The sequence below is a fragment of the Syzygium oleosum genome, unplaced genomic scaffold (genome assembly GCF_021117445.2).
Source record: "Syzygium oleosum isolate NSW1041296 unplaced genomic scaffold, Sole_v2.1 Sole_v2.18, whole genome shotgun sequence".
NCBI lineage: Eukaryota > Viridiplantae > Streptophyta > Magnoliopsida > Myrtales > Myrtaceae > Syzygium > Syzygium oleosum.
Window position 1 is genome coordinate 1,340,148 of NW_026607502.1, and position 68,095 is coordinate 1,408,242.

The 68,095-nt window shown below is 40.7% G+C and overlaps 9 protein-coding genes and 2 non-coding genes across 20 annotated transcripts in view; 6 read left to right on the forward strand and 5 right to left on the reverse strand.

Annotated features, from left to right (window-relative positions):
• LOC115686628 (E3 ubiquitin-protein ligase AIRP2-like) overlaps nucleotides 1-3,855 on the forward strand; it is a 5,986-nt gene extending 2,131 nt beyond the window's left edge. For 2 of the 6 annotated variants that reach the window (XM_056319497.1, XM_056319498.1), the window contains 4 exons: nucleotides 664-814; nucleotides 919-985; nucleotides 1,086-1,320; nucleotides 3,394-3,855. In XM_056319497.1, coding sequence (XP_056175472.1) covers nucleotides 664-814; nucleotides 919-985; nucleotides 1,086-1,320; nucleotides 3,394-3,604 — 664 coding nt within the window. In that variant the 3' untranslated portion in view covers nucleotides 3,605-3,855. Of the gene's footprint in view, nucleotides 56-200; nucleotides 440-663; nucleotides 815-918; nucleotides 986-1,085; nucleotides 1,344-3,393 lie in introns of those variants that run through there. The other 4 variants (XM_030611985.2, XM_056319499.1, XM_056319501.1 and 1 more) reach the window with 4 other exon arrangements.
• Nucleotides 3,856-4,529: 674 nt separating this feature from the next.
• Nucleotides 4,530-6,724, reverse strand: LOC115686629 (tetraspanin-19-like). Its single transcript, XM_030611986.2, has 5 exons — nucleotides 6,307-6,724; nucleotides 5,870-5,969; nucleotides 5,473-5,553; nucleotides 5,240-5,344; nucleotides 4,530-4,894 (listed from the first exon to the last, which is right to left on the reverse strand). The coding sequence occupies exons 1-5, from the start codon at nucleotides 6,465-6,467 to the stop codon at nucleotides 4,727-4,729; spliced, it is 615 nt and encodes a 204-aa protein (XP_030467846.1). The 5' UTR covers nucleotides 6,468-6,724; the 3' UTR covers nucleotides 4,530-4,726.
• Nucleotides 6,725-7,002: 278 nt separating this feature from the next.
• TRNAV-UAC (transfer RNA valine (anticodon UAC)) lies at nucleotides 7,003-7,075 on the forward strand. The gene has a single exon. It is a non-coding gene; the product is annotated as a tRNA-Val (tRNA).
• A 299-nt stretch (nucleotides 7,076-7,374) lies between these two features.
• On the reverse strand, nucleotides 7,375-13,021 carry LOC115686655 (uncharacterized). Its single transcript, XM_030612021.2, has 5 exons — nucleotides 12,784-13,021; nucleotides 11,348-11,401; nucleotides 10,501-10,604; nucleotides 8,630-8,668; nucleotides 7,375-7,832 (listed from the first exon to the last, which is right to left on the reverse strand). The coding sequence occupies exons 1-5, from the start codon at nucleotides 12,857-12,859 to the stop codon at nucleotides 7,683-7,685; spliced, it is 423 nt and encodes a 140-aa protein (XP_030467881.1). The 5' UTR covers nucleotides 12,860-13,021; the 3' UTR covers nucleotides 7,375-7,682.
• A 2,130-nt stretch (nucleotides 13,022-15,151) lies between these two features.
• Nucleotides 15,152-22,139, forward strand: LOC115686638 (uncharacterized). Its single transcript, XM_030612001.2, has 5 exons — nucleotides 15,152-15,672; nucleotides 17,809-18,769; nucleotides 18,859-19,383; nucleotides 20,306-20,767; nucleotides 21,577-22,139. Exons 1-5 carry the CDS (start codon nucleotides 15,152-15,154, stop codon nucleotides 21,883-21,885), a joined length of 2,778 nt encoding a protein of 925 aa, XP_030467861.2. The 3' UTR covers nucleotides 21,886-22,139.
• Nucleotides 22,140-25,372: 3,233 nt separating this feature from the next.
• On the forward strand, nucleotides 25,373-37,665 carry LOC115686639 (putative nuclear RNA export factor SDE5). 5 transcript variants are annotated; one of them, XM_030612002.2, is made up of 12 exons: nucleotides 25,373-25,548; nucleotides 27,727-27,979; nucleotides 31,766-31,791; nucleotides 32,908-32,985; nucleotides 34,167-34,240; nucleotides 34,446-34,714; nucleotides 35,539-35,621; nucleotides 35,729-35,785; nucleotides 36,641-36,708; nucleotides 36,886-36,998; nucleotides 37,085-37,149; nucleotides 37,266-37,665. In XM_030612002.2, exons 1-12 carry the CDS (start codon nucleotides 25,516-25,518, stop codon nucleotides 37,404-37,406), a joined length of 1,260 nt encoding a protein of 419 aa, XP_030467862.2. In that variant the 5' UTR covers nucleotides 25,373-25,515; the 3' UTR covers nucleotides 37,407-37,665. The 5 variants fall into 5 exon arrangements, with proteins under 5 accessions (XP_030467862.2, XP_056175717.1, XP_056175718.1 ...); XM_056319742.1 differs by having other exon boundaries at nucleotides 25,376-25,548; nucleotides 27,717-27,979; XM_056319743.1 differs by having other exon boundaries at nucleotides 25,376-25,548; nucleotides 27,756-27,979.
• Nucleotides 37,666-38,400: 735 nt separating this feature from the next.
• Nucleotides 38,401-43,584, forward strand: LOC115686640 (monothiol glutaredoxin-S17). The gene is made up of 3 exons (XM_030612004.2): nucleotides 38,401-38,732; nucleotides 39,392-39,466; nucleotides 42,112-43,584. The coding sequence occupies exons 1-3, from the start codon at nucleotides 38,562-38,564 to the stop codon at nucleotides 43,342-43,344; spliced, it is 1,479 nt and encodes a 492-aa protein (XP_030467864.2). The 5' UTR covers nucleotides 38,401-38,561; the 3' UTR covers nucleotides 43,345-43,584.
• Nucleotides 43,585-44,156: 572 nt separating this feature from the next.
• LOC115686657 (pentatricopeptide repeat-containing protein At4g21705, mitochondrial) lies at nucleotides 44,157-46,998 on the reverse strand. The gene is made up of 2 exons (XM_030612025.2): nucleotides 46,732-46,998; nucleotides 44,157-45,815 (listed from the first exon to the last, which is right to left on the reverse strand). The coding sequence occupies exons 1-2, from the start codon at nucleotides 46,996-46,998 to the stop codon at nucleotides 44,634-44,636; spliced, it is 1,449 nt and encodes a 482-aa protein (XP_030467885.2). The 3' UTR covers nucleotides 44,157-44,633.
• Nucleotides 46,999-50,593: 3,595 nt separating this feature from the next.
• LOC115686614 (heat stress transcription factor B-2a-like) lies at nucleotides 50,594-52,913 on the reverse strand. The gene is made up of 2 exons (XM_056319510.1): nucleotides 52,426-52,913; nucleotides 50,594-51,234 (listed from the first exon to the last, which is right to left on the reverse strand). The coding sequence occupies exons 1-2, from the start codon at nucleotides 52,771-52,773 to the stop codon at nucleotides 50,824-50,826; spliced, it is 759 nt and encodes a 252-aa protein (XP_056175485.1). The 5' UTR covers nucleotides 52,774-52,913; the 3' UTR covers nucleotides 50,594-50,823.
• A 3,449-nt stretch (nucleotides 52,914-56,362) lies between these two features.
• Nucleotides 56,363-56,435, forward strand: TRNAV-UAC (transfer RNA valine (anticodon UAC)). Its single transcript has one exon. It is a non-coding gene; the product is annotated as a tRNA-Val (tRNA).
• Nucleotides 56,436-65,741: 9,306 nt separating this feature from the next.
• Nucleotides 65,742-68,095, reverse strand: part of LOC115686626 (E3 ubiquitin-protein ligase RMA1H1-like) — a 2,765-nt gene continuing 411 nt past the window's right edge. The window contains exon 1 of the mRNA XM_056319600.1: nucleotides 65,742-68,095. This exon is cut by the window's right edge and continues 411 nt beyond it. Within this exon, the coding sequence (XP_056175575.1) occupies nucleotides 65,844-66,746 (903 nt within the window). The 5' untranslated portion in view covers nucleotides 66,747-68,095 and the 3' untranslated portion in view covers nucleotides 65,742-65,843.

A 68,095-nucleotide genomic window follows, 5' to 3' on the forward strand; every position in this document is an offset into this window, starting at 1 on the left:
CCTTCAAGGACTCTCTCAAGGTGCTGGAAGCCGACATCCAGCACGCCAACACGCTGTGAGCTTCGCATTTTTGGGCTTTCGATCGTCCGCTGCTGCTTCTTCCTCTTCTTAAATCTTGAATCTTTTCCGGTTTCGATCGCAGTTTGTTTGTTGAGTTAGCAACTGGGTAGGTGAGTTCAGCTCGCTGTTGCGCCTGGGCTGTGATTCGTTTGCTGCTGATTTGCCCGGTCCTGTTTGAATTTCGGTTCTTGCCCCTTTTGCTGTTGGAGTTTGTCGTGCCTCGTTTTCATTTTCTGGAGGAAGTTAGCATTAGTTTTCGATTATTGGACAGTGCACTTGGGTTTTGCTAATGTTACGGTGCCTGTCTTTGCAATGCGAAGTTAAGGGTTTTCGCTTACCTGGTCTTACCGAACTGTTGATCCGCAGTGGTTGGGGAAAGGTAAAGCTGGTTGGAAAGTGGAAATGAGCTTCCTTCGGTTCATGTTTATCTTTTCTTATGGCTTTCAGATTTGTGATCGATTCCCATTTTTTAGTTCTCTATGGAATTCTTACTCGATTGCCCGCTTGAGCTGTTAACTTCACCAGTTCGGAGTGTGTGCCGACTCTGCGTGCATGTCTGGAATCTCTTCTTGGGGAGATCTTAACTATGCAAATGTTGTGCAGGGCTTCAGATTTTCCGAGGGAGTATGATGGTGCCTGTCTCCAAATGAGATTGTCGTATAGTTCAGCTGCACACCTCTTTCTCTTTCTTGTGCAATGGACAGATTGCCACCTTGCTGGTGCCCTTGGGTTCTTGAGGATTCTTATTTACAAGGCATGAAAAGATTTTTTTCTTTTCTTTTTGATTCATTGGCAGCATGTCAGATTAAAAGTTTCAGGAACATGAATATCTGACCCAAATATTTTGCTCTCTGGTAGGTTCATGTCGATGGCACGACAACAATGTCTATTCACGAGAGAAAAGCAAGTGTCAGAGAGTTCTATGGTGAAATTTAGCGTTTCCAAGCGATTGATCTAGCTTTATGGTTGTGTGGTTACTCCATAGTGCATCTGTCCCCTGATTCAACGTTGCCATTGTTTACCAGCTGTAATTTATCCCTCTTTGGTACAACTTCAGAGAGGCATTACAGATGCTGAAGAGAAAATGCAGAGGGCAGTTTGCCTGGAGAGATACCGCAAGAGAGAGGAAAAGGAACATATACGGCGCTCAGATGTAGATGCTGAAAGGGAAGACGAATGTGGAATATGCATGGAGCTGAATAGAAAAATAGTACTGCCTAACTGCAACCATGCTATGTGCTTGAAATGCTACCATGATTGGTAATCCTTTTGGACCTGCAATTGTAGGACACATGGCTTTTTTCGTTACTCTTTTTTAACTAAGGCAAATATCAGTTGGGCTGTTGGTCTTGAGCTGTCCTTCCCTCCCCCTGCCCCCCTCCCTCTTCTCTTTCCATTTCTCTACCCTCTCTCTTCAATTTTCGATGATTTATCAGCAAATTCCACAATGTTTAATTAGTTAAATGCCAATGTCTTTTTGCTTATTTGGGTGGTGGGTTGTGGGGGAGGGGTTTGGAGAAGTGAATTTGCACTTCTAAGCATCTTGCCTCCTCTCTTGAAACAATAAAATAATTGAAATGGTAGCTCTTTCTTTTCTCTTTTTCTTTTGATATGGGGGGATAAAATCCTGAAAGAGAGTTCACAATTCACATCTGCTGTCAGGATGGCATTTTGAATTGTTGAAATTGTTCTGTGGGTTACCATCTCATGAATTTCTTGATGAGGAAAAGTAGTCTGACAGATATGCTATGTTTCATTACTAGCAATTTTTTTAGGAATGACTCTCATAGTAGATTTTAGAAGCGACCGTGGCTATGACTTCTGATAGAAGAGCGGCATTCCCTGATGAATAATTAAGAATAGGAAAAAAACAAAGATTCACCAGTTTTCATAATAGACGCTCTTTAGGTGGGTGTCTTGGGGGAGTTGGAGAGAGGGAAAAGGAGAGGAGGAGGTGGGAGGGGGATGGATGATGTTGTATATATAACAAACACTTTTTTAAACCCTAAACCGCTCTGTTGGGATGGGTTAAAACAATGGGAGTGGTCTTTGTCTAAAGTTTCTGTTGCTTGGACTGAAAAAAGCAGCTCTTGAAGAAGGATTTCAAGATTGAAATTGTGGAATGATGCTTCGACAATACCCTTGTCTGCTCTGAAAACTCCAATGGTTATACTTGTGTGCTCTTTTTTTTTTATAATCTTCTTAAGATATTGTACTCTTGCTTTGAGAGTGTCTTTTAAACCCTATGATTCTTCTGGAGATAATATGACATAAGTATTTTCCTTTTGCCAAACCCAGAAGAAAAGGTGCTTTCATAAGTATTATTGCTGCTTTAAGGAATTTTAATCTATCGCTATTGCCTCAATAGTCACAAGGATGCCTCTTTTCCATTATGGTGAAATGTATGGGAGCAATTTGCAATTGCTAAGAGGCAGACCAAGTGTACAAATCCAACTAGGTATGAATATTAATGAAACCTAGTAGGCAGTCCCAACAGTCAAGTATTTTCCTACTCCACGGAAAGCAATTCTTGTAATATGAGTCTTTTGGTTTACTGCAAACGGCATATCTGTCCTATTATAAAACAGTTTGTGCTCTGATATAATAGAAGGTTTTGTCTATAAGGTTTGTCTAACATGGTACTGGAATTTGTCCCCATAATTATTGGAGGTTTGGTCTCCCATAATCAGCTGTTCTAGTAATCTTTGTGTTGGAGGTTTTTCACATGGTATCGTAACATATTTTTCTTTATATCAGTATTACTTATGCTGGTTATGACTAATGAGTATCAGATTTCAGTTTCTTTTAATATAGGATAGTATGTGTTGCCATTCTTGCAGACTTACCTGTCTTGACCATTCTATTTCTAGCTTGATATTGGTTTCTTTTGGGAGGACAGTGATATTTTGATCAAATAGTTCTTGACCTAGGTTTGGGTGCAATTTAGTTGCACATTCTATTCTTGGGTTTTGATCAGTCAGACTGGCTGGTGTATGTTCTGTTCTCTGTTCTCTGAAGAACGCTTTGGCAAGCTGCTGTATAGATACTGACTTGGGATATGCTTTCTGTCATATGAAATTCAAAATACGGAGAATTGCTATTGCATGCTTTTCTAGCAATTTTTCTTATGCAAACCGATCCAATTAGAGGTTATTGCTTGATGCTTAAGTCTTTCTACTCAAGCTCTCACCTGATTAAGTGAATGGGCTATGCTTCTTTGAAGCAACAACTTGTCAGAAAGAAATAATTAGTCGCATCTATATATTATGAGCTACTTGCTCTCCATGCAGGAGCAAGAGTTTTCCATCCTTAAAACGTTTATGCATTTTGCAGGAGAATGAGATCACAATCATGCCCTTTCTGTCGCGACAGTTTGAAGAGAGTGGACTCTGGTGACCTCTGGGTACTTACTGACACCAGGGACATAGTAGACATGCAGACAGTAACCCGGGAGAATCTTAGGAGGCTCTTCATATACATAGATAAGTTGTCGCTGATAATTCCCGATACCCTTTTTGACACCTATGATTCTCACCTCAGGTGAATGGCACAACTCGAGCTACTTCTTTGCACAGTTTTCTTTTAATTTCTCCCCTTAATAACCAATTCGGGGTTAGTTTTCTTTTTTCTTTCTAATGAGGCCAGCCTAAGCCAGCCTAAGTTATTGTGGGCTGGATGGCCTTAAGTTCATTGCAATTCTATGTATAAACTCCTTGCAAGATGAACTTAACACTTGTGTATATATGTTTGTATATATTGAAGTTCCTCGAAAGGTACATGCCTTTCCATTTTAAAGCTGTGCTATTCTGTGCTCTCATAATGATTTTTGAGCAGGATGATGTGTACGCTATAACACAGTGCACTAACACACCGGATGAGGAGGTTTGAAATTTGGGGTCTTTCGGCCTCTCTGCAGCTCTTACCTTTTGAATTTTATGCAGGATTGTTGCCGGTGATCCTGAACTCGAATCAAGTGGTAATTTTATACTCTTTACAGATAAGCTTGCGATAATGCGTTCCCAACTTGCTTCTGCTGATTGCCTGATTTTCGATCGTACGTTTGAGCTTCGACAGTGGCGGGCGATGTAGTTGCATTCCTTGTGCAAAAATGGAGATGCCTTGCGACGTGCGGGGCTCGTCATTAATCACTTGCACAGAATATCTATTATGGTCCTATTCACATTCATCATGAGAATATAATGGAATTAAATGACCCGACATATAGTCTCATCTTCCCTGATTCTGTGGCAGAAGGTATCGTTCTTTGGATTACTCAAATAAGGCTATATAGATGGCGGAGAATTCGCGAAAATCTCAAGTTCAGTCCACAAGCTCTTAGGCATTCTCTTCATCTGTTGGGGGCTCGTGCTATTATTAGCGATCATGGCAACTTCAATGGTAGTAGCCCGGCAGGAAACTACTTGTCAAGCTCCATCTATCACTTTAAAGTTATGTGGGGGTGATCAACAGTAGTGAATAGAAGGATTGTATTCTGCAATATTTTACAAAACATCAAACATACGTGACACGACACAGCATACATTTAACCCACAAAAATGTCTCATGCTTCTAGCAGAAAGGACAGCACACACAGCACATATTGCATATGAATAAAGAGAGGGAGCTTGAAATGTGTCCATCATTCATCTGTTCAAAGCTTTTAGAGCTATTTAACGGGGGCAAATGTCGGCGGCACAACAGCGTACGGAGGCAGCGGAGGTAGATGACCCAGAAGTGGAAGCTTCGTTGGAGGGTACTCGTCGTCATCGTCGTAGTCAGGTCCCTGGCGTGACCTGGCTGTTCTAAGCACCACGGTCAACAGGATCGACAATCCCTGAAGAGTCGCAAGAAGCAATAAATAAACGTTGAGAGCTTACAGAAAGATTGATTCACGTTGGAGAAAGAAAAAAGATTGACATCACTCCATTTTATTAGCACAATTAGTGGGTGTCGTTGCAAATTCTCATAATCATATATTTATAACTAAGGTATGATTTATATCTAAGTATGCACTAAAATGTAATAACCCGAGTAATCTAGCCAATCAAATCAAAATGTGTTCTTCTCATTGACGATCGACATATATTTCTTGGACAAATGTTCGAAATCGGCCAGAATTTCAACACATCTCTTCGAAATAAATCGAGAAACGGATACAAATTGATGGAGCATGAAATACCTGTGCTAGGATTATTAGCAATCCTATCCACTTGAAGACATCGAAGTTTGACTTCACAAAATCCTCAAAGTCGGAAAATCTTCCGGTTGGATCTTCAGGTAAGTCCTTTTAGAGCATCAACCACGGTGTAAAATAAGCAAACATTTCATGGATTATGCACCGAAAGTGATAATAAGTCAAAGACAACTTCATGTAATGCTGATTTCTGGAATTGCCCTAACCATGAACATTACCTTTTCCCAGTCAGAATTCAGGAGTACATCTGCAGTCACCATGATTTCAATCAGGATGAGCAAACACATGATGAACATGTACTTGATTCTGATTAAGGGTCATCAATTGATACAATAGAATTTAATCAAGCACAAAATGAGCATAACTATTCATAATTGACTGAAAATTGTTGCTGAATTTGCATCTTCCAGGCACATTTCTACATCTAAAACAACCAAGAAGCTTATCAAAACTCTTTCTCTAATCCATTCTCATAAGCAGTTCTTCAGGAATACTTCCATAGTGGATTAACTTCATCTACACTCTGCAGTAGGAGCTTGTTAATAGGGAAGCTTTTTATCCTTGCATAGTGTCTAAGCCAATTGAGAAAGAGAGAAGTAGAAAGAAAAAGGATACACAAGAAAGGCAACAGCCATTTGCACTGTCAGCTGCAGCACGTCCAATCCATGTGATAAGGCACAAGATCACTCCCATCCCCAGAAAAGCATAAATGAACCTGCATTTGAGTCCCAACTTTGCTGAGAAATTGTAGGATCTCCCTTTGAAAAATTAGCACTGAGAATAACTATAGGTTGGAGCAAGGAAAAACTGTTAATATGCACCCGGTTTCATGCACCGAGTGTATGCACTGTACTATATTCGATTTAGCTCAACTCCACTTGAAACCCATATGATCAGCAAGTTGATATTTGCCGAATGCACATGCATTTTATGAATTCGATGATATTGATTTTCACTTCATGCCTTCAACTTAGTCCATAAAGTTCCGATTTTTTTTTGGGGAAAAGAGTCGTAAGTGTACGTAACATTAGTTTGGAGAAGAGCAAGCTTACCAAGGAGCAGTAGAGTAAAAGGAAGAGCCTTCATCCATGTCTCTCTGCCAAACTCTGACCATCCAAAAGCCATATAAGATCATGGCCACCCCAACCATCCCCACCACATAGTTCACCCATTTCATCAGTGATTGCAGGCAACTCCTCATTATTCTTGCCATCTCAATGCCCTTGATTGCCTCTCTCTATTTTCTCTTCAAAAGATAATAAAAAAAGAATTCTTGATAATACTTGGTAAAATATGGGCCGATTGGTATAAATCCTACAGAGCCTCACGCTTCTAGATATATGTTTCAAGATCTTGGACTAAAATTTGTGGGAGAAACCAAGTGAGTACTAATTCTCTCAAGCCCTTAACGTGGAAGACAAGCTCGATCCGACACATGGGAATGGGGAAGCAAATGAACTTGCTTTGTGTGTGGGTGTCCAAATCATAGTTCAGTTTGGAACATGACAAATGAGGAAACTTCATAGGCTCAGACAATGAGTTCTCTCTTCTACGCTGTCATCCGTCCTTGTTGCTTCTCAGTTTATGGCCAACCGAAATTATGATTTTTTCACTAGCAAATGAGCAAACATGTCAGTGAGAAACTTCCAAGACATTACCCATTTTGTTGGACTGTTGTGCTCATAGTGAAGTGTCGGATCTTCCATAATAGGTTGTAATGCTAATCCAGGTGTTGTGGTTGGAACCGAGTTGCTGTGGTGTAGTGGTTATCACGTTAGTCTTACACACTAAAGGTCCCCAGTTCGATCCTGGGCAGCAACATTTTCTTCTTTTCAATACAATTTATGACTATCATCACTATAAGTTTGTTCCATTCCATTCCGGTATCGGCGGGCAATCTCCTTTTCCGGTCGTATTGGTGAACTTGAGAATGTCGAGTTCAGATTAAGGACATTTTTCTCAACAATACGCAATCATAATCCAATGAAACATGAGTCTCGATGCTCCAATTGCGGAACGTTCTTCTTTGCAATGCTTCATGGTGATTATTCATCTGATGAGATTGTGAAGTATGTGGTTAACACTTTGCTACAAAAGTAAAAAATCTCCAGCACATTCCGTTTGATGAATAACATGTCACGATCAACAATGCCGAACTGGATTGCCAATTTGGATCCAAGTTACATATTGCATCTAACTCAGAAAAGTTCTATAAATTTCTCCCTAAGGTCAGAAGAAAGAAGTGCAAAAAAGGCCTAAAACTGGTACGGCGGATGAGCGACCCGATATATTGGGTTCAGTCAGCCAAAATTGGTCGTTGGAGTTAGCTGATCAGGAAAGCAGCATACGATGTGAGTTCCACTGTAACCTCCTGTGGATATCTGTTGTTACTAAAATCAAAAAGTTCAGCTCTTAGATGCTATGCCTCTCAGGCGGAGGTGCAAGGAACGTCTTCGGAGGGCACACTAGGTTTTGGAGATGGTTCAGTTGCCTTGTGAACAGCAGGAGGAGAAGGAGGAGGAGGCTTCGGTGGTCTGTTTGGATGAACTTGCTCGACTTTCTCCGGAGGAATTTCAAACTGCAATAAGTATTTGAATATTGTTGTGTCAAACAAAAAAAAATGCAGAGCAGTAACAGGAAGTTATGAACACCAAATAGGGAAAAGCTTCATCAGCTTGTGCATTATGTTTAATTCGCCGTACTGACCCCAGATCAAGAGGGGCATAAAAAGGCAAAGAAATACAGAGGATAAGTCATCTCTAAGACAACAGTCGCAACACTCTGTTTTCAAGCTTATGCCAGACATACAGCACTATCTCTATATCTAAAACAAAATGCCAATCATGTGAAAAGGGTCATTGAAATTTCAATAAATCCATATCTTCTTAAGTATATATATGGAGAAAGAACAATGAGTAAATGATCGATGTGGAGCTAAGGAGATAATTTCATTAAATATGTAGCTTTTCTCTGAAAACACCTATGTGAACTCGACAAAAAGATTGACATAATAGCTACCCAGAGCAGAGCTGCAGTAGAGGAGATAAAACTTAAAGGAGCCATGTTGACCAGTACTTCTAAATCTGCAACCATACAAGAATGCTGGAAGATAACTTCCACACTTGAATTAAATTATATGTAGGTACTTTTAAAATAGTCCATTGTTGTATAAGCCTTAGCATGTGCGTGTATGCCACGCAGTAATTGATGCAGCTCAATAGCCAACAAAATGCAAGCTTGAAAAGGCAACAAATGGCTTCTGTATAAGTGCATCCATAATATCCATTAACACAATATTATCATGATGGTTCAGCTTTATAAATTACCCTAGATGCAATGAAATGAAGAACTTGTTTAATGCACACATTAACTGACCTTGTAGCCGCAGCCAGATACACAAGCATGGAAACATTCCTGTAGAAGAAAAGGAAGTAGAGGGAGGTCACGTAAAATATTACTTTGTACACATATATCAACCCTATCTACAAGCCCTATTCATGATGACTACCAAGCACTGCCAATTCTGGGAAGATAATCTCCTGCCATGTCACTCCACAAACAGCCCATATAATTAGTAGCGCTTAAGTCAAATTCAAGAGGCAGTTTCTTTCAGTAAATTTAGAGTTTTCATTTATTCTTCAATCAACTATTGTCAGACTTCAATTTCTCCAGAAGGACTAAAATAAGTACTTCATAGTTCCTAACGTGCCTTGCTTCAATCACTTAAAGATGCAAATACCAAATTGGAACCAATGTATAAGGACATGCGCATGACCAGATTCTACAAGCATTAAGAACCTGCACAACCCATCAACAGTTTTTATGAGCAATCCTGCATGCCCAGAGATGTGGACACTGGGGTCGTGGGTAGCGACTGCACCCCAAAGTGCCTCCCTAGTCAGAAAATGGCCATGAATGCCAGTTATACTTTGTCTCCTTTAATGGCCACTCTAAGTCTTATATAAAGGAAGTACTATTGTGCTTTTGTTCCCCTTTTGGTTTGGTAAGATATCAAAGTCACTACTGAAATTCTTTTAGTAATTGATAGGTTAAAGGGCCACTAATTGATGTGTCAAAACCACGAAGAGACCAACCGATACGATTAAACTACTAATGAGACATCTTTCGGCCAAAAAAAAACTACTAATGAGATACTTGATTTACACTAATAAAAATTACCTAAATTAAAGTCCATATATTACTTAGGTGCATAACCTTTTGACACCAATTTGACAATATATGAGTCACAATCAAAGAATGGCCAGCATCAGTAACGTATCAAACCTTGCAAGTAAGGATATTTAACATTGAGATTCAATTATTGTTGTTTTAATTTTCGTTTATTATTCTCTCTCTTTTTAGTCTTGTAGATTTCTGATTTAATATAATTCTCTTCTTAACAAAATCCTTCATTATTTAACAAGACCTTGAAAAGTAGACAAAAGTTCTTGGGAATTCACATTGGTATCAATTTTCTATAAGAGCAGTTTATTATGTTGGAATTCGTTATATATGAATAGGTAGTTTGATGAGCATTCTAATTCATCTTGTGTTTCAGATCAATACGATACTAATTTTCATACAAATTTATAAAAAATTTCTACGCAATCGCCATTAGGTAGGTAAGATATGTGCTTGAGATTTAGTTACGTAACCACATTTTCACACAAGTCACCCATCTAACAATAATACCTTAATTTGTTTGTAATTGACAAGGACCACCAAAAGACACGATATGTAAACCTTTCAGGTGAATATGAATCAAGTATCTTTCCCAAATTGGGGTCATGGTTGCCCATACCCATATACATAGAGTTTTATCATTGTGCAAACTTATTCAGTACTCCCCAGTAAACTTTTAGTGTGATGTAGGAACTTATGGTGCAATACAGAACGATCTTTTGGTAGAATTCACAACAATAATATGGAAAGCTGAATGTCGGTTACAATGCTACAGGATAACACTGTAGCTTAAATGTTGCAACTAATCACCATTTTTATGGTGAGATATAATTCGTTTATCTCCAGATAGGAATGCATACGCCACAAACCACCAGGTTTAGCTTTAACATGGTTTAATAACAGAAGGCTGATTCAAAAAACAGAACATTTGGCACGAACCACTGCCAACTAGGTAACACAGCCCATACAACAAAAAGAGGGGAGGAGAGAGAGAGATAAAAAAATAAGGACCAGACAAAAGTAAAGTTTACAATTTTCATGGAAAGTTACAAGGAGATTAAAACCTCTGAGTAAGTTGCAGCACCAGGAGAGCGATCAATGTAAGCACTCCACTGGCGGTCCTTCAGCACAGGGTCCTTGTAACACATCTCATTGCACTCTTCCAGACCTAAAAATCCAATGACCCAGTCAATGAAAGTAGGAAATCAACAAAGGATGAATTTGCTTGGTGCACATCTAGGCAGGTGACCTGTCCCAAGGCTTCAGCTAAAGTTATGTGTAAGATAGAGAGAGCAGTAGGAACGAAGACTCAAAGCTAGGTTTCAACCAGGCAAGGAATCTGTACATCGATAACCCTAGATTTAGGTCAGATATTTTCGAGACTTAAGCTTTCAAAGACAAGAGGAGCGTTAGACAATAGCATCTTCTCCAGCCCTCAAGCTTCATGATCTTAAGGCAGTCATTGAGAATTTTACAAAGCCAGGATGAGGAAAGATGTCTTCACCTCAATGAAATCATTCCACTACTAGTTCTTTTGTTGTCAAATCAGCAAAAACATATGTGTTAAGTGTATCGTGGCAGGGTCCAAGCAAAATTAAAGCCAAGCATCAGTTCTTGATTAAACTCCATCCCCTCCCCCAACCACACCTCCATAAATAAAATAAAATAAAATAAAATAAAAAAGATAGGCTGCTTCGTGACAAGAGATGCTCCATTTGATTAGCACTTCCCCAAATTCATTGCTTAATCTCTTCCTCCTGGTGCACACTGAGGCAAAGGAGAGCCTGAAGCTAAGTAAGGCATAGTTCTCAACTCTTGACTACTCTAGTAAGCCACTCATGTTCTGTAATAGTATGAAGGTAATGTCCAGAAATAAAGGTAAAAGATAGTCAAACATAAAAGGGAACTCACATTCTTCCCATGTCTCTCCGTCAGCATCACAAGCCTTCTTGCAAAAAACTCTCCCTGCATAATCCTTTTGTTGTCATCAACATAATCCACTTAGTAGGACAGAGCAGAGATGACGTTTAACATGTAAAAGTCAATCACTAGAAAAGGAGGGGAAAAAAAGCGACAACCAATTCAAGCAAATGTTTTTGCATTTCACACACGCACTCAATTGAAACCAACCAGTAAAATCTGACAGGTAAGATCTAAAAAGTTCCTGCATATTAAGAATCTGTAGATTTCCATCCAAGAAGTTTCCATTAAGTAACCATGAAGCAAAACGCAGTGGAAAAGAACCAACAAAAAAACTCACAGGGCACCGTGTACTCCAGAAATCTAATAACAACGGGATAGTATTCTGCTCATTGCTGAAAGAGAAAACCCCACACTACAAGGCAAATGCAGCACATAATCTAACAGGTATCTCGATTGTCAATCTAAAATATGAACTCAACCATTATCTCCAACATAAATTTCTATAAAAACAGGGCAACATCTCATGTGGAGCAATAGCATAACAATTACATATATAACACAATATTGAATATCATCACCTAGACATAGTAAGTAATCAACAGTCGAGAAGCGTCTATAAACAAAGACAACTATTGAGAGCAGACAGAAATAGAGAGAGACACGCGGATGGACACTTCTGATTAGGTGAGGACGGAGTAGGGTATGTTGTGGTGGGCAATGACACAACAATATACAAAACCACCAGTATATAAATAACCAAATTAACATTCGTTGCGATCCCCATCCTCACTACATGGCGAGGAACGCTAACCAAAAAGGTGGGAAGTCCGGTTTGGTAAAATTAACCATAACCGGCGAAGTACGTCCGTGAGCAATGCAACAGCAAATACATTTCCTTTTACACAACACCATCAAATTCTGCCCATTGGGTACCATCAAACAAGAAGTCCCTACAGAGAAAATCACAGACCAACTCAGGACAGAACAAAGGGGCCTTCAAACTCCATCCAGCCATGATCGACCCAAGCACCACACTTCTTCTTCTTCACAATCTCTTCCAATTTCGTCTCCTGCTTCTTATTTCCCAATGCAATTTACAATCCCAGATCAATAAGCTGTCTATAAACACAGAACTGAAAATGTGATCTCGCTACTCAACCAAACGCCTGCATTTCTTATCCTCTATCGAGAGCGACGGCACTAATTCTCCTCCATTTCACGCAAACAGAAAAACCCAAGTAGCCCCACGCAAAGAGCTCCTGAAACAACGCTGTTTTTAAGCTTAAAACGTGCACCATCGAGCTATGACATCCCGTCAAAAACACGAAACCCGCCATGCGACTAACGAAGAGGAAGCTCGATAGATAGACGAGGATCAAAAGGCCAGAGAGAGATCGAGAGAGGAACGAAGAGTCGGAAGATACATGGAATCTGAGTGAGGGCCGAGTACTTGCTCGTGCATTGGCTCCCGCACGGAGACGCCCATTGCTGTGGTATCATCTCTCTCTCTCTCTCTCTCTCTCTATAGAAGAATCCCCTCGCCGAATAGCTCTTCAAGCTTCGAAAGACGGGAAGAAAACCAGGTCCGCCGTCGTTGCCGTCATGGCCACACACCCACGAGCACTTGCAGAACAGCCGAAGGGTAGAGAGAGAGACAGAGACAGAGAGTGGCTTGTTGAAGAAGACGACGGTGTTAAACGAACCAAGAACCAGACCCGTTCCTTCCCGGACCGGCCTTGAACCGGGCCTGATCTGGACCGCCCGGCCCAAAAAACCCCCAACGTATGGTTTGGTTCGGACTAGGGGTGAGCATAGTCTGGGTGGGCGTTCCCACTCCGGAACCGTGGACCACCCGCTAAGGACCGGTTCCAAAAAATTGAAATCGAGAATCGCCCGTCGGTTCCATGGACCCACCCGAGAACCGGACCGCCGGTCCGGTCCGGTTCCGGGTGGGTCCATGGAACTAGTCTCACTAAGTTTTCCTAGACAAATCAAAAAATGGTCCGGGTTGGCGGTTCCACATCGAGAACCGGGAATCGGACAGGTACCCACCGGTTCCAAAAAATTGGAATCGGGAACCGGACCGGTTTCCTTGGGAATCACCGGTTCCGGGCGGTCCTGGGCTGTCAGGGCGGGTCCCGGTTCTTTTGCACACCTCTAGTTCCGACGGAACTAAAAGTGTTATCTTGTTTTCTAATCTTCCAATTACGTTTCTGGTTTTGAAACTTCAATTAAAGTGTGATTAGCCTAATGCAATTTTCTAATCTCCAAATAAATGAATTTCGTGTGCATCAATTTCAAAACGGCGTGAGCTGTGAATCGGGGGGAAAGAAAGTTATGGGAAGAATAACACAAATGATCCTTAAAATTTAGTTCGATGTGTAAAGTCACCCTCGAAATATTAATTTGTGCAGTGCAATACACAAATTATTGATAAATGTTCAATTATCATATTGAACAAATTAAAAGTTTGGGGATAACATTGTATATCCGGCCAAAGTTTAGGGATCATATTGCAAAAATTAAAAGTCCTGAAATGATATTGTAAATTGTGTCAAAGTTTAGGGATTATTGTGTTATTATCCAATGTTATGGGGCTCACAAGTAGAATATGAAAAAGCTCATTCAGATCTTAATGCCACGAACATTTTATGCCATTCTCAGCCTCCAAAAGGCACGTTTCGACATGTTTCGATAATACTTAGCTTTTCTCGCTCATTTGTTGTTCAATCGTGTGTCTTTAACTTGCTCATGGCTTTTCTCGGAGTGTCTAAAAAGTAAAATTTTGCTTATATTTTCAAATTGTTAAACAATTTTTTGTAATTTTTCTAAAAATTTTATGAGCCCGAAATTATATCTCGTTACATCCTCCAACTGCTTCTAAGTTCCACTAGCCACTGTCCAAGCCCAAGCCGTTGTTGTCAATCCTCGTTATGCTTGTGTGATTGATGAAGACTCGGGCCGCTTCTGAGAAAGAAGAACGAAGAATGAAGAAGATGGAAAGAGAAAAAAGAAAGAAAAGAAAGAAAAAAGCCCTCGACCATGGCATGTGAGATGCACATGCCTTATTTGAGATAAAATTGGCTACTTTAAATCATTATTTGAAACAAGATTCATTTTTTATCATCTTTTGAAAAAATGGCTTATTTCGAATGCCTTTATTCGAGATTTTCCCCAATAAATTTTAAATTAAGTAAATTATAAAGAAACCATGTGTTTTGTTCGCTGGGCGAGCGATAATGATCACACTTTATATCCACGTCATGTATGGTTAGCACTCCTACCATTTCTTTTTTATGGGATAGTTTTTAAAAATCTTAAACCTATTATACGGTATCCAATTTAGTTTTAAACCTTTTAATTCTGCCAATCTTTTGACGATTTGCTAATTTAGTGCTAAGCCTTCTTTGTGTCAATTTAGTCCTGAACGTTTTAAAGAATTGTCAAATTAGTCATAAACCTATTATTTGAATATTTGGTCGGAAGAATTACATTGTCAAATCGTAAAAGAGTTCAGGACTACATCGACAAATCATCAAAAAGTTTATGGCTAAATTGACAAATCGTCAAAAGGTTGAGGACTAAATTGGCACAATCGAAAGGTTTAAAATTGAATTGGCTGTCATACAATAGGTCATCTCTTTTATTACTGAAATTGGAGCTAAACCGGGCTGACCTCAGTCCGGTCCAGGTAATCCACACGGGCCGGTCCGGTTTACAAACGCCACGTGGCGAACCGCGCCTCGTCCCAACGGATAAACGTGCACACGACGACTCCGCTCGACCCCTTCAATGGAACTCACCACCGCCTGCTTCCTCTGCTCCGTCAGAAGGCCGCCGAACCTCCTCTTCCCGCCGTGCTCCTCCCCGAGGCGACCCGCCGCTCCTCTCGGCGCCGCCGCCGCTTCCTCCTCCGCTCCGCACCCTCACCGCCACCCTCTCGCTCAGGCCCTCCAATCCGAGGCGCTGAAGACCCTGGAATGGAGCGCCGTCTGCAGGCAGCTCGCCTCCTTCGTCTCGACCCCCATGGGGCTCGGCGCCTCGCGGGACGCCGACGTCCCGATCGGAAGGACCCCGGCGGAGAGCCGGAAGCTCCTGGACCAGACAGCGGCGGCGGCCCTGGCGGCGGAGTCTCGCCGGTGGGACTTGTCCGGGATTGAGGACGTGTCGGCGGTCGTGGAGTCGGCGGGAAAGGGGGAGTTGCTCACGATCCGGGAGATGTGCGCGGTGCGGAGGATGCTGAGCGCCGCGAGGAAGGTGGTGGAGGAGCTTGAGGCCACGGCGGCTGCTGGCGGCCGAGATTCTTTTGGGAGGTGATTAGCTTCTTATAGATTGCATAGCTGTTCCGGCAATACAAAGATAACAATATAATTAGAATAGTATTGTTATAGTCTTAGTGTACTTTGGGAACACAATCTCGAGCCTAACTTATGCTTAATTGTGAATAAATCTGAGTCTGGTTGAGCTCGAGCTTGTTGAGCACTTTACTTGGTCAATATCGAGCTTGGAAAATTGGGCTATAGATAAATATCAAGCTGCGGCCTTGAGCTTTCGAGTCTAGTTGAGTTCAGGTGTTATGCTATGTTGACTGGACTTGGCTTGATTGCGGCCTAGAATTCATAGATAATTACACTCCTTTTCAGTGAGATTATGCATTTGTGATGTGGTTTTATATGTATGAGGGAGCATAGAGTTTGATGATGCTTTAATTGTGGATAAAAGGATTTGATTGCAAAAAGGTATTTCTTGTGCTGTGTGGATTTGGGAATGATTAGTCGGGCAACGTGAGGAGTTTGATACATTCAACGATAATCGGTTCCCATTGATGCTTAAGAAATGCTATTAAGGAAAATGCCAATTGCGAGTAGACTCTGAAATTGCATTGTGACTGCAAGAACAGCTACTGTGGATAACACAAATTTGTCCATAATGAAAATAACATGAATATATAGTGCCCATAGCGCACTTATCAATGCTGATTATGCTTTGGAAGTGTAAATGGTTCTGCTTGAATTAAGTAGCTTTCTCGAAATGTAAATGTACAATATGACTGCGAGAACAACTACTAAGGATAATGCAAATTTGACTATAATGAAAACAACGTGAATAGCCCTTAGCACACTTATTAATGCCACTTAATATGGTTCTATTTGAATTAAGTAGCTTTCTCAGAATCTTTTCATTTTGAATTTTCAGAAGGGGTTCCATATGCATTCTTACCATTAGTGCACTTAGCCGACTAATTAACAAGACACTTTTTATAAGGGAAGTAGCACACTGGGTTGGACATAATTTGATTCTCGTTGGCAAGTTGGCCTTTAAAGAAATTAGTGATTACATTTGTTAAAACTAGAATTATCTCTAATGATGCCACAAACTAACAAGGACAATAACCAGATGATATGATATGCCACACATGGGTGTTTCGGGAACTGGGGGTTTTTGTTGAGATTTGTCGTTGTGTGTGTGGTGGGGGTGGGGGTGGGGGTAGAGCATGTGTCCCTTTTGTCCTCCTTCCCTCTGTCACTGCTATTCTCGTCATGATCTGTTAGAAGGTACATAAAATATGTTTGGAACTTTTGTCCTCAGCAAATTTTTCTTGATTTCTTTTGCTTCTAAATGCTGTAGACTGTAGATAGCAAGCATTTCACACATCGGAAGCTATGGGCAAAATCACAGTGTCATTTGCTCATTGCCTTCTTTTTTGGATGTACTGTTCCCTAACCTGATATATAGAGCAGTTGGATCAATTGATGATTTCTTTTTTCAAGGTTTCATATATAATTTTTTTGGTTTGAATTGATTGATGGAATGTTTAAATGGATATGGGAGTTATAGGTGTTAAGCATTGCTAAAACAAATTGTAGCAGAATCGTGGCCCCATTATTTCATTTGGAAGACAGAAACAGAAAATGAACGTAGTTTTCTTATGATTAACTAGTGATTATGTGTGCTGCATGTAAAACACCAAGATCTACTATTCCTTGCGTTGTTATGAGATTTTGATGGTGTCAGTCATTCACTTGTACCTCTTTTCAATGATTTAAAGTAATAAGTCGTACATAATAGTAGACTAAGTACTTCATCATTTGGTGGGTGGTTCTTATTGTGACTTGTATAAAAAACTTTTGTTTGGTACTGGCGAAGAGGTCTTGATGTTTTGCTTGAACATGGGGAGAAGCATAAGACATATCATGATCTTCTTTTCTCATATTGCTATGGTTGCTGGAAGCTTGATGGTCTCTTGAATGTATTGACAATTGAGGTAGTTAATTGATTTGCATATTTCTAAAATGAAATTAACGTCGAAATTATTACATTGGAGTTGTTGTGGTGAAAGGAGAACTGCATCTCCCTTATTCATTTAGAAAAGAGGGAGAATCTCTTGACTTTATCTTTCTCGTGAGATTCGAATGGCTTGACTCTATCTTTGTCGTGGGATTCAACAGGTACTCTCCGCTTCTTGAAATTCTTTATGACTGCGATTTCTGCATGGACCTAGAACGAAAGATAGAATATTGTATAGATTGCAATCTCTCAATAATCCTTGATAGAGCTAGTGAAGATCTAGAGATCATCAGATCTGAAAGAAAGAGCAACAAGGAAGAATTGGATTCATTGTTGAAAGAAGTGTCAGCTCGTGTTTTTCGTGCTGGGGGCATTGACAAGCCTCTAATTACCAAACGCCGTTCCAGGATGTGTGTTGGTATTAGGGCCTCACATAGATATTTACTTTCAGAAGGAGTCGTTCTTAGTGTTAGCAGTTCTGGTGCCACATACTTTATGGAACCTAAAGAGGCAGTTGAGTTGAACAACATGGAAGTGAGGCTGTCAAATGCTGAAAGGGATGAAGAGATAGCAATTTTAAGCCTGCTTACTTCTGAAATAGCAGATGCAGGGATACAGATAAAGCACATATTGGACAGGGTTCTTGAAATAGATCTTGCATTTGCTAGAGCTTCTTACGCCCGGTGGATGAATGGAGTCTGTCCAACTTTAAGTTCAGATCATTCTGATGGCTCATGTGATGCTGAATCTGATCACAGTCGACTAGTTGATATTGAAAGCATTCGACATCCCTTGCTTCTTGAGTCATCACTTGGGCATCCCGGTGATGTTGCTGCAGCCAATTCCATGCACTTTGCTAATCTAAATAACATTACGGGGGGGCTAACCTCTAGGTATCACTCAGGAGTCAGTTCTGATTTTCCTGTGCCTGTAGACATCAAAATCGAGCGTGGAACCAAAGTAGTTGTGATTTCTGGGCCTAATACTGGAGGAAAAACTGCTTCCATGAAAACTTTGGGCCTAGCATCTCTGATGTCTAAGGCTGGCATGTATTTGCCTGCTAAGGATTCTCCAAGAATTCCATGGTTCGATCTTATCCTTGCAGATATTGGAGACCATCAGGTAGTCTTTCTGTTGTTTATGGCTGATTAACATTTTGGATGGTTTCAGTTTTGTTAATTTTTTGTTCTTACTCCAGTTTTTCCTTGAAGTCCTTGGAACAAAATCTTTCGACCTTTAGCGGGCACATATCTCGGATATGCAAAATTTTAGATGCTGCCTCAGCAGAATCACTTGTCCTCATTGATGAGATTGGTAGCGGAACTGACCCCTCCGAAGGTGTGGCACTTTCTGCCAGCATCTTGCAGTATCTCAAGAATCGTATTCATCTAGCTGTTGTTACTACTCATTATGCGGATTTAACCCTTCTGAAAGAGAAGGACACGCAGTTTGAGAATGCAGCTATGGAATTCTCATTGGAAACCTTGCAACCTACTTATCGGATTCTCTGGGGGAGTGTTGGTGATTCAAATGCGTTAAATATTGCAAAATCAATTGGATTCAATGGGGAGATAATTGAAAGAGCAAAACAATGGGTGGAGAGGTTAAGACCAGAAAAGCAGCAAGAGCGGAAAGGTTTGCTATATCAATCTTTGCTGGAAGAAAGAGACCGTTTGAAAGCTCAAGCTGAGAAGGCTGCATCTCTTCATGTTGAGGTCATGAATCTTTATCAGGAGGTAGTATTTTGAACGTGCTACCGTAATTCAATGTTGTTCAAACTAGTTTTGTTGAAATCAGTGAATCATGTCAGTTTGCTGTTGCTAGCATTGATCCAATTCCATGGTTCACTTTTTTTCTCATGGTGTTTGTCTTCAATTACTTATCTTGTACTATGAATAGTGTAACTGCATCAGTTGCATGATTGGCTAGGGTCAAGGTTGAATCTCATAATCGCTTAATACTATTGTGTTTTTCTTGACTATAGAGTTCCCAACAGATTTATTGCAAGTCAAGTGAATAGATTCAAAATCGGGGTTATCTAATTTTTTCCCCTACTTTTTGTAGTTTCGATTACTGAACATCTTTTGTGAATTTGATCAAGTTTGAGACATGCCCTGCAATATGTGAGCGTGTTTTCTTAATTGGCGGTGGTTAATTGCATTTAACTGTCAAGCACTCTTTTATGCTTCTTAAACTTAGCATATTATATTCATGAACTTAACATATTAATTATTAGCTCTAAGTAGGCTATTGTCTTATGTGGTGAGTGTTTGGATCAGATCGAGTGCATTGCATTCACTCTTTGAAATTATAGTCAGTGGAAGTCTTCATTTGTTAGGAATTGGGAACGCTTTATAAGTTGAAATATCTGATAGCCCCTTCAAACCCATGACAGGAAGTGAAAGATTGATTATTAAAAGCATATCTGCAAGTTTGCTTGTTTATAAATTGTGGAGAAACTTGAAAATTCTGTCATTCACTGCCAGTTCAGAAGGGAAGTTGGCATCTCAATGTCTGTCTTTTTATGGCAAAATAGGTTTCTCTATGAGAATAGAGTGCTTTGTATTGTCTTGTTTTATTTGAATTGTAATTCACTGATACACCAAATCTGCTATCTGTTCTTTCCTTTTCTCATTTGCTCTATATGGTTAAATGAAGATCCTGCATGAGGCAGAAGACATTGATAATCGTCAGAACGCTATTATGGCGAAGGAAACGCATCGTGCCCAAGAAGCACGTAAGGCAACAGAAATGCAAATACAAGCTGTGGTTAAAGAGTTTGAAAATAAACTTGAAGATGCCAGACCTGATCAGCTTAATTCACTTGTCAGGAAATGTGAATCCTCGATTGCATCTGTCTTAGAAGCTCATCAACCTGGCGAGCTAGATTTTCCTGATAGATCGGATGATGCTTCATATGTGCCACAGTATGGGGAGCAGGTCCGTGTCAAGGGATTGGGGAATAAGTTGGCTACTGTTGTTGAAGAAACTGGGGATGATGACACTGTCCTTGTCCAATTTGGTAAAGTAAGAGTCCGGGTAAACAAGAATGATATTAGAGCTGTTGCCAGTAGTAGAAGGAATCGAGCTTCCATTTCAATACCACAGTTAAGGAGGAAGGTGTGTGACCACTACCTGAAAAATATCATCTTGCCTTTTTATGCTTATCCAATTTCTCTATCCTTGTTTGTTATATGGTGAATGCATTATTAGTAGTTGGCAAGTAAGATGCCTATATCAGTGAGCCCCAGGAAAGTGAAATTGAATGGATTTACCAGTACATAATTGACCTCCGAAATGAAGTCCAAACTTTCGAACTTATATGGGCTCTTCTTGGACTTGCTGTCTGTTATGATGGGAGTTATTCCAAGTTCCAACTAACCTGTATTATGACAAGTCTGGTCCAAACTTCTGTCTACAGTTTCCAAAATTGCAGGCTTTAGCCGTTTTAATGATTGAATGTTCATTGTAGCATCCGTCTTTTTCCTCTTCTCGCTTTGCCTTCTAAGATGACTTGTGATGCCACCAATTCCTTGTCAGTTGTGAAGTACTCTTCTAAATTGAAACTCATTGACAATTTTTCTATGATTTTTTACTGTGAGGATGTGTGGTGTATTTCAATTGTTCTCTCCTTGTGGACCATCGATGGCGTGAATGCAAGTTGTTGTTAGTTTTCCAAGCACGTGTATACTGCATTAGATCTTATTTGTGTATTTGAAGGATGGACATATTTTAGTTATTTCTTTGTTTGATTCTCAGAATTTTATAAATATGATTTGAAATTTTCTTGTATGCATCCTTTCTTCCTCATGGATTATTGTTAAAAATAGGAAAGTTGGTCCTCCCAAGTATTTCATGCGTATTTGGTGCCTTCTCAGCGCACATAGTTGGATGCTAACTTGATGGTCTTGTTTCCTTCTCTATCACAGATTAACAACGAAGAGCTCCAGAATCAAGTTGAGGGAAACAAAGATGAAGGCCCTTTGTATGGACCATTATTGCAGACATCAAAGAACACTGTGGATCTTCGAGGCATGCGAGTCGAGGAAGCTGCTATTGAACTTGACATGGCCATTTCTTCTAGAGGCTCGTACTCTGTCATCTTCATCATTCACGGTATGGGCACTGGAGCTGTTAAGGAACGTGTCCTTGAGATATTGAAGAATCATCCACGAGTTGCCAAGTATGAACAGGAAAGTCCACTGAATTATGGATGTACAGTTGCATATATTAACTGAAGATTTCTTGGTTGGTTTACCCTCTCTCATACTTTGGTTTTTCAGTGATTTGAGTCGCTATTTGATCCATGATCAGATTTTCTGGCCTTCCATGAACAATTTTGCTGTAATTTAATGCCTGGATATTTCTTTTTCCAATCGAAGAGCGATTTTTTAACAGCATGCACCAAGAGGGTATATGTATATGTATATGTACTCATATTATGTTTCTAGTTCGATAATTGGGATCAGATTATCTGTGCATTTGAGATCAAGCGCAAATTGCAAAGCTGTCCCAACCATATGGCCCTTCCTTTTTATGGCAGTTAACATGTCAAGCAAGAAGGACCTTCTTTTGTCCCCAGAGATATGTCGAGAAGACTAGAGATTTTTTTGTTTCTTTTTGGTTTTTTGGGTTGCTCGCATCCTGTATATCTGTAGACTTGAGGCTGCACAGTTCAAGGGGCTTGTGAATTCTTTCCTCTTCCGCATACTTGAGGAAGGCTGCAGATTTTTCAGTTTGTGCTTAAGATTATTGAATACATCATCAGCATTATTCGAATGCATTCATGGGATTCCGGCATGTTCAAGTTATGGACTTGTAAATCCGCAGATGGCACGACAGGATGGTCGAGAGGTAGCGTGCAGTGAGAGCTAGCGAGTGTTCACTGCTTTTGTAGGAACTGAGTGAAATTTGAAGGGGCAAAACATGGTGAAAATGTCCGGCTCGAGCAGGACCAGTACACGGCGAACAAAACCACCATGCAAGTACGTGGGAAAGCCGAGCTGCTTACGGTGAGATCGTCGAATTTGGCCTATAAAATATAATCACATGCATTATCATTTAGAGTTTTGGATAAAATCCCATAGTTGAAAGCAGAGTTCCTGGAGATACATTTCTTTATGTCTTTATTGTGGCGAAATTCCTCGGGAATAACGCCGTATACCTTACAATGGACCTTATTGCATTCATCGATTACTTAGTGACCAGGCATCGTCGGTTCTTCCCAAGTTCCACCAGGAATATCCGACGTTTCGGTGGCATAAGATTCTGGAGGGAAAGCAGCAGGTTCGGCGAAAGGGACCGCATGGCCATCAGGGTTAGCTCCGTTTGGTGAGTATACCGGCTTTCTGCTGACTCCTGGTTGACCCAAAGGTGGTGGCGTCGTGTACTCAATCAACATACTAAATCCCGGGCAATCGCCGGCACCATAGTCTTCTTTCCTCCCTTGACAGGACATTGGAGAGCAATACATGAACTCACCCTGCCACTGGCTTAATGGCGGGCCGTACTGGTCATCAGGAAACCTCGGAATGGGTGCAGGTTCATTGTGCACTACAGGATTATCGTGCGCATTAGGGGGCCGATCGCCACCGTCGTCGGCGTCTGGATCCATATCCCATCCGTCAACCATGCTCAGATCGCGGTGGTTGGGCCTGGGCTTGCCAGGCATGTCCTGGCCAAAACTGCCCATGTCAGAGCTGGCCGTGGCACCGCCCTTGCTCGATGATGCCAAGGTTCCCGCGATTCCTCCATGTAAGTCGAAATCCGTTAGCTTGCCGGCCTCTTGTCCCATGGCACCCCTCATAAGCAGTGATCTTTGAGCAGCGCTCATTCCTAGGCTCAGCAGGAGCGAGATTGCAGTAATGCAAGCCCATCTGGTCGATGCCATTTCTGAAGCTGCACTTTCAGGACCTTGCAAGGATTCGAATCGCTCGACAAAGCATTTTAAACAGCAGATTTCAGAAAGGCTCGTTACGGGTCCGAGTCGGCTGGCATGAAATGCGATTCGGATGATTTGGGAAGACGGCGGAGTTTGATCTCTTCGACTCATGCATTTTCAGTTTCGGGTATCAATCATGATGCTTGTGTGAGCATAGCTTGCGTAGCGTGTATTGCAGCTACATGCGACTAATACAGATCATTGCGTTTGTTGATTGTTTTCCTAGTGCATTAGGATTCATTACATGTTTCTCAAACGTTTGATCTTCGTGAACAAAGTACTTGCACTTGAAGATTGTTGCTAGATTAGCATTGCTAGTATGTCGACGCGATGGCCAATCTAAAGGCTAGTTTGCAGAGATCAGTCTACACAGAATGACTTACTGAGTGAAGTGTTAGACTGCGATTCATTCATTCGATTTTAGACTCAACGAGAGATACAAATGCAATTGTTCAGTTGGTTTCTTCGGTAACCTAGGCTTTGTTTGTTTTCCGGAAAGTGAACAATTAGGAAAATTTTTTAAATAAAATATCATTTGTATCGCTTGAAATAATTAGTCAATTAATTTTTTTATTTATAAATGACATTTTATGTCTAAATATTTACATGTACGATGCAAATTTTTTTTGTATATTCATATTTGTAAGAGATACAATCGATCATTTTTAAGAAAATATTTTTCAACTTTAGCCTTCGATTTCTTGAAACAAAAGTACCCTTAATCACAACTTTAGCCTTCGATTTCTTTAATTTCAAGAGTGGACACAAAAAATATAGCTAATAAATCATCCCTTTATATAAAGAAAGATATGACTAGAGTGCTGCTTTATTATAATTTAGGGATCGAAGCGGGACGATTAGGCTGACGTCTTCTCAAACCCGTTCCATTAACTTTTTATTGCTCTTCAAACTTGTAATGATTTGTGGTATAATATTCCAAATCCATGTTATTAAAGTAGTCAGATTTTTGCCGGGTCCATAACTCGCCATAGTATTTTGTAATAAACCATGATCTTATTGCAGATATCACATAGAGCCCTCGAATTTGCAAACCGCGCAATTATTTTTTTGAAACTCATACGTTACAAATCTTCAATTGAAAACCTGTGGGAGTCTCAAAACGTAGGAGTTGAAGAAATTCGATAAAAATGCGAGATCTTTCGATGATTAGAAGCTAGATATGACCGGGTGATTGTCGTCGAAAAATGTTTATATTACAAATTTTTTACAATTTTAACTGAGTAAAGGCAACACAAAAACTCCAAGAATTATTACAAATCCTAATAGAATTTAATTAATATCTATACTTACACATCTACGTAAGTAACATAAAAGGAAACAAATAAATTTTTTTAAAAAAAAATTTGATTTCATGGGAAAACAAAGGTTTTCAGTTTGTGGGTAACGAGGCATTTTGCAAGAACATGAGAGAGAGAGAGAGAGAGAGAGAGAGAGAGAGAGAGATATGGCGCTCCGACGTGCCGGTGCCGAGCCCGGCGCCGAGGTCGCGGAGGACGCCGTGGTGCACCGGCACGTCCGGCGCCGAGTCGTGGAGGACGCGGCGGTGCTGAGTCCGGCGCCGAGCATGGAGGGCGCGGCGGCGCTGAGTCCGGCGCCGAGTCATGGAGGGCGCGGCGGTGCTGAGTCCGGCGCTGTGTCATGGAGGGCGCGGCGGTTCTGAGTCCGGCGCCGATTCATGGAGGGGCCGGTGGTTCCGAGTCCGGTGCTGAGTCATGGAGGGCGCGGCGGTACTGAGTCCGGTGCCGAGTCACGGAGGTCGCCGTCTCTCTCTCTGTCTCTCTCTCTCTCTGCGAAGAATGCAGCGAGCGCCTGTTGTTGCAGAAACCTCGCGGCATTGGCCTCCGCCTTCGTTGTCGTCTCGTTTCATAGCCACAATGTAGAGACGCGTTCGCAGGGAGAGCGCTTGATGACGCTTCTGCAGAGCATCATCCCATCGCCGGTAATCTCTCCCTCTCTCTCTCTCTCTCACACACACACACACACAGAGGCGCACAGACACATTGCATCTGCGCGAAACAGAGTCCACTGAACTGATTCGAGTAGTCAGAAGTGGGACTTCGGGTTGCTTGTCCTAAGTCGGAGAGAGGCGCGGGATGTATTTGGGTACCTTAACGGGATCGCTTTGGATGGTGGGACAGAGATTGTATGTATCTTTAGTATTCCCTCCCCTCGCCTTTGAGTAAATGATGAAAGCCCGAATCGTGTGAGCCCGGCACGAGTCGGGGGCGAAGAATTCGGAACATAGGGGGAGTCAAAGGTAGGACCTTTCTCGTTCCGTCGCCATGTGAAAGTGAGTGGCGGCCGATTAAAGGAGGAAAATGTTATGCCATAGCGTGAAGTAGATAGAAAGAGCGTGTGAGGGCGTTGGTTAAATTCTGTTTCTTTTGAGAGAGAGAGAGCAAGACGGCGAGCGGTGAAGTATGGAGTCGAGGCCGCCCGGGTCAATAAATCGATTGCACCGGTACATTAGCTGCATTAGATTCTGATATCTTCAGCCTTTAGTATGCATCACTGAGTGACAGTTTCTTTTGTCTAGGAATTTCCTGATTTCTTTTTTCGTAAATTTCTTTGTTTTTTACATGGTAAGTTTGCTTGCTTTGTACAATTTTTTCCAATAACTTTCTATAACTGCAGGAAGGACCGATATATTCTCTAGAGTGATGCGAAGATATTGGCCTTTTGTGCTAATTGCTGTATGTTTGTTCTATAATGCGTGCATTGTGAAATAGCTCATTTTCTTAGCTAGTGAAATAGTTTTGATGCCATGAACTGAAATTGTAAATAAGCTCATTTATCAAAAACGAAAATATTGTCAGTTGATTGATGGTTTTAATCAAAATAGGATTTCACGCGTGTTGCCATCTGTTTTAAAAAATCCTCTTATTTCAAGGTTACGTGGAAATCACCAGATCCAAGAATGCGTTATGCGGCGCTCAGCCATCACAGTGTGAACTTAATTTAAGTGCCTTCGACTTCTCTCAAATGGTTTGTCTTGTTTTTGTGCCATTTTGCTCTCCTTAGTCTAGCCCTTTCCACAATTTATTGCTAATTAATTGCTCGATATGGGTGGTTCTCCTACAGCAGAGGTTTAGTCCTGCTGGGTTTTTGAATGGAGTTGTCTTGATTCTATTGATTCTGGAATTGCCATATGGTCTGCTATTGCCTCTATACACAGGGCTCGCTAGACAGCAATAAGTGAATCATGCACTGCGTTTCTCATCATATTTGGAGTGGCTCAGCTTGTTATTTTCTTTTCTGGTTGTATTTGTCCTGATGCCTAAATATGGAACATGATTGCATAAGTGAGTAATTTGCACAGGCATATTCATCCTTTGTAATTGAAGTAAATTGCTTTCACTTCCCGCACTGATGCTTAATAGAACCATTGTTTATTGCACAATGATGTGCACTTGATTGTGAGTTGTGATGTGCACGAGAGACATGAAATCTTAAGGACGCAAACCTCATCATTAAAATCTTCTTTTAGAATGTGTAATTAAATGTATGACTGCCCACCCCCTCACTGGAAAAAAATCCTAACCAAAATAAAAAAGGAACAAAAATTTAATGACTGGTAATCTTGCATAATGTGCATATTAACCTTTTTTTGCTTATCACATTAGGTTCCAGTCGTAATAATCAGTTAATTTTACTTTAGGAAGGTGTAATGAAGTGTTGGGACTCTTTCCGTCTACCGAGAAAAAATCCGACCAAAAACGACAAGGAAGAAAAAAAATGACAGGAAATCTGGGTTTCATCTGTGCATATTTATCTGCTCTTGCTTACCGCATTATGTCCTAACGATATGGCAACTCATTCATTATTGCCCTTTGTTTTGCCATTCATTTTGTATGTAAGTGGCCGGCTGTATTAAAAACACTTTCGAGAAAACATCGAAATTTTTTTCGTGGTTCCTTCAGTGTTTTTTTTTTTCTCTCTCAAAGAACCAGATTTCCTAGGTCACATTAGGGTTGAAATGAGAGAAAACCACTCTACAGATGCAGATATCATCGACCACTTATCTGGTAGTGATGTGAATGGAGGGTCATGTTCATCATCAAAAGATAAATTCCCTCCTAAGCCATCTCAAGTGAGTGCTAATTCCAGATCTTTAAAGCTGAAATGGCGTCCTGCTTCGATCGGTAGTGTTCCAAGTTTTCGGGGAAAAGAGGATGTCAAAGCCAAACTCTGTTCGTTTGAGACTGCCAAACCTTTGAAATTGGATGCAAAGTTGCTGTCCATCTCCGATAATTATCCAGATATTCCGTCGAATCCCATCATGGAGATGCAAAAGGAAACCGAGGGTTTCCTGTTCAAAAAGCTTGAAGATGGATTTCAGCTAGATAGAGATGTGATTGGAGAAGTACTTGGTAAACATTTTGAGCACTGCTATCCCGTTGATTTTTTGCACATCCTCTTTTCTTGATAAATAGTTTAATTGTAATCTGCAGGATCAGGGTATAAGTATTATTTGAGGCTGAGAAAATTCTTGAATACAGTATTGCATCATTCTCTGTTTGGAGATGTACACATTTTCCTTAATCATAGAGATCTGAAAGTGACATTGAGATGATCTAATATATCGGTTTATTTCTCAGTTGCTTGCAAGAGAGATGACTCATATGAACAGTTTCTTGACAATGGTGGAACTTCCTTAGTATTTTTTTTTGGCACACCTAAAGCAGGACACTGGTATGAAAATGAGATAGTAGTTTAAATTATGAGGAAGGAGAGTACTAATAGAATTTTTTGACATGCAAAAGGTTCTAGGTATAGAAAATAGGATGGTTTTGAGAATCCAATATGTGTAAGTCAAAGTCGCAAACAGAATTTTTGATACATATCAAAATTAAAAGAACTTTTCTAATCACATGTGAGCAGAAATAGTAAAGAACTTTCTCATATCTATCAATCTGCTTGAAGGATAGCAGTCATTAAGGAAGTAATCTTCATGTAAAGCAATGAGTTTTACGGATAAAATAAGCCTCTTAAAGAAAGGGAGTTAATTTGACTACTAGGCAATAGGAGACCAAGAAAGAGGGATGAGAAAAGCCCTTAGTCATATTTATGCCCCTTGATGGTAATGGACATATAATTAAACCGAAAGATGGTCATGGATCAAATTACCAAGTTGCTGTATTCTTTATTTTACCTCGATATTGAAGATAGATTAACTAGCCATATAAGCTTCTTGACGAATTAGTGAAGAATTAAAGAAGAAGATGTGAGTAAAGCAAAGCTAGCAGCTTTTAATGACCTTATAAATGGTTGGGCACCAAAGGAGAGAGTGATGTGTATTAATTTACTAGATTACAAGAAAGACTAGAGATCTGAACCAGATAAAGAAGGACGAGTTTGAACAGGACCTACTTGCGAAGGATGAGGTTAAGGATAGAGGAGAAGTTATTGGTATAAGTACTTCAACGAAGGTTCTGGAAGGAATACTTTATTGGGGGAGTTGAGTAAGAGTGAAAACCTTGTCCTTCTATCAACAGATTAGGAAACATGAAGTTTTTGGGGCTTTGAAGGAATAAAGATGAGAACTGGCGGAACCAAACGGCCATCAATTTAACTTTGGAAAGATAGGGAGGAGATAGTTATTTCATACTCTTCTAAGCCCTCTTCAGTAAAATCTCTGGAACAAAGGACATGCTTGATTAGTGAAGTAAAAGCACTTGGTAGCCATATATCACAATAGAGCTGGTATCCAGATTGTGCTAACTTCAGAGTGAATGAGTAATTTACCATGTGTTGAAGCGAGAATACATATTTCGGACAGCCAACAAGGTTTGCGCTCAGAGGATGGAATATTGAGGCAATCTGCTAGTTGCGGAGATTTGTTGAAAGGTTTGGGCATGGTCTACATGGAGATAGCACATGAAAGGCTTCGGAGAAAAATAATTTGTTGGATTTAGAGAAGGACGAGTAATTACCAATAAGCAAGCTATAAAGAATATGTATGGGGGAGTTATGACTCCAATAAGGACACATGGAGAAGAAATGGAGGACTTGCATATAGCCCTAGAGTTACACTAAGTCATCATCCTTTTTCTCTAGTAATGATCTTGTTAATCGAGGATATTTGTGATTATATATCTTGTTGCATTATTTTTTAGGATGGTATAGTATTAGACAAAACTCCAGTAGGAGTAAATGCTGAGCTCAAACTTTAGAGGAAAATGTTGGAACTTGGAATTGAAGGGTTCTCATGTTTGTTGGTCAAAGACAATGCATTTGGAGTGTAAGTCCAGTAGAAGTAGAGGTTCGAGAAACAAAACGGCAAGAATTAGAGACTGAGAAGTTCCAAAGAATGAATGTTTCCAATATATTAGGCCAATTTTGCAAATGATGAAGAAATTGATAGAGATTTCATCTAGAGAAGAGAATAAGGATGAATGAAGTGAGGTTCATCCATTGCTTTTTGTGAACACTGAATAGGGCTGATGATGTTTTATGGCATGAAATATTGGGTGGTCAAACACCAAAGTTTGCAAAAAAATGCATCTGGCAAAGACGTGAATGTTCGTTGGATGTGTGCGTTCTCAAGAAAAGATGTGATTGGAATTGTATTTTTCAGAGAAGAAGCGATTGAGGCCCTAATCTAAGAGGAGAGAAGTTCATATAAGGTGGTTTGAACGATTACAATGATCCTCCTATGAACATGTGCAATTATAGGATGAGTTTACTAGTTGAGAGGGGTAAGAGAAGACCTAAAAGACATGAAAAGAGATGAAAGGATAAGATTGGAGTACTTAGATCTTACATAGGACTTAAAAAAACAGATTGTGTGATGGCAATTTGTATATGTAGTGACCCCGCTTGTAGCAATATGTCTTAGTTTTGTTGTAGTGGAATAGGTTCCTGACAAACAAGAGTGTCAGATCTTCTAACAATGGCATAATGAGATGAAGACCACGTGTATTTGCGAAATTAATGATAGGTTCAGGAGGATGTTGGCATATTCACGAATATATGGACTTTTATTTGGAAAGTATCATATTGCAATATGGGAAACCACAAAATCAGTTTTTATTCTCTTCTGGTAGTGCCTTGTGGCTAATACAGAGGTTCGAACAGGAGCCTGTAACAGCATCAGTGCAAGAATCCCATATACTGACTGGCAACTTGTGCTAATGAATTCAAGCCATTTCCACTCTTATATTGTAGGGCGGAATGCACCAATGGTGATTTTGGAGAGTACATTTACAATGTTATTATTGAGGCCACAGTTTCTGTGCTTGATACTATCCTGCATCCTTTGTATTCAAGCAACAATTCATTCTGGTTCTAGGATTGACTCTTCAAAAAAAGGAAATGTGTGCTAGGTATAGAACCAAAATCAGCATTAGGAACGTTATGCTGGTGAGAGGAGTTCCACCATTTGCTCATACAAAGTAATATTAGTTTGTATGTCCAATGACAGTCGAATGCTAAAATTTATCTTGTTAGTGTCAAGCATCACATAAGTTCAATTTGCATATCATCTTGCGGAGATAGATTATATATCAACTTGCTATTCTGTTGAACAAAATCTTTCAATCATGCTGTGACTTACATCGGAAAGATCTACAGATTGTCATGCTTGTCATCCTTCTATATATTGGTCATCATGCAGTAAATTCTGAGATCATAATTTTTAAAAGCTTTAGCATTCATATGCCTCTATGGTTGTCATACATGTCTGATTTAAAAAATATGTATATCCTCCTCTTCCTAGGATTTGCGATACTTCTGCCTGATGACGATATTTATTTCAGCATGCAGACATAGACGAAGAGAAGACAAAAAAAAGTATGAAAAATTCATTTCCTATAAAGAAAGAAAGGAATACTTAAATTTTCTGTTTACAGTTTCTTTTTCTAGATTCTACTAAACAGGAACTAAATTGTGAAAGATCTGCTTGAACATGTGTACCAATTCCATCTCCAGCCTATTGAAAGTCACCCTCACGCATATGAACATGCATAAAGTAAAACGAGATGTTTGGTGAGAGAGAGGATAATGTATGAATGATTTCATTGATTTATGCACTTAATTCTTGAGATGAATGCAGCATCATATATATGCACTTACAATGCAATGAGATGAATGCAGCATGATGTATTCACATATAATACAATGAAATGGCTGATGAACAATACTTCAACTTGATGCAGGGATCTGTGGATACGATGTGAAACAGGTATGTATGATTGATTGCCCATGTTTTGAAATGATAATATTCAATATTATTTCCACTGGAGTTCATCTTGTTCAATAAAACCTGATCATGTTGAGGTCGTATTGTACAATTCATGAGTTACTTCATAAGCTAGATACAAGCCAAGTATAATTATCTTGCTCCATTGGGATTCTAGCTATTTAACTCGAGTGGAATACTTGGTGAATAAGTTGAAATAGAACAATTAATTGTGGTTTCTTTGTTTGTTTGCTACAAATCAATAACATGGCAATGGATGAGAATATCCAACCGAAAAGCTTAAGCCATTAGGTGGAGAGAGACTACATAAATGTGAGGCTCATATAAATCCCGTAGACAAGTGACGTGAGATAATTTAACACCCTCTCTCATGTGCAAACCGGATTTAGGGCAACGCATGGAATTGACGAACGGGGAGCCTCACAAAACCTGGTTTTGATACCATGATACAAAGTTTAAAATAAAAGTTTAAACTATTAGGTGGAGGGAGACTACGTGAATATGAGGACTGTATAAATCCTGTAAAACCGTTCTTGTAATATATTTCAAGAAAGAGCAGATTAGGATGCACTTTGAAATGTGTAAATTGAATAACAAAGAAATGATCATCCTTTCCCTTTTGTAAATTCCAACTTATCAACAAATAGGTCAGTAAGTGCCTTTTTTGTTGGTTGTAACAATTGGCATAAATGCTGTACTATAACAGTTCAACTTCACTTTGTAGCAAAAGTCAGAAAATTTTCAATTCAGTTCTGAAATTAACATAGAAAGACCCTTTATGTTTTATCTTGCCATTGAAAATAGCATAGATAATCTCTCTTGACAGAATGTCATATTAGTAACTTACGTGAACAGACTTGTCACATTTGAAATGTCTTCAACAATGATTGTTTAAAGAAATGGGTGCGAGACTGATAGCTGATACAAGCTTTCAAGGGGTAAAATCCCTAGTAGGCTAAACTTGGCTGTTGAATAAATTCATTTCAAGTGCAGTCAAGTTATTAATTGTAAACATTTAACTTATCATGGTCAACTAAATGATAAGACAAGTTAATGATATCACTAACTCCTGATAATCTTGCATTTCTTCTTTCTCAGAGCTATGAGAAACTAATTGAATTTTCAGCCATAGCTTCAAAGGAAAGGAGCAACTTGGATGGAGAATCCTTGAAGAAGGTTGGTCAAATTGTAAAGTTTCTCTTGCATGGTTCTTCTATTGTACCTAGTACTTCTTAAAATTTTCTGGGACTGCTCAATGCTCATTGATTTTATAAACTTAATTTGTCATCTTGGACCAGAACTATCTGACTGATAAAGGTGCAATACAGACATAAAATTCATAATGTTTTCATATCTCAAATTTATACTTACCAATTTACTTATTCAGAAAACCAGGCACATCAAGTTTCTCATCTCAACTTCAAACAGAATGATGGCCATGTTTATTAACTCACAGAATTGATGGATAAATGTCAATTGTCTCTTATCTTAAGTAAGATAGAGCAGATACAGTTACTCATGTTTGCCGCTTAATTTCAAGCTTAATGCACGTAAACACCAAAATTGTACTCTTTTATAGACAAGGAGAATGATATGTCTCCTTTTGCACCAGAGATTTGGTCAGTGTGAAATTTACTACCTGCAAATCCCTGAAAGTTTTGTGAATATGGTTTGAAGGAATAACCAGTTTTTTTTAAGGAATAACCAGTAAAAATAGGTGGATTTGGGGCCTGCCAAATGGGGGCCTTTAAGTTTTATAGAATAAAGCAGAGCTCCTTAATTGTCACGGATTTATTGGTGTTATCTGGGGCCATGAGGGGGATAATTGAAACATTTAAATAAGTATTGAGAAGCACAGGGAATCCTTTTGTGGTTCTTTTTCTTAATTTGACGCAAAACACTTCATTAATGCATGTGAAGGCTCTGGGTAGATTGGTCAAATAGTGCTATGCAAGGCCCTCCATCATTCTTGTTCTTCATTTGGTTTGTCACAAGTTTACATTAAGGATCAATGTCAATGATCATAAGAGCAAGTTGATATAGCTTGTTGTATGTGGTTGGATTCAACGTATTACCTATGAATTTTGACTCCGCAGCTTAAATTGCTCTCGCCCGATAGGATAGCTTATCCTGGTCAGAATGTTTACAAGAGTCCATATTTGGTTCTTCGGAAGATAGTTATTATGTATACTATCCTTTTTCCTTGAACGTAATTTTGTAATTATGTGATGTTAACATCTGTGTGATTCTGTCACTTCTTTTTAATTCTTCTTGTTCATCTCTGGCTTCTTTTTACAGCATAGTGATATATACTCTTTTTTTTAATTTGTTTGGCTCATCCCGGGCTTCTCTTACAGCAGAGAGATATAATCCCTCCATCTGAAATGCTTTGGCCACAAAAAATGTTCCAAGACACTAAATGTGCTGGAGGGTATGCTTATTGCCTTGTACTTATTCTTGTAAACAGCTTTCCTTCACCCAGATCTTTCAATTCAACCCCAAATGTGCTTAATTTTCTTGTTGTCGTCTAAAAAGCTGAGTTAGTGCAACCAATAGTCATTTTCGCAGGGAAAAAAATCAGCTTGCGACTACCATATTTTCCTTCTGGTTACATCCATTGGTTTCTTTTGTTGCAGAGAAAGAAGTAGATTGTCCCAGCCTAATTCTGCTGAACTGACTAGACAGCATATTGAGAAGCAGAATCAAGAAAAGGAAATTTTGGCCACACTATTTTGTGCTTCCAAGATAAATGATGATGAACCTCGCCTTACAACTGGTAGGAGGTCATTTCTTGGAAATACTAAGAGGAGATCTAGAGCATTTGGCTTTGTGGTGTCACCAGAAAATCCAAGTCCTGATGACGAGGCTGAAGTGACAGACTCAAACTGGGAAAATAATGACAGTGGTAATTTACCTTTTTAGACTCCGTTCTTGTATGATGGGAAGATGCTATGAAACTACGATTTAGAGGAGCTTGCACTCTTCAAGAGTTTCTTAGATAAACCTCAACAGGAACTGACTCTTGAGCCTTTATTCTGAAATGTGGACATTTTTATCCTAGTGGTCCTTAGAAGTTGTAAATTCAGGTTACTATTGATTGCAAATAATATCAGAACCATATCGCTTTCCTATCCCATGAGTTTCTTGTGCGTTTTGAGATAAATACTGTCTGAGATTCTTTACCTACTAGTTGTTAAAGGTCTAAAATATGTAGAGGTCCTTGAATGCAGAAGTTGGAGATGAACTTATATTGGCCTATAGTGGATTACATGTTAAATCCTCTTGTTAGAATCCAATTATACTTCCCTTCTGAATATCTGCTCGTAATATCTGAAGTTTGCCCATGGAAGCTGCATAGGCCTGCTTCACGACGTTATATATATATTTTCAAAAGGATCCATGTTCTGCACTTGATCACCTGTTAAGCTTTCTGACTCCAATGCTTAGATATGCACCCTGAAGATACAATTTTCTTACTGAAGAACCTTGTGCAAGTTTTAGAGTTATAGCATGAATAACAGTCATTCTGAATTGTATTTACGATATGATGGATTTACAAGCTTATAAAAGGTTCACCCTGGAATATTCAATATTCAAATTCAACATGAAAGAATACGTGGAGCTGGTTATGGTATACTGTCCATTGATGTGTGCATTGATTTTTCTTTCATCTTTTTGCCATTTCCTTTACTTTTCCTTATTTGAGAAAGTAAGTAGCTGTTAATATAGATGAGGAAGAGGAAGATGCATATGAAGTTCTCCGGAAGGCTGTATTGGAGCATCGCAGAATTATGAGAGAATACTACGGAGCAGTGAGTGACTTCTTCCTAACCATTTTGTTTCTAAATTTCGTGTTCAATTTCATTCTTTTTAAAGTGTGCTGAAAAAAATATAAAGTTATGTGCAATCTATATATCAGGCTGTTGAAGCTCATGCTAATGGAGATTGGGCTTTGGCTGAAAGACTTTTGGAACAGGTAAAGCTTATAAACGTCTGTGAATATACTAGCAGTTGTATCTTCATAAAGTTAGAAGGCCAATGATAGTCCTGTTCGAGATTCTCAGTAGGGCAGGTTTGATTCCATCAATCCATGGATACTATCAGGGATTCAAGCAACGACTAAAGCCGTGACTCGAATATACAAAGAATCAGCCACTCAATTGCTATCAATTCATAAATAAGGTACAAAGTTGATGGACGTTAAATGGATTCTTATTGGTCTGTAGAATAAAGACGAGACCAAAGTGGAAGATGCTGAACAAGTCAATGCCAATCTGAAGAATCTCACTTTTCCAACTCCCCAAAGGGAGTCCTCGACCTATTCAGTGGACATCTGAGTTCCATTGATTGATGGAAAAATATTTCAGCATCCTTGTCCTTTTAGACAGCAACTTTAGATAGGAGCTCTTTTGATTGGCCTTGTTCTGCCAATGATATCATGCTGGAAGTGGACACTGCCTTCTAAATCATGCTACTAATCTGATGGGATTGGCATGCATTTATACTTGTTACCATAAGTGGTTTTCTATGGGAGCTCGTATTGGATAATGTTCTCAAAGATCTAACAATCAGTAGAATCCATACAATGAACTTGCTATATTTTCAATTGTGACCTTCAAGCACTTCGGAGAATCTTATTGGCAGTAAATAAGTGATTCTTCTTTAAGATATTTGCTTCAGAGGTTTTTAGGTGCAACCTGGATCTTATAAAAACTTAAGGTATTTAGGCATGTGCTGATTGGTTTGTGTGAATGGGTTTGCCGCCCGTACTCCGGAAGTTTAAAAAGAAAAAATTCTGGGAAACTGATATGATAATTCTTTGTTATACCAGGGACACTACTACAAGAAAAAAGCTCGTGAAGCAGATGAAGAATCCAATGCAAAGATTTACGAGACAAGGTATTACCTTTTGCAAGAGGATTTTGAGGTCAACAGTGCTTATAACAGAGTCAATGCAATTGAAAAAAATGTTTCATGGAAAACATATTCCATGCTTTGAAAATGTCTTTTCCGTTTTGTAATTTCTGGGAAGGAGTGAAAGAACTTACTCATCATTGTTGTTCTCTTTGTGATCAGTGGCAGAAATGCAGATGCGGACGACGAATTTTTGCTTGACCTGTGTGAACAAGATCCCAAGGAGGCAGTTGGTCTCATGAAGCGTCATCTGCTGTCGCTTTCTGGCATCTACTGTCAGTTACTTTACCTATCGTGTGACTTTTGGTTTAATTACAATACATAGTATTGGGGTAATAACACGTGATTTATTTTCTGACAGCTTACCTCAAAGTTGTAATCGAATCTAATGGTGTAGATACCTCTGAAGGAGCTCTTAGACGAAACGTAAGTTTCACTTTCTCAAACATAAAGTTCAACACAGAACCTGCATGATCCTCGTTTCTTTCATTTTTAAGAGAATGTTGATCATGTTGTTGATTTACTTGCTCTTATCCATACAGATCTTGAAGCTCCTGGAAAGGGAATCCATTGAGTGGACTGAAGAAGGAACTGCGGGAACCATTTCGATCGTGCTGGACAATATCCAGCGAGAACGCCTGAGTTTTTACAGGAAGAAACCTGGGCATAATTCTCCTTTCTGAGAAGTTATTTGTGATGAGAATTCTGGTTTGCTCACCTATTTACTGGTCTGGAGTGCCAGTTGGACACGATGGACATTATATTTTCATTTGAGGTTGTTGTCTGAGTACTGGTGAAAGTGATCCATCGACATTGGACTTTGGTGTCTTTTCGGAGAAGCCATCCATGTGAAGCGAGGACTTCATTTGAGGTTTAATAATTATGTCTTGCATATGCAAGAACCCTTTTCTACAGTGCAATGTGTTTCAACACTTTTCTTGATCGACTATTCTTTCTTCCTTTTTTCGCTTTTAATCGCCATTTATGTCTGTAAACATTATGCATGCCAGCAGGAATATGTACATATTACATTTCATCATTCTTTATTCAACATCCGCTGCGGATTATGGCATTGATCCGCTAACGAAGTTGCTGGCTCTGATACCATGAAGGGTATACCATGAAAGGTCTAAGGTAAGAATAAATGGAGATTATAGAAGGGTATGCTTTCTCATGTCGGCCTGCATCTTTGGTCACATAAAGGAACAGGCCTTTTAGTCTCCAGACACCATTGATCTTTACCTTGGTGCTCTCAGGACTTTCCGATCCACAGGATCCACGTAGAGTGGCAAGTGAAGAGCATACTCGTGGAATCAATATATCCTATAAAATTAGTATTATAAATTTAACCTCGCCTCTGTTCAACCTTCATCCTTCTCTCTCTCTTCCTCCCTTCGTTCCTATCTTCATTAATCCGGGGGTTCAGCTTTAATTTTAATCTTTCGAGTAATCTTATATGTTCCGACGAAAATGCCCTTACTCGGCCCGAAATCGAGCGCGCACACGAGCGGGCACATTTCATCAAGTACAGGGGCTCATTTGAAATAAGGCAAAATACGAGACCCTTTTGTGAAAAGGACCTCACTGCAAAATTGGGAAAAAAAAATTTCTTCTTTTTCTAATAAATGTTAAAGATTCGGCCAAAACAAATCAATCACGAACGCATTCCCCAGCGACAGAATATATCTCAAGCCAGCTCCTCCAGCTCCGCCACTGCAACGCAACGCTGGAAAGCTTTACCATAAAGGAGCAAACTTTCTAGGGTTTCTGCTGCTCGCCGACCACAGTCTCTCTCCTCCGGCGGCGTCGACCCGGGGCAACCTCCGTAACGCGACCCGATGGGAGGCTCCGTGAAGGAAGTCCGGTCGAAGCAGGAGCTCGACGCCGCCGTCGGGGGCGGAGCTCCGGCGGCCCTCCACTTCTGGGCCCCGTGGTGCGACGCGTCCAAGCACATGGACCAAGTCTTCGCCCACCTCTCCACCGACTTCCCGCTCGCCGAGTTCCTCCGGGTTCGTACCGGTTATCCGCTGGCGGAGTGGGTGATTGCTGTTTGTTTCTCGAATTCTCTCGGTTTATGTGGTGCGGACGGATGGGTAAAGATTGCCTGCGCCTTGATAGGGCGCACTTCGCATCGCTAATCACTCGCCAGGACTTGTAAAGATGGATGAAATATGACCTTTTTTGGGTCTGTGCCAGTGTTATGTGTTGAATGTGGACTGATTTGAGTATCTAAGTGGTTGTTGTTTGTACATAGCATACGTGTTCTTAGGATTGATTCGCAGAATTCTGTTGGAATGGCCCGAAAAAATCATTGCTATATTTGACTAATGAGATCGGGAGTGCTGGTAGTGCGTTGAACCTTGAGTAGGTTCCGTGAATTCGGGATAGTGCTGACGGGATAGTGTTGGCGTGTTCGCTGGTTAGTCTGATTTGTACATCTCACGGCAGTTTTGTTAAATTATCCCGAGATTGTGATGATGGATCATGATGTTGATTTGAGGCAGAAAGGAACGTGAAAAAAAGCTTTGGCTCATCGGTTGTGTATAACTGTGCTTTAGATAGAATTGCAGATGCAAATGAGGCTCTGTGCTCTTGCTTTGGTGTGATTTAAAATGTCTCTTGCCTCGTGGATAGTTTCATTAATGTTCATCTCTAAATTATTCTGTAGGTTGAGGCTGAAGAGCAACCTGAAATATCTGAGGCTTATGCAGTGTCTGCTGTGCCCTACTTTGTGTTTTTCAAGGTGAGTCTTCGTGAGCGTCTTTGCTCTGTCTTTTGTTTGATGGTATGACTTTTTGGTCTAATACTGTTTGAATAGTTCTGTCTTTCTGAATAGAAGATTTTGTACATTTTAAAGATCCTCTGATGTTGATTTATGTTCCTCCAAGAGGGTTGCAATTTTTTCTGGTGTATGTACAGTAAAATAAGTGGCGGTACTTTTCGTTCTCATACCTTTATATTCATAAGTCATTCTTTTGCATATTCCTGTGTCTACGTAGTTGATGATTCTAGCCCATGCTTGGGATTGCTATAAAAACTATCTGGTACTCCTCAAAATGTATAGAACAAGGACCACATGCTTGACTGCTTTCACTATCTTTTGAAAAATATTCTTAGGAACAAGACTGATGTTTCTCCTTTGGAGGATAGAAATGAAACACCAAGATTATTCTTTTATTTGTTTTGATTTTGGTTTTTTTTATAGTGTGAGGAAATGAACAAAAAGGCACAAAGTGCAGACCAAAATCTCCAATATACACTGTTGGAGATGTATAAATGCAATTTTCAAGTTAAAACCTCTCAAATGCTCTTTCTCATACTGAGAGCTATTGAAGACTGACTTCCTTTTTGTTCTCAACAAATTGCTTCTAGATTAATAGGTTCTTGTAACATGCTGTCTTGATTCTGTTGGTACAAGGTAGGTCTTCCACATCTCTTTTTTATTTGTTTCTTTTAAAATTCTTAAGACTTGACAACAAGGGTTATCGGGGGAATAATTATAATCTTTCACTTGTCTTTTGGTTCTCTTATTGTATTTAGTCTTGTATTTGATTCCTTTACAACTTTTCTAATTGACTAAAGAGTCTTTCTTTTTCTGAGAACTGTGCTATGCAACATTCTCCTTTAAGATTTCTTAATTTGTGGTACCTGTACCGTGTGAGAATCAATTTGAACCGTGACAATTTTATAGCTGAGGGAATTTGTCTTGGTACCTGCATTCCGAGCCCATCAAGCAAAACAAAGTGGTTTCTTTGTCATTATTAGCTGGAAACGGTTTGATTTAGAAGCATTTATAGGGCATTCTAGAATAATCTATTTGATATTTGTGTCACTATTGTGTGCATAATACTGCCAACCTCATTTAGTGCTGGCCCCTCTTATTTGGATGAGACTTAGGTTGATACTGTTGTCATTGTAATACATAAATACAATGCTTTCTATCTTCCATTTTCCACGTTGTTGAACAAGCTTGGAGCTTTTCTCGGAAAATGGGTTATAGCGGAAAGATGTTGCAATGGGGTTCTCTCAACAGTTTCAGGGGAAAATAATATACACATGTCAAATATATGAAAAGGGAAGTTAGACACTGGATCAGAACCCATTTTTTACGTGGAAGTAACTGAACACTATGGAAAGGTAAGTGAGAGAGGTGTTGAAAAAATTTTAATTCACTCACAAAATTTCAAATTTTGCCCCATTTTACGCACTCATTTCTCATTTTCCTTCCCTCCTTATCTTAACATAAGGTTAGTTCAGTCATTTCTTTGTTTGTTGACAGCAACTTTCCTGTTTCATGTTGTCATCCAGTTTTTCTTGGACAATCATTCTTTATGCATCAAGGTGAAAACCTTTCAGTGGGATGTAGAGCATTTTGGAAAGACACATAAAGAAAATTTGTGCTTATTTACAACTAGACTTTTTGTTGCCCTTTTAAGCTGACCAGTTACAAATTTGGGAGGAGATGGAGTTCACCGTATCCTTTCGATGAAATTGGAAAAGATTCTAGTACAGTGTACAGCTGGAGATAAAGGGTGTTTTAGTCATTTTCTCTTGTTAGAGTTTGGAAGGGAAATAGAAACCTCCTGATGATTCCATCCTAGGATAATGAACCAAGACAAGATGGCAGAAATGGGAAGAATAAAAAAGTAAAAGGTGGAAATCTACCAACAGGCTGCAAGTCCTTCGAGAGATGGAGTAGCAGAAAAATACCTTGTAACAAAATGTTGAACTGGTAAAGTGCAAACTCTTCCATTGAGCGGTGAGGAGTCAGCATCTTACATGTGAAGGACACCTTTTCCTCTTAAGAAGTGGATGTTTTGATATTGTAGCATGTAGTGGCTTCTTTTCATTTTGTGCAAGGTAACTAGGTGGGTAAGATGGACATAGGGCAATTTTTCCATATGCTTTATTTTTATATGGAATGGCTGGATTTTACAGGTTCTATTGCTTTTATTTTGCAAAATTCTAGTTAGAATGGTTGTCATGTGGCCAATCAAGGTTTAAAGGCAGGTCTGGAATATTCCTCTGGAAGTTTTGCAAGTGCACTTGAAGTCATAACTGTCTGTGGCAAAGTTGTTGGAAAGAATTTGAGGCCTCAGAGAAAGTTATAGGTTGTGGGAAATGTGGGCTCTTGGTAGGAAAGTGATCTTGAGTATACATACTTGAATGCTTTTGCATGGATTTTTCATGGCATGTGTCTCATGGCTTTAGTTTTTATGCTATGAAATTTGTGGCAGATTTTGGATACTGTCATAGTTAATGAGATGATATAATACATCCAGAACACACACTGGCAGCCTCCTATTTGTGAACTTTATTTCAGTAACCTTGTATAATGCTTGTTAACAGTGCATTCTATATCTAATTGAGTTCTTTTAAATCTGTCAGGACGGTAAAGTTGTTGACACGTTGGAAGGTGCAAATCCATCTAGTCTGGCTAACAAAGTAGCTAAAGTTGCAGGATCGATCAACCCTGGTGCACCTGCAGCTCCTGCCAGTCTTGGGATGGCTGCAGGACCTGCAGTTCTTGAGACAGTGCAGGAGTTTGCAAGAGGAAATGGTTCTTCCCCAGTGCAGCAACAAGGGGAACCTGTTAAAATTGATGCACTTGAAGTTCGACTGCAGCAGCTAATTGATTCTCATCCAGTAATGCTATTCATGAAGGGAAGCGCTGAAGCCCCTAAGTGTGGATTTAGCCAAAAAGTTGTAGATATTTTGAAGAAAGAAGGGGTCAAGTTCGGAACATTTGACATCTTATCTGACACTGAGGTTCGTGAGGGATTGAAGAAGTTTTCAAATTGGCCAACTTTTCCCCAGCTCTACTGCAAGGGAGAACTGCTTGGTGGATGTGACATAGCAACTGCCATGCATAATAGTGGTGAACTGAAAGAAGTTTTCAGGGATCATGGGATCAGTATTGCCACATCCGATAAGGCAACACATGAAGAAACTGGAAGTGGTAAGGCTGGCATCACAGAATCCACTGGCTTGAGTTCAGCTCTCACGTCTCGGCTTGAAAGCCTCACAAATTCAAGTCCAGTCATGCTATTTATGAAGGGAAAACCTGATGAACCCAAGTGTGGTTTCAGCAGAAAGGTAGTTGAGATACTTAGACAAGAGAAAGTGGAGTTTGAGAGCTTTGACATTCTCTCTGACGATGAGGTCCGCCGAGGGCTCAAAGTTTATGCGAATTGGTCCAGCTATCCCCAGCTTTATATTAAGGGTGAACTCATTGGAGGATCGGACATTGTATTGGACATGCAGAAAAGTGGGCAACTTGAGAAGGTTTTACTCGAGAAAGGAATTGTTCGGAAAGAGAATCTCGAAGACCGTCTTAGGAAGTTGGTTAGCTCGTCACCTGTTATGCTTTTCATGAAGGGCAATCCTGATGCTCCTCGGTGTGGATTTAGCTCCAAGGTCGTGAATGCCCTTAAGGAGGAGGAGATTGCCTTCGGCTCCTTTGATATTCTAACCGATGAAGAAGTGAGGCAAGGTCTTAAAACCTTCTCCAACTGGCCTACCTTTCCACAACTTTACTACAAAGGCGAGCTAATAGGAGGTTGTGATATTGTAATGGATCTTAAAAATGGCGGAGAGCTAAAGGCCACCCTATCTGAGTAGAGTTGCTCCAAAATCACGCCACAAGCGAAGACAAAGCCGGACAGCAACATCAGTTTCTTTTTGCGCATTCGTTGATGATTTGCTTGTTCCAGAGGTTTTTTATTTTTTATTTTTAAATATACTCTTATATCGACTCCTTGAGATTGACTGTGAACAGTCCTTAAATGCGATAAAGTGGTAAAGAGGTGACTATCAATTGCAATCTTTAAGATGGGGAAAACTTATTTTTTATAGTGTAAAGATGGTGAAGCTCGCATGGTTCTCGTCGTGTTTGAAGAATTGTTGCGGTTTTGTGTGGTTGCCTTCTGTTTGTTGAAGCTCAGGGATGGTTTCTACGACGGCTGTGGTGAATATGCGGTTCTGTCATCTTGACGTATGGATTTTGCTGATTGTACATTGTTTGTCATTCGGACATCATTCCTCTTCATTTGGGCAGAAAATTCACCTGTAACTTGATAGGAACTATCTATTGTTTTTGTTATTCTACAATTTAGAAAGTAGCTAGGAACAAAATGAAATAGGAATTCGAAACAGAGGCAGAAGAAGTAAGAGAGGATACTGGAATTTCGTACGAGACTTAACGAACTGAGCATAAACTTTTTCTGCCCGAGAAATTTTAACACAGTTAACTGAAGAAAAAAGGATACTTCCCAAGTCTCTAACAAATTCCCAAGGATGATTCAATTTCACTTACGACAATGATTCGCCCAGCCTCAGATATATATCCTGAAGCGATACTTTGCTGCTTAATGCCGAGTCATTCGTTTTTTCTTGCTTTGGGTCGATTGAAAGTCATTCACTGTCTGTCACTGATATTCAAGTTATGCTGGAATTTTATTTAGGCAAAGAAATGCACATTTCTCGTGCAAAGGAAGCGACTTCGCCATAAAGGAGCGCGAACTCATACTGATTTCAGACATAGAATTGCCTGGCCAATTCTCTGCGAAGACATCAAGATGTGGAAGGGACACGGAAAACTAGAAGATTCTCAACGCACCCCCAAAGAAATATCCCACACCTTTAACATCGGCGCTTCGATGCTCCGATGATTTACTAGTTCTCAAGCACTAACCTGATTTTCTCCAATTTGCGGAAGAGCAATTTCATTCAGAATTCTCTGTTGACTTGCTTGAGGTGAACAATGGCACTGCAAATGATCTTCCACTACCCAAGGTTTCACCGGAAAACCAGCGGACAAAAAGTCTGGCTGTTTGATCATTCCAAATAGCGGTGTGTCGTGTGCCAATAACATCTTTCACGCCAATGAGCTTGTTTCTTCTCTTTCTAGGTCAGCAGCTTTCGTTCTGTTTAGAACCCACCCACATCTTACTCTCTCTTGAATCAGCCTTTAACAGGGCATCATGGATTTCTCTGCTTACAGGGACGATGGATAAGAAGCCTGCAAAAGCTTCCACATCTGCTACATTACTATTATCACCAAGCCAATTTAGAATTGCTGTGATCAACTTAAGATCGGGCTTCCACCTTTTCTTCGTCATGGGAAGAGAGAGGGCCACCTTCATGCTCTTCAATGCTTTCTCCATATCAACTTTGTGCCAATATCCTGCAGCCACTCCCGCCCAACTGTCTGGAGTAGTTTCTTTTCCTTTCTCCAACAAATTCTCGAGGAGCATTTCGGCTTTCTCATGCAACCCTTTTTCAGAAAAAGCCGCTATGACAGTATCTGGAATTCGAAAATCATAACAGTTCCCAGATGATTCCCACTCCTTCAGCACTTTCTCAGCTTCTTCAAGTTCACCAAGCTTCACCAGAGATTTTAGTAGGTTAAAATAATCCTTGTTTATGCACCTCTTGCAAGCATTTTTCTCTAGATCCCACAACCTCAAAATTTCTGTCATGTTTCCCAGACTAGCATGGAGTGATATCAATTGGTTATATCCAATCCCATCTTTCCCAGTTAGTCTCTCTTCTGATCTCTTCAGGGCATCGAGCGCCTTCTTGGTCAGCCCTGCTTTTATGTAAAAATTTGCAACAACGGCATACGTATTCCAGTCCACGGCTATGTGAGGTTGGGTTTCCATCTCTATGAGGAGTTCTTCCATTCCCTTTAAGTCAGATCTCTCACCATAGGAATTCATACAGATCCTGTAGCTAAAGTTATCGGGCAAAACTTTGTTCTCTTTCATCTCAGCTAACACATCGGATACTTTATCGTGCTGTCGAATTTTCGTGAACAAGCACATCATGTTGTTGTAAGTGAGAGCCGTCAAGTCAAAACCCTTCTCCCTCATTTTCCGGAGATGAGACAAGGACTTCTCCACCTGGTGCTGCCTTACATAACAACTAAGGAGAGCTCCATATGTCTTGTAAGTTTTATCATGGTCCATCAAGTTCTCAAAGTAGTTTTCAGCTGAAAGTAATCCGTGGACCCTCCCTATTAAATCTAACTGCACAGCATGCTCCACAGGTGAAAAAACAAAAACACCGTTCTTTTGGGTCCATTCGGAGACCTGCAAGACAAGACCACGGAAAATAAGAGCGTAGACAGCAGAATTGCTCGCCTCAAAATCAAAGGTTGTGCATATTATACCTCCACCACAAAACCCCACCCCTTTTCCAAATCAAAAACACAGATCCTGAAGGAAAAGAAAAACGAAAGGGCCACCTAGGACATGTCCTATAGCAGTCATCAACTTTCCCGAGACCACGGAATCTGCACCTAATCGGACTTTCCTCTTTGAGGGTAGTAAATTCACTTCTTTAGGAGGCGCTGTCTATGAGGACAAAAAATGCAGGTCTTCATTCTGTTCCCAATGGCTAGCCTACCAACACTCTGCATACAATTAATCCTTCTCTTTGTCCCTTGTTCTTGTTACAATAGTGTCACTTCATTTTACCGTTGCAATCACAAACCCAATCTCAGATCTCTACCCTAATCACAACCCACTTTTTATACAAGCACGAAGGTTAATCGGCCAGAAGAACGGAAGAAACCAACTAGAACACAAGAAAGATAACTACACGCCATAATCTGTCTAATTGGGTGCATAAGTTCATAGAGCACTCGTATCGAATTAGAGACCAGCAGAAACAAACAGCTCAAAATTGACCCTTTGAGTGATCTAAGCACCCGCAATCGGTCAAATTACAATCTTTCAAATAACTTGTCCGTGTCAACACACAATTTGCACATCACAGACCAAGTATTCTATCCCACAAAAACAAAAATCCCGACTTTGAACACACAAAGCAATCCGCGACCCACACAACATCCCGAAATCACGCTATTAGAAACATCACCGAACCACACGCTACTCAACGTCACGCGAAACAGACCCACATTCATCAGGACACCAACAGCCCAATCAACAGCTCGACCGAAGGAGGTGGGGAAAGAAGAAACAAAAAACCCAGATAGCGACGGACCTCGAGCGCGTGAGAGAACCGTTTGCGGCGGCGGAAGTCGCGGATGATGCGCTGGAGCTCGGCGAACCGGACCTTGTGGCCCCCTCCGACCCAGGCGTCGAGCACCGGAGCGACGCTCCGGCCGGGGCTCCCGAGGGGGCTGACCTCCGAGTAGAGGGTGGGCTTGCGGGTCCTGCTCTTGTAGTAACCTCTGCACGTCGAGCCGATCGCCGCTTGGGGAAGCCGGCGGCAGATTTGGGAGCGGAGCAGAGACGACCAAGCGTTCATTGATGCAGAGCGAGCGACAGAGAGAGAGAGAGAGGGGTTTAAGCAGGGTTTTGCTAGACAGTCAGCCAATTCTTCTGTTCATAACTTCGTATAGTCATCAAATGTGATTTCAAAATACATTTACATATTATTCTTGATTAATATGGTCTCTAATTTAAGGTTTGGTTTTTTTTTTTTTGTATATCATGATCTCTAATTATAAGGTTAATAAAGTTAACAAAATGGAAAATGACACAAACAGTCCCCGAACTTTGGCCCATTGTGCGATGTGGTCCCCGAGCTTTTAATTTGTTCAATGTGGTCCCTGAACGTTAACCCAATGTGCAATGCTGTCCTTGAACTTTTAATTTATTTAATATTGTCCATGAACTTTTGGTACATATTCAGTTTAATCCTTGAATTATATGTAAAATATTCAATGTAGTTTTTCCATTAATTCAAGATCACGGACTACATTAAATATTTTCATATAGTTCAGGGACTACATTGAACATGTACCAAAAGTTCAGGGACAACATTGAATAAATTAAAAGTTTAGGGACTGCATTGCACATTAGGTTAAAGTTCATGGACTATATTGAACAAATTAAAAGTTCAAAGATCACATTACACATTAAGCTAAAGTTCAGGAATTATTTGTATCATTATCCCTAAAGAAAATGGAGGAGATGCATGATTGATGAAGTTAAGAAATTTAGAAGAGATTATCTTGTTTAAGAACTTATTTCTATTTTACAAGCCATTATGTGTGCTATACGCTAAGCGCATGTTTCAAAATCATGTTCTCTCACTCATACTCACCAATTAATGATGTAGCCTATTTAAAGTAACAAATTTTGGAACCCAACAAATCATGAAGCCCTTGACCATTTGCCACTAAAGAAGCAAGTAGACAAGCCACAAAGGAAAAGGAGAATGCAGGACTTCGAGACGACAAGTAAGAGGATGAGTAGAATTAGTGGAAAAATTAAGTGCTCATGCTGCCATAAGGAAGGGCATAGCAAGGCTGGATGTTAATTGAAGAAGCAACAACAACAAGCGACACAAGAAGGCAACGATGCAAGGCCAATTGCAAGGTCAACTCCAAAGACCAGCTGCAGGGCCAGCTGATGCAATTGATGTCTTTGTTAGCAAATGCTAACTTTATGTTGATGTAAGAACATCCTTGTTCTGAATGCAATGTTGTTTTGTTTGAATCTAAGTCATGGTTGATGGAATAATTACTTGTGTATGTGTTTCCAAATTTGTACGCAATGTGTGTTGCCAATTAAGTGCTCCAATCTTGCTTCTTTGTAAGCTGGTAATGGATATGTATAAGAAAGTGAAACCAACAAATTACTTTTTAAAAAGTTGAAAATCATAAGTGATCACTTTTACCATAAAAGATCACTCGCAAACTTGTGACAAAGGTACTGCTCTTCAATCCCATACACAGAGTAGCTAAAACTAGCCGCAAAAAGCTCAACCATCAATCCTTAACCAACCACTGCAGTAGAAATTGCAACACAAACTTAATGAAAAGACACTACCCAACAAATTGATCACATAACAGGCCATTCAACACCATACACACAATTTCCAGAAAATACAGATGCATGCTTGCCCAACAATTTCTAGACATAAGAGTTAAACCCACAATTGTAACATTATACAAAGTTCCAGCAAAATTGACCACATTACAGAGTAACAACTAACACGCACTATAGTTACATGAAGAATAACTAGTTGAAGCTTGTTTGGTTGGGCAATTTACTTTACAATACAACAGCACATTCCAATGATCTTCAACTATGGAAGACTGAAAAGCTTTCTTCTCATCACTTAGTTTACAATTGAGCATAGGCAAAACTAGACAACAACAACACAAGCAATACACACTTGAACTTTCTTTCACTTTTCATCCTTGAACTTCCTTTTTCAAGTGGTTTGCCAGATATTTAGAGCCTTTGTTTCTGCTTGCATTGAGTTGGCATCGTCCAACTCGTTTGTTAATGTAGGTGGAGAGTAATATCTTTCTTGAAGTAGCTCTAAGATCACTTATGTTGCTCAACCTAAAAAATTTGCATTGACCTATCTAACATATTCGCACTTCGAGCTTGTTTTATACCTGGCGCATCCATAAAATCTTCTCTTAGGATTCAACCTTGTCCAAGTTGTTCTTCTTGGACTTCTGAGCGCACAATAGCAGTAATAGTCACATTTGTCTTGACTTTGTTAACACAAACTTGAGCCTCCTATCCCGCTATTACTCTCCGTTGTAAGATTCAGTTTTTAATTTTGCCCCAAAATGCCTCGATTTGAATTGGGGTTTAAAGAAGAAGTGAAAATTGGCTCAATTTGTCCCTAATTCTTTTAAAATTTGAAGCAAATATGTGTAGCGACGTTGTGTAGGGCATTCATGCTGGAATATTGCCACGTCGGATTTCCGACAAGCCACGTCGGTCAAAAATGTTAAATTAGCACTAAAGTTATCATTTTTTTACCAAAGTAGCACTGAGGTGATCCATCAATAAGTTTTGACATTAAAGCAATTGTCTTATGAAAGTTATGGCACTTCAAGTATCCTTGTCCGGGAAAATTATCCAAAAAGTCCTAAACCAATTGCACTTTTGCCAATTCAGTCCTAAATCTTTCACGTCTTGTCAATTGAGTCTATCCGGTTAATTTTGACTGGCTGGCGCTGATGTGGTTGTCGGCCGATGTCAGCTATCCGGCCAACGCTAACGTGGCAATTTTTAAATATTTTTTTTTCAAATTTTTAATTTTTTTTCTTTTTTTTTCTTCCTTCTTCCCTCTGGCCGGTCCGTCGACCGGCCAGAGGCGAGGCCTCGCCGGCCTCTGGCGAAGCTCGCCCCCGCCCCCTCGCCGACCACTGGTGAGGGCGAACCTCGCCCGCCGCTGCTAAGCCGACCTCACCGTCGCTGGAGGTCGCCCAAATCCGATGAGATCGAGCCTCGCCCAACGACGATGAGGTTGACCTCGCCGTGGCTGGGCGAGGCTCGACCTCGCCCAGATCCAGCAAGGTCGGCTTGGCAGCGGCGGGCGAGGCTCGCCCTTGCCAGTGGCCGGCGGGGGCGAGCTTCGCCAGAGGCCGACAAGGTCGACCTCGCCGGCTTGCCCCTCTGGCTGATCGCCGGACCGGCCAGAGGGAAGAAGGCAGAAAAAAAAAAGAAGAAAAAAAATATTTAAAAATTGTCACGTCAGCGCAGGCTGGCCAAAATTGGCCGCATGGACTTAATTGGCAATAAGTGAAAATATTTAGGACTGAATTGGTAAACTTAAAAGGTTTAGAATTGAATTGGTAAAAGTGCAATAGGTTTATGACTTTTTGGACAATTTTCCCCTCCTTGTCCCTCCAAAAAAAATATCAATAGCTTTTAATTCGACAGTTGCCCGCTTTATTTCCGCTTCACACTTCTATCTGGCAACAACAAACACAACAGCCTCGATCTTTCGTTCCTTCGGAGAAGGAGACAAAGGAATTTGATCGAAAAAAACTCTAGAAATTCAAGTCCTCGGCTGCACAAGTTGCAAGTTCGAGGTTCACGTTTGGATGATTTCAATTTGCACGCCACTAAACACGAACAATCTAGTGTTTATGTTGACCAACCCGATCTTCACATGGAGGGACCCTTGCCAAGGGGGAAGAGCCCACCAAAAGTTCAAGTTCATGAATTCTCGAGAAGATTGTCCTTATATGCTTCGAGAAGTCATAGGATAATTTCTTGATAAGATTGCGACACCCTTTATTGGGTTTTGATCTCTCAATGCAAAGGACGAAAATCAACAGAACCCCACATCCTTAATCTCTTCAATCTGCAACTACTATTCTTCACCATATCCCCTAAAATTGCTCTTGTGCGACATTATCTGCTCATGGTGGTGGTGGTTGTTGCCCATGTACTGGCCAAGGCAATCCAGCAGCTTCATCTCTAGGGCTTTGAACTGCTCTATCTGGGTCTCCAACTCCATCTTCTCCCTCCTCAAGTTCTTGTTCTCCTCCATCAATTGGACACGACCACCTTCCTCTGACAAGCTCGCACTGATCTGTGCATTGCTGTTGCTGTTGCTGCTGCTGTTGTTGTACTTGTGGTGGTCTTTGGAAGGTCTCAAGAATGAAGGGAACACGCTCGGCTCGCACTTCTTGCGGATAATCTCCGTGAGCTTGTGCCTGCACCCCCTTTGGAACTTGTCATGCTTGAACTCCCATCTCTTGGATGATGTCTTCTTGAATCCCTGCTTTTTTTCAATTTTTTTCAATAATCAACAAAATATTGAACCTATTCAAATTGTAAACCTATGTATGGTTAAATACGCCGTGCAATAAGTAGTCGTATCTAAATGTCGAATTACGATATCAAGGTTGCGCTCATTTGTTCCCTGTCTATACTTTCCTTACTCAGCTTCCCAAAAAATGTTGCTTTGTGGACATAAAAGGAGCCTTCAAAGTAAAGAGAAACTTCAATAAAGTACTTGTACATTTCTAACTATCCAAACCTCTCACTACGCGTGATTGACGCACATACTGTTTGTGTGTCGTCGACTCACTATGTGGATATAACATAAGGTGTTCGTTAACTAGTACTTTATATGTCATTTCATATTTGGACTCGCAAATACTTTCTTTAAACTTAGCAAGCCCGCACATGAGCATAGAAAATACATATGGTGTGCAACATGCGACCCGAAATCAAATAAATCTGCGCTGACCAATGTCCAAACTTTAGGCACATATTTCAATTTTAGCAAGCTGCGTCCAAGCTACACCACCTCATGTATGGGTTCAACACATGGCTGACTTCCTTCTTCTTTATTGTTTTGTTACAAAGACCTATTATCGAGGAAAGATACGACAAGAATACTCTTGAGGCGACACGTATTCTGCATTTTTTGAGTAAAACTCCATTTGAATTTTGACCGGCATTTGAATTTCTAGGCCACTTCAGTTCCGGTTTGTCTGCCTGAGGAGGTTTCCTCGTTACTGAAGGACAAAAAGAAAAAGCGTACCCTTTTCTTATTATTCAACAAAAAGTTATTTGTAGCTCCTGGACTAATAAAAATTTGAAATATAACAAAGAAAGGTAGAGAAGACAAAGTACATGAAATCTCCAAGATCTAAACTCAGAAGCTGTGTATCCTTCAATGATATTTCTCGAAGGTCATATGATCCTATCCACTAGTACAAACTCTAATTGATAGTGAAGATAAAAAGTCAGGTTGCGATGCATCTCGAAGAACCAAGCATGCAGATGAGTTCAGAAGTGTCCATCTGAACCATTAAATCCAGCTGACTCCCATCTAAAATCTTGGTATCTAAAATCACTAGATTCAGTGCTGCAGATAAGTTCAGAATGCACGTATCTGATCAGAGAGAGAGAGAGAGAGAGAGAGAGAGAGAGAGAGAGAGAGAGAGAGAGAGGGACTAACGTAGGTATTGAGTTGGCGAATGAAACTGGAGAAGTTGTTGTGCTTGAAGTACTTGGGCAACATGTGCTCCGAGAACTCCGCAGGGCACCACACTACAAACCCACTCCCTTCTCTGTTCCACGATATCATCTTCTTCTCCTTCTTCTTCTCCTTCTTCAACATGGCCTCGCCATCACCATCACCTTCTTCTTCCTCTTCCTCACCGCTGAGATCATCTTCCCCGGCTTCGTCGAGAAGATCGAAGGTCTTGAGCAAGAACGGGGCGGGGCCTCTCGTCCTCGGGCTCGTGCTCGTGCTCGTGCTCTGGAGGTTGCCGTTTTGCTCTGAAACTTCCTCGCGAGCCGCCATTGTCGTCACTTACGTGTTCCTTCGTTTGTCACTTCTTCTTGCGCGAGGCACTCGCCCTGTTGTTCTCCAGTCTTTTCTGTTTTATACTATTCAACTCAACCAGCCTCGCTAGGAAACTGCTGGCGTCCTGGAAGGTGGAGTGAGGTTTCTTTCTCCTTCTTTTGGAAACTTTAGTGATGTTTTTCTAAGGTAGTCTATCTTTAAAAAAGTGTGAGTGGACTGCTCTAGGAGTACTCAAGATTAACTTTGAATTCTGTTTGCAAATTAATTTTGTTAACTAATGTTTTGTCTACTACGGTTATTTCAAAAAAAATATTATGCAAAGGAATCCTATGATTTTTTCGGTCAACAAATCAATCAATGGAAGTAATAATGCAAGTGACTATCGTTCGAGATTATTTAGTTATACTGAATCGATCTCATCTTGAGAAACTATCGGACCCATATTGAATCCTGATAAACACATTTGTAAGCACCACGACGTACTCAATTGCGATTACTGTTTACCACGGTGACTATATTTTTATGCACGATTCTGTTGGAGATTAAAGGTGAAATTAACTATAGTGATTAAATAGGCACAAACTGAGTGTGAATGTACTTTTCCATGTGGGAAAAAAAGCCATACTTGCACAAAGTGGTCACCTTGTATAGTTGGGATGACCTATAAGTTTTGCGACCATAGTGAACAAATAACTATTTTTTGTTTACTTACAATTGATGTGATCGGCTCTGCTCATCACGAAACAGACCCAATAATGTCTTCCGCCTCTCTTCTTCTGTGAAGTACTTGGAAAAAGGGATGAAAACAATAACCATTGATAAGGATGCACCTCCCTCTCTTAACCAGTAGTCATAGTCAAAATGGAATTCAATTACGATGTCTCAACGAAACTTCCGAAATCAATTCACTAATCAAAACAGGGGCTCCCGCGCAATACGTAATACCCCTATACGAGCTCACTAGTTAACCGTACTTTTTAACGAAATGTTTCGATTTCCAATACATTGATTATGCACGAGGCGAAAGAAAAAGATAGTGCACCGAAAATCGCGGACTTTCTTTATAAAAGGTTTTTAACAAGTGCCATGGCAGCACTCGATCCTTATAATCTGGGCCGAATTTTCGTGTATCTTCTAGCCCGTCGATGCATGATTAAGGCTAAGAACGCGATTAAAAAGATCTAAGCTGGCAGGGACAGTGATAACTAATTTTTGACCTAAAATTTTCAAGAAGCATCTTTCTACTAATTAATCACCTAATCAATTATTAAAAGGGACCATGGAAGAAGATCAAAGGAGGATATGGGGAGCTCTGAGCTTTTCTCTCTCTCTCTGTCTTTTCCATGGTCAAAGAAGTCTTCCTGATGTGCGGGCGAGGTGTGATCCGGTGCCATCCGTTCTACGACAGGGTTTTCCTTCGTTCAAGATCTTGACGGTATCCATTGGTGCAGAGGGCCTCAAGATGCGGAAAGTCGTCTTTGACTTTTGGGGCCGAAAGCAGCGGGATGTGATGCCATTGGTCGTCCGGCGGGGGAGCACGGTGGGGGCGGGATGCAGGAGATGGAATGGACGGTAGCAAGCCCAGTTTGACTGGTAAGAAAGAAGGTAAAATGGCACGTGCGACAGGTACTCGATCCTTTCTAAATCTTTTTCTCCATTTGTTTTTTTTTTGGGAAAAAACCACCAAAAACCCCAAACTTTATCATTTGTGACACATTTACCCCAAATTTTTTTTTTGACACCAAAAACCCCGAACTTTGCTTTTTGTGACACATTTACCCCAATGTATTTAGTCCATGGGCATTTTTTTTTCTTTTTTTTTTTTTTTTTTTTTTTTTTCTTTTTTTTTTTCCTTCCCGTGAGGGGGCCTCGCCGCGATCCGGCGAGGGGGCCCATCGCCGGCGATCCGAGCGAGGGCGGCCCTCGCCGGCGTCGGCGAGGTTCGCCCTCGCGGGCGAGCGAGGGCGGCCCTCGCCCGACTCGAGCGAGGTCGACCCTCGTCGGCGTCGGCGAGGGTCGACCTCGCTCGAGCCTCGGGCGAGGGCCGCCCTCGCTCGCCCGGAGCGAGGGCGACCCTCGCCGGCGTTGGGCGAGGTCCGCCCTCGCCTAGGCGGCGAGGCCGCCCTCGCCCGTCTGGCGAGGTCGACCCTCGCCCGTGTCGAGCGAGGTCGCCCTCGCCCGATCCGCGAGGGCCGCCCGGCGAGGCGGCCTCCGATCGGGCGAGGGCGACCTGCCGACGCCGCAAGGGTCGCCCTCGCCCGTCGGCGAGGGTCGCCCTCGCCGCGAGTGGCCGCCCTCGCTCGCCCGGGCGAGGCGACCCTCGCCCGACGCCGGCGAGGGTCGACCTCGCCAGAGGATCGGGCGAGGGCCGCCCTCGCCGTGCGAGGGCGTCCTCGCCCGACGGCGAGGGTCGCCGCTCGGGCGGCGAGGCCGCCTCGCTCGACGCCGTCGAGGGTCCTCGCCGGGCGGCAGCGAGGGCCTCGCCCGGGCGAGGTCGACTCTCGCCCGACGCCGGCGAGGACCGCCTCGCTGACGGCGAGGGTCCTCCGGAAAGGAAAAAAAAAGAAAAAAAAAAAAGAAAAAGCAAAAAAGACGAAAATGCCCATGGACTAAATACATTGGGGTAAATGTGTCACAAAAAGCAAAGTTCGGGGTTTTTGGTGTCACAAAAAAAAGTTCGGGGTAAATGTGTCACAGATGGCAAAGTTTGGGGTTTTTGGTGGTTTTTTCCCTAATTTCGGCACTAATATTTTGTTATTTCTATTTTCACTTTTAATTATATGAGAAAACACCAAAAAACAATCTTAAATTATGCCAACTGTGATATCATACCTCCAATTTTTTTGTATCGCAAAAAATCCTAAACTTATCCACCATAACATAAATACCCCAAACTTTTTTGCGTAACGAAAAACCCAAAATTATATCCTCTATTATAGTTTTATCGAGACTGTGTTTATCACACCGGTATAAGTTCGAGATTTTTTATGATACAAAAAAAAACAGTCTGTGGTATTCAGTTTGGAGTTTTTCTTTTGTGGTATTAACCCTATATATATTTCCATGAATCTCTAGATACCCGACTCTCCATGTCCGTCCCTCTACTTTATGGAAAAAAAAAAACAAAAAAGGAGGACACTTTTCCTCTTTATTTCGCCAATTTTCTTACGACAGAAAAAACTTCGAGAAATTTTCGGGCCGTGGAGCAAAATAAATAATTAATGAAAATCACCTAAAATACGTTGATTCAAGTAATACATATAATATTTTTGTGACTCGAAAGTAAGACCAAGAAGTCCAACATTGGGTGAATTTTTAATGTGCCAATTAGATCTTGGCAGCCATAAGACTATGGTTACAATACTGTACTGTAAAATCTTTACTCATTTGACGTACTTTTTCACATATGTTTTGAGGGCATTAATTCCAAAATCCCCATTATTTTTTATAGACGTCATAAAATTTACTTTCAAGGTCGGTGATGAAAGTAATTATAGGTTTTAAAAGAAAAATCAAACCCATCGAATAATTAACATATATTTATACATAGTTATATATTTAATTGTTTATCCTTGGTTACAAAGTGGTTGCTGTGGTGTAGTGGTTATCACGTTAGTCTTACACACTAAAGGTCTCCAGTTCGATCCTGGGCAGCAACATCTCTTTTTTTTTTTTTTTTTCCTTTTAAATCATTTCCCCCTTTTTCTTTTCTTTTCTTTTCTTGATACTAGTATATATTTACTTCTAATTGATGAAAAATTCATATTTATCGGTTCTCGATTTCTCAACCGATGTAATAGTATATTTCTAACAATTTTTGGCTGAATGAAGAGGCAACCGAAAATAGCATGTAGTTTGATTTTTCATCGATTATTGTCATCTATTATAAGAGTGCTCTCTCCCTTTGGTCAAATACTATAAAATGTGTTCTCAAATTGGCTTCAACAACGATTTCTTAAAAGTTCCTACCTCAAAGTCGTAAAATGGAATGGTCAAAGATGATCACCATCTTTTTGGCCCTCCAGATCATTGACCAGATGAATTTAATCTTTTGGGCATCCACCAAATCAAGATCTTCGGTTGGACTGAAAAGTACAAGGCATATAATATAATATTCATATCACACGGCATGTCGATACCGTATCACCAATCAGTCCTACATTCTTCTGGTACACATTTTATACAATGCCCAATATATATATTTCGTAACAATAAGTGATTTCTTGTTTGATGTTAATTCCGTGTGATATACTTGCTCGGAATTAAAAATTCTTCTTTCATTCAACTTTCCAACTTTTGTAGTCGTCGGAAAAGTTGGCGTTCACATGCTAGAAAGATTGATCCATCTTGAATAACTCATGTGGCAAATGTCATTAAATACTCGCCGAAGGTGTTGACTTTTCTATTTGATGCAGAGGTGTTAACGAACGGGTTGAGAACTCAGTAAGAACACTACATCAAGAAGGTCTTGTTTTCAAGAGTATCGATTATATATCGCACAAGAAGTGCCGGTATATTGAAATCCTATAATTCTTTAGTTTCGTTACTTAATTAGTGTTTGGTTGGAATGAAAAGTACAAGACGTATAATATAATATTCATATCACACGACATGCCGATATCATATCACCGATCAGTCCTACATTCTTGTGGTTCACATTTTATACAATGCCCAATATATATTTCATAACAATTAAGCGATTTCTTGTTTGATGATAATGCCGTGTGATATACTTTCTCAGAATTAAAAATTCTTCTTTCATTCAACTTTCCAACACTTTCCAACTTTTGTAATCGTCGGAAAAGTTGGCGTTCACGTGCTCGGAAGATTGATCCGTCTTGAATGACTCATGTGGCAAATGTCACTAAATACTCGTCAAAGGTGTCGACTTTTCTATTTGATGCAGAGGTGTTAACAAATGGGTTGAGAACTCAGTAAGAATACAATATCAAATAAGCTACAGTGCTGCTATAGTGCTACTATAATGTTGCTACAGTATTGCTACGGTGATGAACAGTGACTGCTACAGCGATGAATAGTACATCGTTACAATACCTTTGCTACAATAATTTCCCACCAACGAGCCACTTTTTCAACCGCGCTTCTCCCCATGAATCCTATGACTGAGAGGCTTAGGATGAGGACGAGACCTCTTGAGATGAGGATGAGGCAGCATCATCCGAAGTAGCAATTATATATCGCACAAGAAGTGCTGGTATATTGAAATCCTATAATTCTTTAGTTTCACTACTTAATTAGTGTCTCGAGAACACGAGACAGGTACCTTAATTAGCGATTTTAATTAAGGGGATTTTTAAAATGAAAAAAGAAAATATAATATAAAGTCACAGCCATGCAAAATTCCTCCAAAGCCGCCTTTATTTGAAATGACAGCGTCGGGAGGATTCTCAGGTGCATTCCAACTTGACGGCTCGCGTGTGGTCAAGGCATTGGACCACGAGTGCCCAAAAACACGTGTTACAAAAGAAGACAAAATAATACACAACAAACCGACAACCAAAATAATAATAATAATAATAATAATCATGCTGATAATGATAATTAAACTAGTCATGGATGCGCGCCAAGTGCTGACACTATATTTGATAAATGAAATGAGCTATATATAGCGTGAAAGATTATCGTTATTTTGATTTCTCCCGTCTAAATACGTGAATCTTTAATCTTTGTTACGAGGATAATCAGCGGAAAATCACGTACGGCGAACATATCTCCCCAATTTTCGTCGTAAGAAATTTGATTTTTCTTATGGCTTTACCATAAACCCAAAAGACATAAGTTTGTACGAACAAATTAACTAACTTTTCATTTTAGGGGGAAAAAATAATAGTAATTCTTACTTCGTTCGATTCATTAAAACAAACATGGTCTTCCTCACATTTTCGAAAAAGCAAAACTAAATGAATAGCTCGGTGCTCGACAACGAGTGTAATTAAATAATTTATAGCTAATCAAAGTTAATCTTGAATGAGGAATCATTGGCGCAACTTTCTGGGAACGGATCGATGGAAATGAACGCCTTTTGAAGAATTTGATCGCTCCCCATGTGAATTGCTTATCTTTTTTTTATTAAGAAAAAGGGCTTAATGGCAAAAATCTTCCCCCGCAAAAAACAAATGAAGAGGACAAAATCTGAGATGAATAGACCAATGTGCTGCTTTTGTTTTCCTTTCTATGGCTCTCTGTTTGTTTCCGGGAATTTGAATCGCTTAGGAAAATAAGTCAACAAAAAAAAGTTTTCGTAATCAATGAAAACTAATTCTTAAATTAAAAGAAAATGATGTTCTCTTTAAAAAATTAGAAATTATTTTTTCATAATATGATTAGATATCGACACTTAGATTAAAAACTATGCATTTAGGCGCAAGAGCCCCCTAGGCTCGTTCTCGAGCTCTTGGCAACAAGGTCGGGTCTACCAGGGTCCATCGAGACAGGGCCCACGACCCTAGTGCCCATGCTCGAGCTAGACTCCTATGCCCGTGCTAGAGATCTTGAGGCCGAGGTCGAGGTCGAGGCCCGGGCCCAAGTCCATCAAGGCCGGGCCCATGACTTCCTTGCCCATGCCCGGGACCGCAACACCCCGACCTAGGTCCATCTAGACCATGCTTGAGACCCAGGCCTCCACGCCCTGGTCCATCGAGACCGAGCCCTAGGTCCCGGTGCCGGTGTTTGGTAACATCGAGGCCGGGCCTGGGTCCCTCGTACCCATTCTCGAATCCATCAAGGCCAACCCTCAAACCCTAGCCCCGTGCCCGAGTCCGTCAAGGTTAGGTCAGGACTCCCGTGCCCGTGCCCATGCCCATGCCTCTTTCCCCGCACCCACGCCCCGGTCCATCGATGCCGGGCTCGGGTCTTTCACGGTCGGGCCTGGGACTCTGATATCGTTGCCTGCACTCAGGTCCATCAAGGCCGGACCCCAGTCTCAACACGACACAGACAAACCCAAATCAACTCCTATTCAGATTTAGATCCTTCCCTCTTTCAGACACCCTAGAATTCAAAAACATCCACCCAACCAAAAATGAAACCTAACGCGAAGCACCTTGCCTCTCCCCCTAAAGAGAGCTAAAACTAGCTAGTGAACACGCGCACACAACGTAGTAAAGAACTCAAACAAGGCTGGATAATTAACGATGTTAGCTCTTTCAGAACAACGAACTTTCAGTCCGCATTCACAATCCTCAACCAAGCGAAAGACGTCGCCCGTAGCAAAAGCTCCGCTTACACGATAGCTCCCATTAAATCAGCTTGCTGCAGGTCGAGTTTTAGTGGATGTTAGCTTTTGAGTTTGCACCTGTGAATAAGCTCCACTAGAGATGTTCATTCCATCAACAAATTTCAACCCAACGGAAGTGCTCAGATAGAGCGGGCAGTTTGTGCTCATTTGTTTTTTTGTTTTTTTTTTCAATTTTCGTAATCGTGTCAAGTGTGTTATTGAAAAGCATAAATATTTTTTGTTCATTATGCTCTAAGACTTATGCATGTTGGATTCTTGTCAATTCGTTTTATTTTCGAATATGGTCAATAATTGCTAAGCGCCCGAATAGTGTATGTCTATTTAGGAAAATCAAATAAGATTTTCATTACCAAACGGTGGAAAATCTTTTCCAGTTCATTACCAGGTCTCGGCCAAACGCCGGAAAATATTGTCATTTTTCTGGAAAATAACTTTTGGATTACATTTCCCAGAAATGCCACATTTTTTTCGCGAAACAAACGGAGCCTGAAAGCATGAACTCCCGGTGTTAAAAGCCGATCCACGATTCCATTTGATAATCAGACACAAAAGAAGAAATCCTCCTCAAGAAGGAATCAACTCTTAAGCCATGTGCTGAGCATAATAAAGTGAAACATGGGATTCTAAGATTGATTCTGGCAAATGACTATCTTCTTAACACTTACCCTAACAATCGATGCTAGCTTTGGGTGCGTTGAACAGAGCAAAATGGGCCGAGGTTCGATTTAGGTGACAGCAACCAGCACTGTCCCAACAAGCGCAGGGCCTTTACCAAGTTTAAAAGCCCATGCCAACAATACAGGCCTTAACTAATTTTTCCATAAACCTCATCACGATTCACGAGCCTCTAGTCGGCGGGCTGGCCGGGCTCGCCGATGATTTGATTGGAAGCCGCGATCGATCGGGTCTCGACATGCCGTTGTTTCTCGCATCGGACTAAAGTCCAACTAGGGAGGCGAACATGGACGTGCTTCGCAAAATGTACACCCTCTAATTTTCATGTGTATCAGTGCGCGAATCTATAAATTTTTCGCTAGGTTTGTATCGGGTTCCTGAGGCCGATTCTGAGCCCGCAACTTTTGCTAAGGCCTCGCCGCGATAGTCCATTGATCAGGCATGATTTTCGTGTGCGAAAAGCCTTGAATTTTCCGGTGGTTATCAATCATTTGTGGAATTTCCCACTTAAACAAAGCATATATCCTCATCTCTCCATTTCCTAACTTTCAACATCCGAAGCAGCAGGTTAGTGAACTGCCCTTTACCAAACTCGTTGTACATTAGGTCAAACTGATTATGAAATGAGAGCATTTGCGCTCTAACAATATGTTGGTTTGGTTATATTTGGGTATGGAATGGCCCAAAAAGAAGGAATTGGTTACCTAGATTACGACTAAATGAAGAAACATATATGAATAGAGCCGACTTTGTTAGGTAATACACTCTGAATTTCACTCATCATACCAAGTCTATCCACGTTTTGGAAGTTCCAAGAGACACTACTTCCTCTTTTGTTGACCCTAGAAGGAGAAGCTGCATCTGAATTGAACCCCGAAAGATCTCAAGTTGCTTTGAGACATTAAACATGAAATCCCAGACATCACCACGAAAAAGTAAGCTCATAGAGCTGCAAAACAAAGTAAACCAATATCCAGAAATCAAGGTATATATCATCAGAGCATGGTCAGCAGAGGCAAGTACACACTCGTTCTTCAAGAACATATCTATGACAACATCCAAACAAAAGGATCAGCGGCCGATCATTAAATCACACATCATCATAAGTGATAAGCACACACTGAGACCTCCATCTGTAGCTACGGCTTAGTCTTTCGACGGTGTGAACCTAGGTTCGATATCCCCAACACCTTTACTTTACGGAGACAACAAAAACATGCTAAATTAGCTCAAATCTAACACCTGTGAGAGCGAAACCTTTAGAGCTTCTAACAAAAACTTATATCTGACACCAAAGTTGCTGCAAACACCATTAAAACCGGAAGCTGAGTACTTATTCATTAAAATTCCTAAATCTAAAACTGGATCACGAGAGAAAAGCTCCCAAATCTAAGAACGGGAGAGCAGAACTCTCAGATCTAAATATAGATAGGAAGAGTAGAGCAAGAAACAGGAGAAAATAGAAAGAAGAGCAACCGAAGAACTTGTATACATGGATTAGGCGCATAATACAAACTCGGGCTTACTATAGTCCTGAGTGCATATAATCATGCGTATGGTCATTCGCTTGGATTTCATTCACAACTTACCCGATTGGTGAAATTCGCGAAATATTACAAATGGGTTTCGGACGTAAACTCTATAAGGTAGAGTTTCGCGAGGTAAAAATAAGATCTCTAACATAACATATTCTTCATATGATAAAAATTTTGGACAGACCAAGAAAAACGTGCCAAGAAATTGCACCGTCGATCGACACGGCTCACTAATCATCCACATGCTACATGCAGAAGGTGAGAATAACGACAGGTCAAAAAGCAAGTCTTTAAGGTTCGTCCTTTTGTTCGATTTCAATGGTGAAAGGAACAAGTCCATGTGACAAATGAAAGCTGCATTTGTCATGGGTCACAAGTGCTTTGGCTTTTTTCACGAGAAGGTCCGTCGGAGATGATGATTCTTGGCTGTTATTGCGATTGACACGGACCGGTTTAATAAAGGATTTTGTTAAGAATTGCTTTCAAGATGCTTACTTGATAATCAAATAGATAAATTAATCTCATCTCGATGCACAAAATTTCACCGTGACATATGACGAGTGTTTTGAAAACTAAACGTTGTCCCGTTAAACATATATGCCCGCTTAAGGGGTGCCCGAAAGACCCTCGTTAACCCAATCCTTTCGTAAATTCGTGTAGGAGCTCATACTTGAGATACGCTCGCGTTAACTAGATTGTCGTCTATCAAATCACATTGCCGAGTCGACTAACCATAAGTCTATAATTATAGATCCCTAAAGAGCTTAACTTTCCCAAATTGAAAAGTGGAATTTTCAGTTTCTATGTCAAGCTCTCACATGATCCTCTATCTTGCTCTGCTTTCGGAGTTTATCAACCTTACATTTGATGCTCTACTATTAATCTCGCGATGTCGTCGCACGGTGAAAATTCAAGTATATGAAAAAGCAATTATTCAGCTCCGTCCACATATTCAAAACGCAAGACATCGATGGAAAAATCATTCGAGAACCGTCCAGGACCCTAAATTCGCCGCACCTCAATGACCATTTTCGAGATCAATTGGCTTATTCTACATGTGATTTCTGTCTCGTTCTTAGATTTTGCCTCCTAGATACGGCTTCTAGGCTCTAGCAACCGAAGTTTGATGCCCACTATATTGAATGAGACATGGGGCCTTTTGACTTCTTGGGGCAAGGGCATTGTATGATGAGGGCTGATAAATTATTGATCTAGGAAGAAGATCTCTCGGCTCGTGAGAGTACGGAAAGGAAAGGGGAAGTGATGATGATTAACACTACTGTGAATGTTTCGAGCGAGCTATACGGATGCGTTCCTTATTTTAACGTGCCGGTATCCGTATTTTCCGCACCCTTAATTCCCCCCAATTCTTTTTCTTCTATAAAAAGAGAAAATATCCTCCGGAAATTTTACATCTTGGTGATTCTGAAATCCAGGCAAAGTCCGACAAGGCATCGTATGATGAGGGCTGATAAATTATTGATCTAGGAAGATGATCTCTCGGCTCGTGAGAGGATGGAAAGGAAAGAGGAAGTGATGATGATTAAGACAACTGTGAATGCGATCGATCGAGGTTGGGTTGGTCCCTGCCCGATGATGGTTTTATCTTTTTGCTTTGGTTTTGGCCATGGCCATTTGCTCCGCAATTTAGGTGGTGATGGTAGGTTTTGAGGTTGATGTGCCAACTTTCGGAACCTTGTGTGGAAATATGAGTAAAAGGTATCTCGCAACTAAATCTTTTGCAAATTGGTTCTTTTTAATGCTGGAATGATTACATTTCAAAAGGCTTTTTCATGGCCAGGCATGAACAACGAAGGGCATTTTTATTTCGCGAAAAATAAATGATCTGAAAAATATTTTTTTTTTAAATAATCATTTGCATCACTCAAAATAATTAGCCGATGAAAACTATTTTTCTGTTATCGGTAGCAATCTGTGTCTAAACATTTTTATGGACAATGAGAATATAATACAAGAAATCATTTTTAAAAAGATATTTTTCAAATCAATTAATTTCCGTGAAACAAATGGAGCCAAAGCCGAAGTCGAAATTGAAACTCCGATTCCATTTTGGGCTTCTTTCGAGATATTAATGTTTCGAACAATCGTATTAAATGCTCATTCCCTCGAGTAGATAAAAAGGCACACGCATCAAAGGCTATTTTTTTGTCATTAGCACTTTGGAAATCATACTGAATTTATAACTTTATCGATCACTTCCATTTTGTTAATCCCTGTTGAAACGGGAGTACTCGTAGGGGCTTTAGTGCTTGTCTTGCATTCTTCCTTTCTTCCTCAATTTTTTTTTTTCGCTTTTTAGCGTCCTTTAGAAGGTATTAATGTCGACCCACCAACTTAGTCCCCACATTTAACGTAGGTGTACATCTATGTACGAAGCTCGGCGATCTGAATCTGATTGAAAGTTCCATGCATTCCATTCCTCAGAGCATGTGCACTCAATCTGATGCACCTAACCTAATGGGGACCGGCGGACCCGTTATGCGACTAGACGAATCGGCGGGTTTGAAGTCAACGATGTCGGATTGAGCTCAAATTTGGTCGGCTGAAGCGAAACGGCGTGCTGATCAATACTCACCGCCTTTGGCCGTGACTAACGATGGATTTTCGCGATTCGAGATTGTTTAGATGGGTTTTTCTATTTTTTTAGTATTTTTTTATGGGTTAATTTAGTAAAGGGTAGTTTCGTAATTTTACGTTTTGATGTTTCCTAATCCTAGTAGGGCTTCGTTTGGGGTTATATAAACTTGTTTTAGGGTTTCTTTTCAGCAAACTTGGATATTTTTTGATTTGATAATCATATTTGGAGGACGAATTGTTCTTCTGACGAATTTTCTTGTTCAGTCAATTTTTCTATCGCGCTTCGGCATCACAATCGCTCATACCTTATCGACCCCTATGTAAGGCGACGATGCAAGATACCCGGAAAGAGACACACCCGTCAAGGTGGACTGTGCTGAAAACGCAATTATGAACTCGTGCTAGCATTTCGACAAAAACATAAAAAGAAACTCGTGCTAGCATTGACGGGGAGCTATTTGGCATCTAGCCTGTGGGTAGAGCATTAGGTACCGCAGGCTAAAAGAGATCTGGAATCAAGAGATCGATCTCATCAGACCCACCAACAATTCAAATCGCCCTTACATTTTCTCGGTAGCTAAAGGAGACCCCAAAACCCCTAGACTCGTAGAGGAGCCATCACGGTCCATGCTGATTGGGACTTGGCGGCCTCCTAGATACAGACAAGCTGTTCAATTACACGAAGCTTCCTCCTTGGGACCCCACTTGGGGAAAAAGAAATATGCTGGTGGTCCTGGGCCTTCTCGTGCTCATTTTCTATTGCTTTAGGTAGGGTAGTTCGGTGACAAGACGACTAAAAGTGAAGCACAAGTTGGCCACCGATGATGCGCTCCAGAAGGGACTATTATGTTTGTCTATAGCGAATCCATCTCTGAATATGTAGACAAAAGAGTCCTCTCTAGGGCAAGCCGTGCCATCTACTAGTGCCATTTAGATTCATTTCAACGCTATACAGGGATACAAAATGGGTGAGGGATTGGAAGCGCCTGCTTCAACCAAGCTCAGAATACAATAAGACAGAGCAGGAAGCAACAGAAGAGGAAGAAAGTTACTCTGCTCAGCGACTTATTCGCCTGCATCTCCTGCCTCCTCAACCTCGGGCTGCTTCCTCCGATGTACCTATACGAATTCGGGTAACCATATAGGCTGTCCGAATTGCCAAAGATTCTTGCGTAAAACATTTCCCCGAACATTCCCACCATCGAGTGGTGGAGGCCCACGGATCCCATGCTGAGGAATGGCGATGGCGAATCTTCTTCAAACGAATTGGCGCTGTAGTACGGGTTTTGGTAAGGATTACGGTAGGGGAGTTGCTGACCGGTGGTGGGTGTCGTAGAGGCGAGAGCTTGGATGCCACAAGCTGCTGGTCTCGGAGGTACAATTGTTCCTATTTGGAGTGCCTTGTCTTGTAGATCGGACTCTTTAGAGCTTTGGCCGCGGCCGTAGAGAGGGACCATGGCTGTGTGCGATATTTCACCCTTGCAGACGGGACATTGCGGGTGCTCATCAGAAGCAAGCGAGGCGCTTTGTACATGGAGCCATTTGTAGATGCAGGGCCAACAGTAGAGGTGACCACAGAGAGTAACCACGGGCTCGACCGCAAAGTCTAAACAGATGTTGCAGTCGAAACAGCCATTGCTACTTCCAGAATCTATTGCCGGTCCAGAGATGGGCCTCCACTCCCGGGCAAAGTATTGCTCGAATGCCATGGATGTATCTTGAGAATTGCAATAATAACTGTGACAAGAAAAAAGAAGAGATTCTAATGAATTCTCGAGTTCATTGAGGTCCAAGAAACGCTGCCTGCATATATAGATAACTGAGAAAAGCTTATGAAACTCCTTGTGCGAGAAATAACCATACCAAACGCACCAAACAAGGACCCACCAAATGGCTAAGATCATAAGAAGGAACCAAACAATTATGGACCTTACAAACCCAAATGCAATCAAACAAACAAGGTACTAAATAATACAATGAACAACAGTCGTACCATAGGATATGATAGATGTGGCCCCAGCATTAGACACTTTCGTCCTCTTCTATAGCTTTTGAGAGTATGCTATGTTTCACTATTCTCCCATCTTTTAAAAAAAGTAGTGCGTTTTTTATGTGCTTTACGTAACAGAAAAGATTCTTTTTGACTTTCGGATGATCTTGTTTCCAGCCTGCTCTTCCAACAGCACTGAAGAGTCCAAAATAATCTTTTCCTGACTGAATTTACAAGACAGATCACATTGCAATTGCACTATGTTGTAGATATTTTCCAACAACAATCATGTATAAAGCAAAAGCAAGCACCAGCTAGACTAAATTATCTCAAAGATCCACTGGAAAAGTAAGGATCTTGGTACACTATTGCTAATGGTAAGAAGATTATAATCTACTGTCGCATGAAAAAAGAGAAAACAATAATCAAAGACCTCAAAGTAAGTATCCTTGAGGTTTTTTTCTGTCTCTTTTATCCAAATGGGACTTGCTCTCCGCTTTCAAATCATCCAAATGGCAATCAAATCGATTATGCAAGAGAGGGGAGGTGGTGAAAACAAACAACGAATTCATCTGCAAAAAGCCCACTCCAAATTCTAGGTTGAAAGAGCTAATGAACTAACAAGTTCATCTCACTATCCCCTTTGTAAAGAAAATGGAAAAGAAAAAGAAGAACGAATCTCGCAATTGCATCCGCTCGATAGTAACGATATGAGCGGCAAATCTGAAGCATAAAACAAGCCCTCTCCTTCGACAAGAAGAGGAGCATAAATCCAAAGCCCAAATTGGTTCCTAATCTTTTTGGGCAATAGAACTTTGACCTGTGTATAAGAGAAATTGTTCAGCTAAAATTACCAGATGCTGATCAATCATATATGTCTCCCGCCAAAACAAACAGATCAGTCCATCATCATTCTACCTGATCCGTCTGAACTATAGACACGGAAGAAAGATGCAAAACAAAGGCATTAAAATTGAAGCCACTCCAACGTTCAATGGCCTCTTTAAGAAAATTCTAAAAAAGTTCTCTTTTCCTCAGCCTCCATCTCGACAGTCACCTATGCATTGCCTGATTACACAAACATGGTAGCCCTGAATTAGATTTTATTTGCATGGAGAGCCGGCGGCCCCGGCTCTATACCGAAGAATCGCCATGATCAAGACACCGAACAACGCCAGAAAACCCCCCAATCCCACTCGAAAACTCGAGAGAAGCACAAAGAGCATGCCTCTTTGACCTCTAAAGTCTCCGCGCCATTAGCTT

What these genes read in the sequence shown, in the direction of transcription:
- LOC115686614 (XM_056319510.1), bottom strand. Translation starts at nt 52,773, where the DNA reads ATGGCGGCTCGCGAGGAAGTTTCAGAGCAAAACGGCAACCTCCAGAGC. An exon ending in TTCGCCAACTCAATACCTAC is followed by an intron (nt 51,235 to 52,425) that starts GTTAGTCCCTCT and finishes GAAAAAAAGCAG; the next exon opens with GGATTCAAGAAGACATCATC.
- LOC115686639 (XM_056319741.1), top strand. Translation starts at nt 27,586, where the DNA reads ATGAGAGAAAACCACTCTACAGATGCAGATATCATCGACCACTTATCT. An exon ending in ATGGAGAATCCTTGAAGAAG is followed by an intron (nt 32,986 to 34,166) that starts GTTGGTCAAATT and finishes CTTCTCTTACAG; the next exon opens with CAGAGAGATATAATCCCTCC. An exon ending in CTGGGAAAATAATGACAGTG is followed by an intron (nt 34,715 to 35,538) that starts GTAATTTACCTT and finishes CTGTTAATATAG; the next exon opens with ATGAGGAAGAGGAAGATGCA.
- LOC115686629 (XM_030611986.2), bottom strand. Translation starts at nt 6,467, where the DNA reads ATGGCAAGAATAATGAGGAGTTGCCTGCAATCACTGATGAAATGGGTG. An exon ending in ATGGCTGTTGCCTTTCTTGT is followed by an intron (nt 5,554 to 5,869) that starts GTATCCTTTTTC and finishes ATCAGAATCAAG; the next exon opens with TACATGTTCATCATGTGTTT. An exon ending in TGAATTCTGACTGGGAAAAG is followed by an intron (nt 5,345 to 5,472) that starts GTAATGTTCATG and finishes ATGCTCTAAAAG; the next exon opens with GACTTACCTGAAGATCCAAC.
- LOC115686655 (XM_030612021.2), bottom strand. Translation starts at nt 12,859, where the DNA reads ATGATACCACAGCAATGGGCGTCTCCGTGCGGGAGCCAATGCACGAGC. An exon ending in GGCCCTCACTCAGATTCCAT is followed by an intron (nt 11,402 to 12,783) that starts GTATCTTCCGAC and finishes AGGATTATGCAG; the next exon opens with GGAGAGTTTTTTGCAAGAAG. An exon ending in TATCTGGCTGCGGCTACAAG is followed by an intron (nt 7,833 to 8,629) that starts GTCAGTTAATGT and finishes TACTTATTGCAG; the next exon opens with TTTGAAATTCCTCCGGAGAA.
- LOC115686638 (XM_030612001.2), top strand. Translation starts at nt 15,152, where the DNA reads ATGGAACTCACCACCGCCTGCTTCCTCTGCTCCGTCAGAAGGCCGCCG. An exon ending in CAGATATTGGAGACCATCAG is followed by an intron (nt 18,770 to 18,858) that starts GTAGTCTTTCTG and finishes TTTTCCTTGAAG; the next exon opens with TCCTTGGAACAAAATCTTTC. An exon ending in TCATGAATCTTTATCAGGAG is followed by an intron (nt 19,384 to 20,305) that starts GTAGTATTTTGA and finishes GGTTAAATGAAG; the next exon opens with ATCCTGCATGAGGCAGAAGA.
- LOC115686657 (XM_030612025.2), bottom strand. Translation starts at nt 46,998, where the DNA reads ATGAACGCTTGGTCGTCTCTGCTCCGCTCCCAAATCTGCCGCCGGCTT. An exon ending in GGTTCTCTCACGCGCTCGAG is followed by an intron (nt 45,816 to 46,731) that starts GTCCGTCGCTAT and finishes CTTGTCTTGCAG; the next exon opens with GTCTCCGAATGGACCCAAAA.
- LOC115686640 (XM_030612004.2), top strand. Translation starts at nt 38,562, where the DNA reads ATGGGAGGCTCCGTGAAGGAAGTCCGGTCGAAGCAGGAGCTCGACGCC. An exon ending in CGCTCGCCGAGTTCCTCCGG is followed by an intron (nt 38,733 to 39,391) that starts GTTCGTACCGGT and finishes ATTATTCTGTAG; the next exon opens with GTTGAGGCTGAAGAGCAACC. An exon ending in CCTACTTTGTGTTTTTCAAG is followed by an intron (nt 39,467 to 42,111) that starts GTGAGTCTTCGT and finishes TAAATCTGTCAG; the next exon opens with GACGGTAAAGTTGTTGACAC.